The sequence below is a fragment of the Moschus berezovskii genome, chromosome 7 (genome assembly GCF_049115385.1).
Source record: "Moschus berezovskii isolate FMDL1 chromosome 7, NW_MosBer_1.0, whole genome shotgun sequence".
Lineage (NCBI taxonomy): Eukaryota > Metazoa > Chordata > Mammalia > Artiodactyla > Moschidae > Moschus > Moschus berezovskii.
The window spans coordinates 61,461,250-61,533,338 of NC_142466.1; the positions used below are offsets into that span (position 1 = coordinate 61,461,250).

Here is a 72,089-nt window from a genome sequence, read left to right on the forward strand (position 1 = left end):
TCGGCAATGTAGTTAACTTCTACCTGGTGGGAGTTCTAATATCCAAAACAATATGACTCAGGATATTATCTATAGTCCTTGAGGAGGAACTAAAAGTCCTTGACTGTGTTTTATGGACAAACTATTAAGATTTTGCCTTGCTTTCTTTTGTTTTTGCATTTTCTCACTTCTTTGGTTAAAATGGCTCTTTGGAACTCAGGGAAGGCCTAGGAGACTAAAGCTTTTCTACAGAAAAGAGGCAGTGGACTTGGAGGTCTGTTTCAGGGAAGGTCCCTTAGGGTCCTGTTCCATTTCACTTAGAACAATCAAATTTAGAGACAGAAAGTTGAATGGTGGTTTACAGGAGCTAGGTGAGGGGGAACAGGGACACTGTTTAGTGGGTACAGACAGAGTTTCAGTTTGGGAAGGTGAAAAAGTTCTGGAGATGGACAGTGGTGATGATTGCACAGCCATGTGAAAGTATTAATGCCACTGAATTGTACAGTTAAAAATGTTAAAATGGTACATTTTATGTTATGTGTATTTTATCACAATAAAAAAATGAACCAAAATAGGGTGAGGACATAAACTGAGGTAATAAAGTGAGTAGGATGGATATGTTTTCCTACCAGTTGGGGTCAGAATGGAGAGTGTAATAGGATTGTGACTTTTTTTTGCTACATAAACTCTGATGACTCCCTCTCCCCGTCCTCCATTTTTTCTTGAAATAATGAGTGATAAGGAAAAAGGATCTTCATCTCCAGTTACAAAAAGAGCAATAGAAGTAACCTCACTCATTCCAAACAGGTTTCTTTCTTCCTCAGAGTTGCCCTTTTTTCTCTTTCTGCTCCCCTCTAAACAGGACACTGATCTGATTGGAAATGGCAGCAAAGCTCACCATTCATTCATAGTAAGGGCTCAATAAAAATATCTATGAAAATTGATATTTACAAAGTATGCATTTCATGAGAAGCTACCAAGAGGGGAGCAAAGTGAAAATGAAAAGTGTTAGTCACTCAGTCGTGTCTGACTCTTTGAGACCCCATTAACTGTAGCCCCGCCATGTTCCTCTGTCCATGGGATTCTCCAGACAAGAATACTGGAGTGGGTTACCATTCACTTCTCAGGGGATCTTACAGACACAGGGACTGAACCTGGGTCTCTTGCAATGCAGAAGATTTTGCCATCTGAGCCACCAGGGAAGCCCTAGAGGGGAAAGGCCCTTATGAAATGCAGGGGTTCCCTGAGCTATCTTTGTACATCTGCACTGCAGAATAGGCAAGAATGACAGAATAATATTTTAAGATTATATTTCCCCACTGTCTTCCCTTCTCCAAACAGGAAGCAAAGATGCTCTTTGTTGAATAAGGGGAAATACATGACAGAATACTATAATCCCTAGAAGGAGAGCTGGTGATCAGCAGGCTGCAACAGGCTTCTGAGAAGCTAGGTCTGACACCTCACAATATTGATCTGTATATTACTGTCTGAAATTTGTAAACATTTAAGAGTTGGGAAACATCACACAAAAATCTGGATTTTGGTTTCTCTTTACGTATGGGAAGATAGCTTGAACAATCTTGTTTGTTCACTTGGTGACAACAAGCTGGATCTCTGAGCTGAAGTTGTTGCATTTAGATGGTGTATAAGTTAGGATAACATAGCCCTTCAGATTTCAGTGGCATAACCTAAAAGAAGTTGATTTCTCATGTGTAACAAGCCCAGAGCAGGTAATACAGAAGCTGGGGCTCCTTCCTTTCTGTGTCTCCATCATCCCCTAGGACTTTGGAGTCTTCAATTTCACCCTGCAGAACAGGAAAAAGGAAGTGGAGAAGCACGCCATTTCTCAACCACCTTGGTCTGAAAGTGGTATTCTCTGTTCCCTTCCATTGGTGGGTTCCAGCCACATGACCAGCCTTGATGCAAAGGGAGCTGGGAAGTATGGAGCCTGACAAAGGCTCTATTCTATGGAAGGGGAAGCATACATGTGGGGTGGACAGGTGCAACTCTGCCATAAATGGGTGTGCGCATTTCAATTCACCACAATCTCACCGCTGTCTTTCTATCCCTGAGTGGCCCTGGCTGAAGGTGTTTGTAGACAGAATGTTTGAGGACGAAGCATAGAAAGAGATGGATTCTTTCTGGAATGAAAAAGAGACTTCCTTGGGTTGGGAGAGAGACGGAGGTCAGCAGGTCCCTGAGTAAAGGGTCTGTGTGCCTTATCTGTAATGTCATCGAGGACACTACAAGTCTCTCAGAGGACTGACTGCACGGCATGTCTTGGTGGACATGATGACAGCCACTCTTGTGTGTATGCTCAGTCTCTCAATCTTGTCCGACTCTTTGTGACCCCATGGACTATAGCCCAAAAGGTTCCTCTGTCCATGGAATTTTCCAGGCAAGAACACTGGAGCATGCTGCCATTTCCTACTCCAGGGGATCTTCCAGACCCAGGGATCAAACCCGTGTCTCGTGTGTCTCCTGCATTGGCAGGCAGAGTTCCTACCACTGCACTACCTGGGGTGCCCGGATAACCACCCTTTCTTCACCCAAATGAGTCATAAAAGTGGTAGAGAGCTAATCTATTGAAGTAGCTTATAGACTTCAACAGTGGCAACAACTCAGCTAAATTTTCTGGGGAAATGGATGAGTGCTTCCCTCTCTACTCCATGCCACTGTGTAACTCCCTGGGATGAACTCCCCCACTCTCTCAGTAGATTAGCTGCTTGGAGTCTACAACTAAGTCATTACATGCAATAATGGATACGTGACAATTCTTGCACACCTGAGTTTATGGATAGACATTCATACCCTCTATTCAATTTTGCAATTTTCTAAATGAAGGGGCAGAGGAAGGCAGTGAACCTTGTTCATTTCAGCTTTTTCTGGAAACTTTGCCCTCCACCACCCAAAGCTAAAGCAGGACCTCCTATCCTAGCTCAGTCCCTCCCACATACCACAATAAAGCAAACAAAAGTCCTAGCCCTGTCAGTTTACAAATCTTTTCAAACTTGGGTGGTTGACCCTGGCTGGTGTGATGGTGGAAAGCCCCAGGACAGGCATTCTGTATATTCCTGGTGCATCACTTTTGCTCAAAGATTTGGGGAAATATTTTAATAAGAAACTGGGTTAAATTAAGGAGTTCAGTTCAGTCGCTCAGTCGTGTCCGACTCTTTGCGACCCCATGAATCACAGCACGCCAGGCCTCCCTGTCCATCACCAACTCCCGGAGTTCACTCAAACTCATGTCCATCGAGTCGGTGGTGCCATGGAGAAGGGGATGCCATCTGTCGTCCCCTTCTCCTCCCGCCTCCAATCCTTCCCAGCATCAGAGTCTTTTCCAGTGAGTCAGCTCGTCGCATGAGATGGCCAAAGTATTGGGAGTTTCAGCTTTAGCATCAGTCCTTCCAATGAACACCCTGGATTGACCTCCTTTAGAATGGACTGGTTGGATCTCCTTGCAGTCCAAGGGACTCTCAAGAGTCTTCTCCAGCACCACAGGCAAAATTCACGTTTTAAACAAATGATGAAATCTAAGACTTCAAAGGAACTTGTTTCTTGCAGGAAGGGGGCCTCCTTATTTCAGAGTCCCATGTGGGTCTCCACTGGAGTTCTTCTGAGAAGAACATTTCTGTAGAAAAGTTTGAGCTGTGCTTGCCCTGTGCCTGGCCCTGGCTTGGGCTGACGCTCCCCAGAGGTATCGCTTTCTTGTTGCTATCTCCTCACGTTTCTAAACTCACAGCTTGTCAGCGCCTGCGAAACCCGAGAGGTAATGCCAGGTTCCAGCTCACTCTTTTCACAAGGGGGAAAGGAGAAGGCGCAACTTAAAAGGACTTGCCTGGGAAGCATTCATACTTCCCAGGTCAAAGCTCCTCTCAGCGTCCTTGGCAACCCACGACTCTTAATCCTGCTTTAACCCTTGGCCCCTTGATGTTTTGCAGAGAACCTCATCTCCCACCTACCCACCCCCAGCACATAGTTCACCCTGCAGTTCCATCCTTAGGGGCTCTGCCTCTCCCCTGTATTATCTGGCGCCATGGCGGGGTGCTTAGGAAATTTAGTGAGTTAGTGACTGCTGACCCAAACAAATGCATCACAGTCCAGTCTACGGTCTGGTGAAGATGTAGTTGGATGGGGATGAAGAATTATTTACTCCGCATCTCCCCGTGCAGCCCACGGAGAGGGTCTGAAGTCAGGTTTGGAGGACTGGAACCGGCCTCAAGGGTGCAGAAGTGCCAACTCATGTTGGCAAGGGCAACCGCTTCTAGCCGCCCACGGTTCTCGGGCGGGCAAGCAGCCGCGCCGCCAGGCTGGTGCAATCTCCCGCGCGCCTTGCATTGATCAAAAAGGGTTGAAACAGTAAACGCGAGGTGGAGCAACTGCTCAGGAGCCGTGACTGCGAAGCACGACCAATGGGGATGCGAGTCCCATTGCGCGAACCAATCAGCGCAGGGCCAGCGATAGCGAAGGCAGCTACTGCGCCTCTCGGAACTGGAAGAGCGGAGAGTCCTTGCCAGCCGCGAACTTGCGCTGCCCGATCGATAGGTCCTCTCCAGCTGACTCGCCGTCCCTGCAGCAGCACCATGGACTCCCTGATGCCGGTGGTCAACTTCGGACCGGGGCCTGCCAAGCTGCCGCGCTCCGTAAGTCCCAGGGAGCGCGCGCTAGGACTGCGCTCCAGGCGGGAGCACGCGCGTTGGTGGCTGTGCATCCCTGCGAGGAGAGCTCGGATCCCCTCCACCCTCCCCGAGACCCCTGAATACTCTGCATGAGTGTGCACGCCCAGGTCAGGATATGCCGCGGGTGCGCCTTTGAAAGAATACTTTGGAGAAGGAAAACTTGCTGAGGTTTGCTTGCTCAGCTGCCCCTGGCGCCGGCTACTGGGGCGCCGCGTGCTGAGTTCGGCCCGCCGGGGACCTGCTGGCTCGCTGCGCAACACACCTGCAAACTCAGGCGCTGTGCCTTCAATAGGGTCGGACTAGGGGTGCGGCGGGAAAGAAAAAGCTCTCAACTGTGCATTCGCCTTGCCCAGCAGTGCTGCGATCTAGGCAGTGTTGAGTGGATGCGTGAATGGACATGGTGAATGAGTGGTGAATGGGGATCGTGTTAATTGGAGCGAAGTGTAAACCAGAGGCCCGTGCAAAACCCCTCGGGAGCAGTGTGGGCTTCAGCTAGCACTTGGAAACGTTGCTTTTCAAACCTGTAAATTTAAAAGACTTCAGTACAGCCCAGCCTTTCCCTCTTTGCCTCTCAGAGACTCCACCCGTCTCTAAAGCTATTTTTCTCTGCTCTGTTTCACGCATAGGTTTTCCCTCCCTGTACTGGCGTGTACCCTAAAGGCATTCTAATATTCAAGCTCTGGTAGGCACTGGGCAGCTAGCCCAGTTCGCTTCATTTTGTTCTGGAGCAAATGAATGGCTGAATTCTCCCCCGGGCCATTACCAGACTTTTCAAGTGCAAGTGTAACTCATTCCTTGCCTTCCCAGCCCCCAACCGGGTTCCAGCTCCTTCCCTAACCTTCAATACCCACTCCCCCAACCCCTATTCTCCTCCCCACCCGCCAGCTGTGAAGGAGGCCTAGTCTCTAATGTGCCTTGGACGCGTTGACCAGCTGCCCCTGCTGTTTGTTACATTTTGCTTTTTCTAACCGGGATAACTCTTATAGTACCTTGTAGCAACATGGGACATAGCCAAGTGCTTTTCAATTATCTATTGTTAAACAGAGTGGAAATATCCCTGGGACAGAGCCTTCTCTGTGTTGTCCTAAGAAGAGAGAATTTTTATACTTTTAGATGGGAAAGAACATGTTGCTTTTCTCAGTGCTCAGGGTAGTTGAGAGTACAGGGCTTACTTTTTCTTAGTTTTTGCAGTCTGCTTTAGGTGAGATTCCCTGTTATAAATATGCAAACATTTCTACTACCCTTACCGGTTTTCCCCTGCATGTTTTGGAGTCTTTTGCTTATTTGTTTCCTGTGTAGTTTGTTCTGCATTTATTATAAAGATAATTGTTATCAGTAGTACAATTACTTATTATTTATTTTCCTGAAGGATTTATGCCTTCATATGTGCTCTCTAACCTGGGAGGGGAGAGCTGTTTCTATTTATGTGTTTTCTTGATAGTTGAATTATAAAGATTAGAGAAGTTTTGCAAACTTTTTTTGACTGTAACCATAATGAAAAATATATTTCATGAAGTGAGCAAGTACCTGAACATAATTAAAACAAAAAGTTTATGAAGTATTTAGCCTGATGACTACAACATACACAATTTTATGTTCTATTCTGCTTTGGTCTATTCTAGTTCATTAAGAAAATATTGGTTGTGATCCACAAAATGATTGCATTCTTCAGTTTGAAAAAAATAAACTTCACTTGATTAGAGGGGTATGCTTTTGGGGTAAAAGTCTTTAAAACTTTTTATAATGATTTTGGTTATAAACCTTTATAGATCTTTTTTTCCAGAGAATACTACAAGAGAATTCTATAAGAGGAAGGGAGTCTGAAAAGAAGTTCAAGGATGACTATCACTGATGTTTGTTTATACTAAAGAAAAGGATTCACTATAAGTTTGTTTGATCAGCCAGTGCTAATGTGTCCAACAAAAACGATGACAAATTCTTAACCCCCCCCCCCTTTTTTTTTTTTTGGTCTAATTCTTTATCGCTGAAATGTTTTTTCATACAAGTTGCAATCTAGTTTAGGTTATGTTTTATGAGATCTTTAGCTGGTATATTTTAAGGCAGTCTCCTTTGATGGCAGGATGCTTCTACAAAGGGTTTGTCTCACCTTTTTTGTATACATTTTTAGAGCTTTTCTTTCTGATATTTTTACTTTATGGCAGTTCACTCATACTCAAAGATAGAGAGGGAATAATATAATGAAAGTCATAGACCTAGCCAAGATTTAACAACTAAGGACATTTTGCCAGTCTTGTTTCAGCACTCCCTCCCCGATACCCTCTTTCTCCCCTTCTGCTTCTGGATAAATTTTAAGCTAGTTCCAAATATTATGTCATTTCACTCCTGTAAACACTGCAGCATGCAACTCTGATAGGGGTTTGGTTTTCTATTCTTCTTACTGAAATGTATATGAAATATATAGATGAAATAAGTACATATATGTGTGCATGTGTTCATACTAAGTTGCTTCAGTCGTGTCCAACTCTTTGAGACTCCATGGACTGTCAGGTTCCTCTGTCTATGGAATTCTCCAGGCCAGAATACTGGAGTGGGTTGCCATTTCATTCTCCAGGGAATGTTCCCCAACCCAGGGATTGAACCCCAGTCTCTTGCATTGCAGGCAGATTCTTTACCATCTGAGTCATCAGGGAGGCCCATATTAAAGTGTGTGTGTGTGTACATATATATATAAATGAAATAGGTGTTTTTCTTTTGAGTGTGTAGTAATTTGCCTTTTACTTGCCTTTGGGAACAATGACAACGAGGCACCTCTCTAGCAAGTGAGCTGTGTATTTGGGGGCAGTGGGTGGAGAATGAGCTTTCCCATTCTCCCCCTTTACTGGCACTGGAGGATTGGTCATAAGATGGGTCCCACCTGTCCAGTTGCTCTTGTGAGGCAGAACGTGCTTATCTTGTAAGATGGGTCAAAGGGCTGGATAGGGACATACAGTTAAGTTCTTTTGGCGGCTCAGCTGAGATTCCTCACCTGCACACTGGGGATGAGACTATCACCTTCAGTGCTGTTGTTGAGGGGGCGGTCAGTACCCCCATGGGTGTATGTGTGCGTGCTAAGTCACTTCAGTCATGCCTGACTCTGTGCAACCCTATGGACTGTAACCTGCCAGGTTCCTCTGTCCATGGGATTCTCCAGGCAAGAATACTGGAGTGGGTCTCCTCCTCCAGGGGATCTTCCTGACCCAGGGATTGAACCCATGCTTCTTACGTCTCCTGCCTTGGCAGGCTGGTTCTTTACTACCAGCACCACCTGGGAAGCATCCCAACCTAATCTTAATTCACAGCATGTGCTTCCTACTTCCTGCCAAACCCACCCATTCCAGTAGACCAAAAAGATGGAAAATTGAGTTATCAGTTTAATTTGGGCGTAAATTATATTTTGTTGTCCTCTATACCCGGAACTTTTTGTGCTTTTGCTTTTGCTTTCAGAGAGTGGCAAATGCAGTTGTGAGAGTCGCAAATGCAATTGTGAAGGGGACATTTTCTAGGGAGTCAGATTTTTCCCAAAGTTATTCTTTAACTGATATTGACAGGTAAAGAATTGTTACTAGAAAACTTCCTACTTGATTTTTATCTTACCTTCAAGTGAGTTTTTCTCTCTAAATTTGTGCCTTTGGAAAAACTGTATCTTAGAATCGGTCACATTGCATAATTTCATACTCAACTTGAGTGTAAGTTGCATCTTCAGGGTTCTGTGGGAACAGGCAGAGGAAGGGGATTGGCTGTGGCAGGGACAGAGGCTTCCTCACAGACCCAGCGTGTGGAACTTCTCCTTGCCCCTCCTCTTTTGCAGTTTGTGTATCCAGAGAGAGTTGTGCATAGCATACTGAAATCATCTTCTTTTCTTTTTTTCCTAGGTGTTGCTAGAGATGCAAAAAGAATTATTAGACTACAAGGGAATTGGGATTAGTGTTCTTGGTAAGATTTACTTTTGGATGTTGTGAATGTCCAGGATTTAAAGGGAACTAACTAACTGATGCTAAAGCTGAAACTCCAATACTTTTGCCACCTCATGCGACAAGTTGACTCACTGGAAAAGACTCTGATGCTGGGAAAGGTTGGGGGCGGGAGGAGAAGGGGACGACCGAGAATGAGATGGCTGGATGGTATCACCGACTCTGTGGACATGAGTTTGAGTGAACTCCGGGAGTTGGTGATGGACAGGGAGGCCTGGCGTGCTGTGATTCATGGGGTCGCGGAGAGTCGGACTGAACTGAACTAAAATGTATCATCAAGCCTAAAATTTCTACTGGGTCTTCCCATAGGTGTTTGTAGATGTCTTTTTAAATTTTAATAACTTCCATGGCATGTTTGATCAAAGCAGTTTTGAAATCAACATAAATGCTGGTGAGGGGTTTATACATCTCAGCTTACCATTTCATAATTGGTTTTTGCTATACATAGGATCTGAGATCAAAAGATCTTGTGCATTTGTGTAATAGTGCCCAAACATTTATAATATTGTTTCACATTCTTTTTACAGTTTTTTTCTCTTCTTAAACATGAACTCATTGAATATATAGAAGCCTTTTTTGGGAGATCTTGCATGTTAGTAATTCCGTTGTTTCTCCCCTCTGTTATTAGGAAAGATGACCTTTGAGTTCTAAAATGTACCTTTTTAAAAATTTTAACTTTCTTTTTCTTTTTTGGTAGTTCCAGAGGCTACAGAGTATTAAGAGATCGTAGGGTTAACTTTTTGTGCTATTGCTATTGAATTCTGTTCCTTAATTTGAATTAAGTGACATGTGCTTAAATTTCTGTGAAGGGGCAGCACAGTATGGCGTTTTGTGCTGTTGTCCTAAAGGGCAGCCTTTGCAAACAATTCTTGTTTGTGAGAAAATGATGAGAAATCAGAGCCTGAAGAATAAAGTAGCAAATGGCCCAGTCAGTGACTATCGCCACTTGAAAAAAATCATTCTGCTGTGACAATAAAGTTAAAATGTTTGCAGTTTGAAAATCAATTTGGATATTCTCTTAAAATGTGTGGTCCATCACTTGTATGCAATATAACTGACATTTCCCTTTATTATTTTATTTGCAAATTTTGTAGTTACATCTTCAATAACTTTTGTTCCTTTGGTTTTGAACTGGAATATTTTTCTTGTTGTTTATTTTTCCTTCCACAGAAATGAGCCACAGGTCATCAGATTTCTCTAAGATTATCAACAACACAGAGAACCTTGTACGGGAATTGTTGTAAGTATAAAATTTTAAAGACAAAGTTGTGTTATTCTTGTTTGGTAATCCATATACGTAGGTGTATGTTGCATTACTACATTCTGCTATGTGTTCGGAATATTTCATTCTTAAAAGTCATCTTTTTAAGATTCGTTTAAAAGATCTTTCTAAAGAGTCTCCCAGATTCACTAGATCAGTACATAATGTTTTTAATTTGATCCTCATCCTGCATTTGTGTGTTTATTTTTATTTTATGTGGTTTTTCCAAAGATTTGAAATCATTATATCTGGGAAAGATTGTTCAGCACTGTGGACGTTAAATTGGATTAGAAGGGATTTAAATGACAAGTGGTCAACTTTGTCAGCATAATTAATTGTAATTTAGTTCACTGGCTTTTAAATTATGGGCCTCATACAATCTGTCAGAATCACCTCTTGGGAGAAATATAAAAAAATTCAAGTGCTGGGCCCCACCAAGACTTGTCGAATCATGGCCTCTTGAGAAACTTCATTCTTAACAGACTCTTTGGGCAATTTTAAGGGTTATGAACTCTGGGAACTGCTCCTCAAATGAACTCTCTTAGTTATCTGCACTGCTTTTGTTTCCTAGAGGAAACTATATTCTTAAATAGATTGCTGCTTTAAGCTACGGTTTTATGCATTACATACTCACATAGACATACAAATATGGTCACCTTAAAAACAAAATACTTGTTTGTTTGTTTTCTGCTCATAACACTGTTGCATGTTTATGGTGGGAAGCTTAGGGAAAAACTCACAAATTTAACTGGAATTGTCCATAACCCCACCAGTCAGGAATAATCATTGTTAAAGTTTTAGGGTCCATCCTTGCATTATTTCATTAACAAAATTGGATTTGTACTAATTGTGTAATAACGTGCTCTTTAAATTGCTTAGTAAAATGCCTTAGATGAGGCAGCCTTAGTGACACTTTCTGAGGAGTGTTAGAAGCCCACCGCAATGTGTGCGTCAGAGGCAGTCATCATCTGTTTGACAGCACGCGGGGCTGCCTGCTGGGTCCCCATTATGTTCATGGAGCGATCCTGTCCTTCACGAATGCTTGGAATGTTGGTCCGAGAGACGTGCCATTTGACCCACAGAGCTGTGGGCCTCTCCAGCCGGGACTTCTGGCTCAATGTATGGGCCAATCCCTTTGGACCCTGGTACCCAGACCTCTGGTGTCCTTCCATCCAGTTCTTGGCCTTGTTAACTGCATCTGAATAACATAAACCTGGAACCCTGCTTTGGGCTGCTGTCCTCCCAGCTGCCAAGAACCTGATAGTTACTGCCTCCCAAGGCCTGTCTGCATGCTCTGCTATTCTCTGGAGCCCTGGAGATAAGCAGGCATGGCTCAGAACCAGATACATGCACACCACCCCACCTGCTGGCGAGCCCAAGACCCTCTCACATTGCTGGCTCTTTGCTGCTTTCCTTAAGCCTCTTTTCTGGAGCTCTGTCACCTGGCCATTTGCCTTCTGCATAACCTGTTCCTAAGCTCTGACATTGCTCAAAAGCTCGGGTCCAGTTTCCATGGCCTGTGGCTCTCCCAATCATCATCTTAATTTTCCATGCTGGAATCAAATCATTTCACTCTTAATCTCAATATATATGGGGTAGGTGAAATATGCTTAGGTCTAAAGGGTTATGGAAGATCCTTCTCCACTGTTCACCTGATTCATAGCATGGACCAGCACATATATACTTTTAGGACTTTTGGTTGCAAGTGAGAAACCCAACTCTTGGCTTAAGCAAAATAAATAAATAAATGTATTACTTCATAGGACAGAAAAGTGCAGGAGCTCACATGATGTAAGGAAGGTTTATTCCTCTGTCTCCTGGATCTGCTTTTTTATGTGTTGGCTTTATCAGATGGCCACCAGTGATTGCAGATGTAGCTCCTGCAAGTTTTTTCCCTCAATAGAAACAGTCTCTCTTTTCTAGAAGTTTGGATCCAAGATTTCAGAACCAAACCCCACTGGCCAGCGTAGGTCACGTGCTCCTCCCCTGGAGCTGGGATTGGGCACCCTTGAACCAGCTGGGCTGAGAGTGATAGCCAATGCTTCCCGAAAGGAACAGCAGGGTGTTACTAAGATTCTGTCGAAACAGTAACCATAGGCTTTGAACATGAAAAGTGAGTGAAAGTGTTAGTCACTCAGTCATGTCCAACTCTTTGGGAACCCATGCACTGTACCCTGCCAGGCACCCCTTCCAGGAATTTCTCCAGGCAAGAATACTCGAGTGGGTAGCCATTCCCTTGTCCAGAGGATCTTCCCAACCCAGGGATCAAACCCAGGTCTCCTGCATTGTGGGCAGATTCTTTACTGTCTGAGCCACCAGGGAAGCCCAGACTTCCACTGTGGGGCCTGTTAAATATCTGTGCAAGAAATTGAGTAGATAAATGGCTGATTTGGGGAAGGCAGAGGTGGGGCTTTACCATTGCTCCTACAGTGTGTCCACCCCAGGGTGAAGTGCCGGAAGAGCATCATTCATTGTCAATCTTTGACCCCTTTTACTGTCACCTCTGCTTCTGCCCAGAGCTATTCCAGACAACTACAAAGTGATTTTTGTACAAGGAGGTGGATGTGGCCAGTTTAGTGCTGTCCCCTTAAACCTGATTGGCCTGAAAGCAGGAAGATGTGCTGACTATGTGGTGACAGGATCCTGGTCAGCTAAGGCTGCAGAAGAAGCCAAGAAGTTCGGAACTGTGAATATTGTCCACCCCAAACTTGGGAGTTACACGAGTAAGTGCTGGTAGCTGAGCTGGTCTGTGAAATGCTGGCCAGTGGGTGATCCCTCCTTAGCTAGCAGGTTACCCCTGCCCTGGGCAATTCTTTCTTCCCCTGTTTGATACCATTTAGATTTTCTGTCTGTTCCTGTTAAGATTACTAACTGCCTGCTGCAGAAAGAGTATTCCTAGGCTGTTGTGTGCGTGCCTGCTCAGTGGCTTCAGTTCTGTCCAACTCTTTGCAACCCCATGGACTATAGCCCACCAGGCTCTTCTGTCTATGAAATTCTCCTGGCAAGAATACTGGAGTGGGTTGCTATTTCCCTCTCCACCTGGGCTGCTAACTTAGTTGCAAAGCCCAGGTGCTTGGTTGGCTTTAGGTATGGCTTAATCAAGGGCCCCCCTACAGTGAGGGGACCTCTCCTGGTGTCTCCCTCTGTCTCCTCCACAGTCAGGAAAGCTGCCCCCTCATTTTTAGAAGATGGCTGCAGCTGCTTCTTGCTTTATATTCTCCCAAGTTTCAATGCCTCTGCTCAAACATTCCCAGTAACAGTCTCGTGTCTCCTGTGTCCCATTCCAAATCAGTCCAGTGGCCTTGCCTGAATTGCAATCTACCTTCAGGGCTGTGGGTAGAATTGGTTCTACTGGAATCACATGAGCTGAGAGTGAGGGAGACTGGTCCCCAAAGGACACTGTCAGTGGACCTAGGATGTTGGATGCGGGGTGACAAGGAAAAACATAAATACCTACCACACCATTCTTGAAGATTATTTGCCCCCAATAAAAGTCAAAAGAGTGAGATGGAGCATCCTTTTAGGATGTTGGTGGTGATTGTCATACTAGATGAATAGGATGCCATTTACTTATGAATGCTCTGGGATCAGTCTTCCCCTGCTAGACGAGGGGTGTCATACCTGGTGGACTCCCGTCTCCCTAAGGGAAGAGGGGAGGAAACGTGGAGTCCCTAATTTGCCTCCTGTGATAGAAATTCCAGATCTGAGCACCTGGACCCTCAACCCGGATGCCTCCTATGTTTATTACTGCGCCAACGAGACTGTTCACGGAGTGGAGTTTGACTTTATCCCTGATGTCAAGGGAGCAGTGCTGGTCTGCGACATGTCCTCAAACTTCCTGTCCAGGCCAGTGGATGTTTCCAAGGTAAAGCGTGAAAGAGGCCTGGGTCAGGGGGAACCTAGCACCTTGGGTTTTCTAAGGACATTTTAACATACAGTAGAACAGGGAAGGGCCGACCTCAGAATATTTACATCCGGACATTCACAGCCTTTTGTTGACGGTTGCCTCACAGGGGCATACTTGAGTCCTTGGGGAATTCACCTGCCTCTGAGAGTGGCTTTTAGAAATTCTTTTCATTGACACCTTGGGCATTGCTTGCTGTTGTCAAGGGAAGATATGCGTTATCCAAACCTGGGGGGCTGTGAAGGAGCCCTGCCTTACCTCGTTAGCCACCCCAGCACAAGAGCGTCCGTAGGACATGGAGATTCACAGGTGGCTCTCCAGGGTGGGCAGTGGGAGAGGCACCCACAGTTGCACAATATGGGGGTCAGGGGTTAGAAGGGTGATATCTGTAAGGAAGTTAAAACTAAGTGGTAGTGTGCCTTTAAAAAAAATTTCTGGTAAAATATACTTATTATAAAATTGACCATTTTAATGATTTTTAAGCATACAGTTCAGTGGCATTAAGTACATGTACATGATTATACAGTTCTCATCACCATCCATCTCCAGGACTTTTTCTTCCCACTGAAATTGTCCCCATTAAACAATAACCCCAGTCCTTCCTCCCCCTAATCACTGGCACCACCATTCTACATATATTTCTTTTAGTCTCTGTGAACTTGACTGGTCTAGATGACCTCACATCAGTGGAGTCATGCAATGTTTGTCCTTTCATGTCTGGCTTGTTTGCACTGAGCAGCACAATGTTCTCAGGGTTCACCCTTGTGGTAGCATGTCAGAACTTCATTTCTTTTTAGGCTAAGTAATATTCTGTTTTGTGAATATATATATTTTGTTTATTGCGTACTTTTTATTTTCACTTACCATACACTGGCAATTCTAAACAATGTAAATTGTAAAAATACCTCTTCCTGTTGGGCCAGGCTATCCCCCTTCTCCCCTGTGGGATGCTACTGAATTTTCCTAAAGGTTTCCTGGGGAGACATGGAAGAGGGTTCTATATCTTACGTGGAAATTGTCCCAAAGTACCTTAAAACATCTCTTTTTTCTGAATTTTTTTCTCTCTTGGGCAGCTTATCTCATTTCTCAGTGTTTTCTGATTGTCCCTTTATACAAATATAAATAGATTAAAAAATTGGTTTCTTTAGATTACCAAGGACAGCAGCCTTATTTTAAAGATGGGCTTGGATGTAGAAAAGAGATTTAATAGAATGAATAGGAATAGATGCAAGGTTTCCACAGTGGTGGGCTTGGGCTGACCTCTTCCTGGGGAGAAAGACCAGGCAGATTCATAATCTGCAGGCTCTAAACTTACAAATATTGATTTGCTTTCCAGATAGAGATTCCTTTAGAAAAGGAAACTTGCCCTGAACAGGATTAAAATAGAGTTATTTCCTCATAAAAACTATGTTTTAGAAAGAGATGGGGGAATTTGACATACATTTATGAGAGATGACCAAGTACGTTTAAAATAGCAGGTTTTCTCTTTGGCAGTTTGGTGTGATTTTTGCTGGTGCCCAGAAGAATGTTGGCTCTGCGGGGGTCACGGTGGTGATCGTCCGAGATGACCTGCTGGGGTTTGCCCTCAAAGAGTGCCCTTCAGTCCTGGATTACAAAGTGCAGGCTGGAAATAACTCCCTGTACAACACACCTCCTTGTTTCAGGTAACTCCAGGGTGTGGCTTGGGGACCAGGGAAGGAGGGGGTCTCTGTATTTCCCATCAATACTAGGTGACTTTCTGAAGCTGGACGTGATTCTGTGAATTGGTAACCCCGTCGCCCAGATGTCCTTCAGGATTCTCTGCCCGGCTCACCTTCGCTCATCCTTCTCTGTGCGCTGTCTCAACAGCTTTCCTTGCCTTTCTGTTTTGGGGTGTTTCTGTTTGGTCTTGGTAGCCTTGGTGGGTCACCATTAGCCCAAAGGCTTTCTGCACATGAAGTGTCATGCCTGCATCTCAAACAAGCAGTGCGACTTTAGAGAAGAACTTTCAAAGGTTGGGCTCCCTGCCTTTTTCATCCCCTTGCTGGGCCTGCTTGAAGCCCACTGCTTGACACTGAACACACGGGCTGAACAAAACACTTCTCTGGTTTTCACCCAGTCTGCAGGGGTCCTGTTAGCCTGGCTTCCTGTCAATCCTAGTCAGAGTCTGCATTATGGCACTTTTGGGGAGAGCAAGGCTGTTCCACCTTATGGTCTTTTAACTAAATGTCAGACTCAGGTAGTTGGTGAAAATCTTTGTAACACCTATGATTTAGCCTGATAAGTTTTATTACTAACAATCTATGTGAGCTTAGGCAAGTTACTTAATCTATCTGTGCATCTGGTGTCTCCAAGAGTAATTAGTTGCTGATGAGGATTGGATGATTAAAATATGTGTCTAAAATGTGCTTGAAAAAAATAAATAAAATAAAATGTGCTTGGGGGTTTCCCTTGTAGCTGTCAGTAAAGTATCTGCCTGCAATGCAGGAGACCTGGTTTTGATCCCTGGGTTGGGAAGATCCCCTGGAGAAGGACATGGCAACCCATTCCAGCATTTTTGCTGGAGAATCCCATGGATGGAGGAGCCTGAAGTGTCTAAACCTCTACCACCAAAATGTGCTTAGGGAATGCCTGGCTCTCAGTGGCTTATATTATTATTTACCAGCAGGGATAAGAGCCAGAGTTTGTAGATTATCTTTCCAGGGCATCTATGATGTAAAATGGTGATGTATATGACCCTCTTAATCTCCCAAGCACCCTAGGAGGTAGGTACTTTAATTGTTATTTCCATTTTGCAAGTGAAGAAGCCAAAGCCATACTTCTAGGAAGTGGCATGGGTTTGAACCCAGGCAGTCTGACTTGAAAGCCTGGATAAGTACACCTGGTGCCTTCATGCTCTTCACCAGCAAAATGACCAGTGTGGGTTTGTGTTGGAAGGGTCCCATCTCTGGAGAACAGATGGCTGTTGGAGTTTTTCAGTGACGGTGGATGCTCTCATAACAGAGCATATGAAGAGGGGCTCGGGCCAGTGCAGGCCTCGGCTCCATGGGGGCCGGGGCTTTGTTAGTGGTCTCCCTCCGAGGCGCTGCCTGTGGGAAAGACACTTCTTCCATATAATTTACCACAGGAAGGAAAGAGCTTTTTCCACAGCTGGAATGCTGGTGGAAGTTGTTGCTGGTTTTCTGCGTGGCTCACGCAGGCTGCAGCAGCTCTTCACTCTGTGTGCCCTGCTTCCCTCAGGGAACGGAGGGGTCTGGTATTTTCTCCCGGTCACCTGTCAATCCCACTCTGTCTCACAGTTGAAAGTGCTTCTGAAGTGCCTGGTGGGGATTGCGGAGCAGGGCTGAACCCGTCTTGCTCACCTGTCTTATCTCTGGGGTTTCTGGTAGTGGAAAAACCAGTAATCACTGGCCAGCTGGGAAAGGAGCCCTGCTGTGCTGAGCAGTGCTGGACAGTTGGGTCCTCTGGGGAAGGGGCTCTGGAGCCAGGCCACACCGTGGCAGGAGGTGCTGGAAGGCATTCAGTCCTTACCTATTAGAATAAGCAGCCAGGGTCTGGTCTCCAGCACTTGAGTCTTTCAGGCAGAAGCAGAGACCATCGAGGCTCTGGGAGCAAGAAGGTGTGAGGGGCCAGGAAAGCCCTGGCCCTGGATGTGCCCTGAAGGCCAGCAGTTCTGATCAGAGCATAGACTGGGGGGGCAAGCTGAACTGTCTTACCCTCTGGCACCTTCTCTATGTGAGTGAGTGACCTTGAAGTCAATTTTTTAAAAAAATGTCATGAATATGTTAAAATGCAGCCTATTAATATTAAAAGTCAGCAGAAATGGTGAGTTAGCAGGTGAGTCTGTCTAATGGGAAATAAAAATGTCCAGAGTCAGACCTGGGGGAGGCATTGAAAGAAAGTCCTCCTTGAGTGACTCACAGAGGGTCATTCCCCTGCCAGGCCTTGACCAGTCAGGTATGCAGGGTCAGCCTGGTCACCTGGGGGTGGGAGCACAGGGTGGGGGAGGGCAGACATTTCCTGCCTAGAGCCTTTCTGCCTAAGGAGGGAGCTGAGCCAGACACACAGAAACAAGGGGAGAAAAAGAGCAAGGTTTCTTCTCCAGACAGATCAGGATAGTGAAAACAGACCATCTCAGGGCAGGACTGACAATAATATTTGATCAGAATTGCATATAGCTGATTCATTTTCTCGTACAGCAGAAACTAACACAACACCAATTAAAAAAAGAGAGAATCATATAAACGTGGAGGTCCGAAGAGACTGGGTTAAATACATTCTGAGCCAGGACACCCCTCGGTGTCTTGGATTCTTTTACTCTAAAAGAAGAGAAAAGAGAAAACAGTAAACATCTGTGTGATTGAGCAGTTACCTTCAATCTCTGACTTGAAAAACTAAGATTTCATTTGGTGTATTTTTGAGATTAGAAAGTTGTAGCCCTCCCAGTGAGAACAAGCATCGAGTAGTGAAAGGAGGATTTGTGCATGACACCCTCCCCAGGCCTGGCTGTGAGCTGATAAGGCACCCAGCACAGTTCAGAACTTTGTCATCACGTGGAAGTCCTTGAAAATGTCCCAACTTAAAAAAGAAGCTCTTTTTTTCCTAATCAAATTAGAGCCAAGTGACCAGAGGCCCTGGGCAGTTTGTTTGAACTGAGCTGGACAACTGGCCTTTACATAATTGCCTGTAACCCTGAGCAGTGAATTGGGGTGGAATAAAGGACCATGTGGACATTTTGTTTAACACTAAGCCCAGTTTGTGGACAAGCAGATTCCTAAACTTCCCTTCTAACCCTATAAGGCAGATTTACTTCCCACGACTAACGGGACCCGTAAGTATAAATTCGTTTTATCTATAGTATGAAGTAAAGTAGCTAATGAGAAACAAAATATTCCCCACTAACCCAGGCCATCCTTCTTATCAGAATGGGAGTGTGGACCTGCCCAGGAGGCTTACTCCTTTAGAACAGCCAGGGAGAGTTTCCAGGGCTTTCTGGGGTGCTTTTCTAATCCCTAGTGCCCAAAAAGCATTTTGTATTGCTTAGAAAAGTTAACACAAGATCTTGGCAAAGATTTCTGAGGCGAAACTACTGTTAACTGCTTGCTATGCAGGGCAGATGCAAATAGAGCCATATATTTAATTATGCAAATGAAATGTTACCATACAGGCTGCTTTGTGAATTCTTTTTCCACCCAGCAGTGTACTGTGAACACGGCTGTGTCAGGACAAATGCCTGCCTTTTCCCCTCTTTGAACTGCTGTGTGATATTCCAGAGAATGGATCTGCTGTGATTTATACAGTTATTTAATGCACAGGCTTAGACAGTACACTTTACACTGTATGAAAAGAAAGTGAAAGTGTTAGTCCCTCAGTGGTGTCCGACTCTGCAACCCCATGGACTGACTGTAGCTCTCCAGGCTCCTCTGTCCATGGATTTCTCCAGGCAAGAATGTTGGAGTGGGTTGCCATTCCCTTCTCCAGGGGATCTTCCCAACCCAGAGATCAAACCTGGGTTTCCTGCATTGCAGTTGGATTCTTTACCGTCTGAGCCACCAGGGAAGCCCCAAGCTGATGGCATTTTAGAAATGACACCCTGGTTAGTGGGGAGAATGGAGACCAAGTTGCAAGGCTGCATAAGCATCTTAGGACCCCTGTGTTTTGAAGATTTCAGATGGTATGGAAGTGGAAACGTGTGTTAACTATGCATTAGAGGTTCCGGTTGAGTCATGAGGCCAGACATCCTTCCACTTCTGGGGCATTTGGTCTCCAGGAGAACCCACTTCCTTCCAAGCCATCTGCCTTACACTGAGGCTTTGTAGACAGAAGCTAAGGGTGCTAGTTCTGGGCGGCTTATAAAATGGGTGAGTTCTCTGTTGACTGTGCTGCTCAGATCTCATTAGGATTAGCCAGGAGCATGGGTAGTGAGTCTGGGTATGGGGCTGAGTCACACACCAAGAGGGAAGGGTGCGGGTGCTGAGGTCTGGCTGGGACCATGGACCTGGTCTGAGCCTTTGCTGCAGCCGTGATTTGATGACTGAAATAGCAGCTTGGGAACCCTGGGAAAACAGCTGCAGTGAGAAGTGAAGCTCAGTCACCAAAATGTACCGTTGAACGGGCAGGACTCTCAGGTGGTTCTGCTGGGATCGTGTGGCAGGGTGGGTTTCTGTGGTTCCTGGGGGAATGAGAAGTTTGGGGTTAGATGGAAATTCTAGAGCATCTTACAGGAAAGTGGGAGAACACCTAATCTGGAACACACGTGTGAGCTGTTATGCCCCTGCAGCAGCTGCTCTTGGCACCTGTGTCTGAGCTGTGGTGTCAGCCTGACCGCCCCACTAGCAGGTGAGATAGTGGTTGAGGGTCTGGAACCCCTTTGTTATTGTGAAAAGAGCTGGGGCTTTGGAATCAGACCAGCTGGGATTGGAATCCTGCTTTATCAGCTACTTGTTGGATGTAAAAATCATGCAGAGTCAAGCTCTCTGAGTCTAATTCCTCATCTGTAAAATAAGATAATGGCAGCTCTGGCCTCAGATATTTTTTGATCAGTAAGAGGGAGAGCAGCCAACAGGGCGCCTAGCCTGCTGAACGTTGCTTCCCTCCCCTTGCTTTCTTCTTTCTTCTTTGCCCCTCTGATTTCTCAGTCTTTATCCAGAGAGCTTCAGCTGAGGCTGTAAACACCCAGCGGCTGATTTCTGCTTTGAGCTCCCTCCCCTCCGGCCCTGGACACCATTTCTCATTCCTTCCAGGGCCATCTGGGGAGCTGGGGAAGCTTCCAGAGGAGCCATTGCATGTTCTGGGTACAGGCCATTCTCTGCCCAGTGCCCCTGGGCAGCCCCACATTGGCTTCTGCTACCTTCTGGGGGTAGAAATACCAGAGTTCTCAAGCCACCTGGAGGCAATGAAGGAGCCAGTCAGTATCTTGGGCTTCCCTGGGACAAGCCTCTTGTGTTAAGAGTGTCTTCCTCTCCCGACCCTGTCACAGTGTTAATAAATGAGGCAGCAGCTGTGTTGGGGGGGTCCCCACCCCAGACCTTCACTGGACCTGGACACCCAGCAACTAAGTCTACACAGATTCCTCTGGGGAACCTTTGTCCCCCCTCGTAGAGAGGGCATAGCTGGCCTTCTCCATATGCCCAGCTCGAGCTGTGTCTTTTCCACAGAAGACCTCTGTTCCTACCCTGTGGGCTTTCAGTGAGGTGCACACGGAGCCCTCAGCACCATTGGATTTTTCATTTTTTGGTTTTGCCTAGTGCCATGTGGGATCTTAGTTCCCCAGCCAGGGAGCCAACCTGCACTCCCTGGACTGGAAGCTCGGAGGCTTAACCTCTGGACCACCAGGGAAGTCCCCTCAGCAGTTTTTTTTTTCTTTTTAAAGAAACTTTTTCTCTTTTAAAATAATTTATCTAATGGTGTCTTTAAGTCTGTTTTAGTACAGCTTCAGTTTGCTCAGATGTCTTGTAATTTGTGCAAAGCTGATATAAATGGATAATATGTATTTTTTTACTCTTTATTTTAGCATCTATGTCATGGGCTTGGTCCTGGAGTGGATTAAGAACAACGGCGGGGCAGCAGCCATGGAGAAGCTTAGCTCCATCAAATCACAAATGATTTATGATATTATTGATAATTCTCAAGGATTCTATGTGTAAGTGGATGGTTTTTACCTCACATTTTGCCTCTTGTGAATTGAAAAATGTGTTTATGCTGTGTTGGTTTTGGAATATGGATGCAGCCATCTTTCTTTGAGACACTGAAGTCCCCAGGAGTGTGAAGCACGTGTTTTTCTTCCTGCATCTCCACCCCAGAAATACCAGGCTTTGGGACTGTCTCCCACTGGTGGTGAAATTGCTCACACTGCACACCCCTCTCTCCCCACCACCTCCTCTGTATGTCCCTGGGGACAAAACGTGAACATGCTAGAAGCTCTCAGCTTTGTCTCAGGACTCCACTGGAGACCCTTGGTATAAGCACCCACTCCTGACCTCTCTGGGATATTTACCCTTTTAGAAAAGTGTACTCTTTCCTCTTATCACAAGACAGACTCTCCAGTCCTAGGCCTGTAGTCAGTGAATAGAATCGGCTCTGGTATAGTTGACTCCTAGTTAAATGTCCTTGTGACTAATTGATTCACGAACAGGTGTTGACCCCTGGACCAGTGCCAGAAAAGCTACGGACCTTGTATTGATCTCTTAGGGATGCTAGAGCAAAAGTACCATTAACTTGGTGGCTTAAAACAAGAGGAATTTATTTTCAGTTATCGGGAGTCCAGGAATTCAAAGTCAAGCTGTCAGCAAGTCTTTGCTCCCTGCAAGCGACTCCTGAGAAAAGTCCATTCCTGGCCCCTTCCAGCTTCTGGGGCTTTGAGCATTCCTGCCTCACCCCAGTCTCTGCTTCTGCTTCACGTGGCCTTCTCCTTCCTTGTGTGTCTTTTCTTCTGTCTCTCACAAGGTGGTTGTTGGATATAGGACCTACTCAAATAATCCAGGGTGATTTATCTCATCTAGAGATCCTTAGCTTAATTGCACCAGCAAAGATCCTTTTTCTTTTCTTTTGCAGTAATTACTTTGATTGTTTGGCTGCCCCAGGTCTTAGTTGCAGCATGTGGGATCTAGTTCCCCAACCAGGAATTGAACCCTGGCCCCCTGCATGGGGAGCACAGAATCCCAGCCACTGGACCACCAGGAAAGTCCTGACCCTTTTTCTTACTAGGTCACATTCACAGGTGAATGTGGAGGTGAGCACATGGATAAACCTTTGCAGAGGCCACCATCAACCCCCTACAACAGGCCTCTCACCAAAATGCCACATATAAAGTACCTACTATAGTGCCTGGTACACAAAGAACTTAACGGGTGGTGTTTTCATTTGCTTTCCCTTCCTTCAAGGTGGGGACTCCTGTGGGAGGGTCTGACTTTATGCTGTGTATGCATGCCCATTTCTACACACATATGCATAGATACTCTCATTGACCAAGCCAGGACCCCGTTCTTAGTGGTATTTACTCTTCGGAGTTCAGTCTGTTGTAACAAAAACATCTAGCTGACAATCACAAAGGAATTTTCGGTCTCTTTTGAGAACTCAGTGGGCCACATAAAACAAACAAAAAAAAGATGCCTCAAACCTGGCTTAGAGTTGTATGTTTTACCCAAGACTTGCTAACACATCTCCATAACCAGCCATGGGTGAGGGCTGGGGGTGTACTTTTGGGGCAGCCATAACTCTGCTGTTGTCTCTGCCCTTAACTGACTGCCTGCTCCTATGAGTTCTTGGCTTGCTCCACAAGCCCTTAGGGCATCCGGCTTGGCTGAATGACTTAACCTTTGGGATCGTCTTCCATATGCCATCTGGGGGAAGAGATTCCCCACTATGCATCTCTGCCTTCTCTGTGGTTCTGTGGCTTGGACCTTGCAAGTCTTCCATTTTAGATCCTGATATGTGAGAGGAGAAGCCAGAGTACTCCACTTGCACTTATTAGAGCCATTTTAACATGTGTGATTGGCAATAGATGGTCCAAGGAGTTCATAGCCAAGGGCTAAATGATGAGTCATGAGCTGAGGACAGGAGGATACTGCTTTGGCTGGAGGAGAAGGGAGGGCTTTTAGATGAGCTTCAGCCTTGGGCAAGAGTAGAATTAGGCAGAGATGAAGGCAGAAGTTCTATAAATTTTTAGGAAGGCAAAGAATGGCCCCTGTAAAGCACTGAGGGAAGAAAGTAGTATGTTTGGAAAGCAGAGAGTGGGCTGCCTAGAGGGCATGGCTTGTGCTGGGATTGAAAGGATAGTGTGGAAAGGTCTGAAGACATGTTTAATGCATTAGTTCATTTACCCATTTGTCTGTTCACCCATCCACCCACCCTCGGTCTACCCATCCATCTACTATCCATTTACCCATCCGTCCATCCAGTCATCTGCCCATCCATCCATCCATCCATCCACCCACCCCTCCAGTAAACGGTGCCTGAGCACTCCTCTGGGCTAGCCTGGTTTTAGGCTCTGGTGTTACAAAGAAGAATAAGTCTTCTTTGCTGGCTTCCTAAGAGTGCACAGAATATGAATGTGAGTGAGAGCATGTGGCAGCTATTGTGAAGGGGAGACCAATATTTCTGTTAGCATCTGACGTCATGTATTTCTTGGGAAATGTATAGGCACAAAATGGAAGGACAGAAAGAATGGTGATGCCCCTGGAAGAAATCCAGGGCATTAGAAAGAAAATAAAGTATAGAAGGAACACCAAAAGTCCCAGAAATTCTTCCCCCCACTTGAGATCCTTTAACTACAAGCACCCCCCAGCATCTTCCAGAAGGCAGCCCGCCAAAGCCAACATGGCAGGTGGGTAGTCTCCTGGGCAATCTGATCACTTTCCCATGCAAAACTCCTCATTCACTTATGAACAGCCTTTTGAGCCCGAACTTGCATCCTTTTCTGAATAAAACACTTTCTGGGAACTCCCATTCACCCCTGGGCCGCCTGCCCAGAAAATGTTATCCTGACTCATGGAATTACTGTGGAAACTTGTTACCATAGTCAGGAGCACACTTTGCTCCCCCCACCCCTGTTCAGCAGTTGGACACTCACCAGCTGTCTCTGTGTGCATCTGGATTTTCAGGAAATTCTTCGCTATGGAAATACGGCCCTGAAGGGGAGGTGAGCAGTTTCTAAGAGGAATACCATGGAACCTAGAGTTGGAATTTACCGTTTACCATCACTTTCACTAATTTTTGTCCCCCCTTTGGTGCCCCCCTGCCTGGTAAAGCAGCCCCTTTATGGAACACAGTTTTGGGCAGTTTGCTGGGGGTTGGACCAGCTCTGCCAGTGTTCCTGGCCGGGGACTCAGAGACTTGAGAGGGCCACTACTGAAGTCCCTGTTCATTCTATAGCCTGACCACCCGCAGTTGCTGGCTGGCTGTGAGTTGAGCCCATGTGGGCAGTGTAGCATCTTGGCCGTAGAAGCCCTGCATTACCACTTACTAACATGTGGCCTTGGGCAGGTGTCCTGACTGCTCTTGACTCAATTTCCTCATCTATACAATGGACATAAGTCCATAGAATATTATGACCATCATGAGGGTTAAACGAAAATGCATAGGAATCAAGAGTATGTAGTGGAGGGATTTAAGAGCTTTTGCTCTGGGTCATTTGTGTAAAGCATGAGAAACCCTACTTGGTAGATAGGGAGTATTCCTGAAAGTTAGCTCTTAATATTATTTGTTTTATTTTTAATTGGAGGCTAATTACTTTATAATATTGTATTGGTTTTGTCATACATTGATATGAATCCGCCCTGGGTGTACATGTGTTCCCCATCTTGAACCCCCTTCCCACTTCCCTCCCCATCCCATCCCTCTGGGTCATCCCAGTGCACCAACCCTGAGCATCCTGTATCATGCGTCGAACCTGGACTGGCGATTCATTACACATATGATAATATACATGTTTCTATGCCATTCTCCCAAATCATCCTACCCTCACCCTCTCCCACAGAGTCCCAAAGACTGTTTTATACATATGTGTCTCTTTCGCTGTCTCGCATACAGGGTTATTGTTACCATCTTTCTAAATTCCATATATATGCATTAGTATACTGTACTGGTGTTTTTCTTTCTGGCTTACTTCACTGTGTATAATAGGCTCGTTTAATCCACCTCATTAGAACTGATTCAAATGTATTCTTTTTAATTGCTGAGTAATACTCCATTGTGTAAATGTACCAAAGCTTTCTTATCCATTCGTCTGCTGATGGACATCTAGGTTGCTTCCATGTCCTGGCTATTATAAACAGTGCTGCAATGAACATTGGGGTACACGTGTCTCTTTCAATTCTGGTTTCCTCGGTGTGTATGCCCAGGAGTGCGATTGCTGGATCATATGGCAGTTCTATTTCCAGTTTTTTGAGGAATCTTCACACTGTACTAGTTGCATTCCCACCAACAGTGTAAGAGGGCTCCCTTTTCTCCACACCCTCTCCAGCATTTATTGCTTGTAGACGTTTGGATCCAGCCATTTTGACTGGTGTGAAATGGTTCCTCATTGTGGTTTTGATTTGCATTTCTCTGATAATGAGTGATGTTGAGCATCTTTTCATGTGCTTGTTAGTCATCTGTACGTCTTCTTTGGAGAAATGTCTGTTTAGTTCTTTGGCCCATTTTTTTGATTGGGTTGTTTATTTTTCTGGAATTGAGCTTCAGCAGTTGCTTGTTTATTTTTGAGATTAATTCTTTGTCAGTTGCTTCATTTGCTATTATTTTCTCCCATTCTGAAGGCTGTCTTTTCATCTTGCTTATAATTTCCTTTGTTATGCAGAAGCTTTTAACTTTAATTAGGTCCCATTTGTTTATTTTTGCTTTTATTTCCAATATTCTGGAAGGTGGATCATGGTGGATCCTTCTGTGATTTATGTCAGAGAGTATTTTGCCTACGTTCTCCTCTAGGAGTTTTATAGTTTCTGGTCTTAAGTTTAGATCTTTAATCCATTTTGAGTTTATTTTTGTGTATGGTGTTAGAAAGTGTTCTAGTTTCATTCTTTTACAAGTGTTTGACCAGTTTTCCCAACACCACTTGTTAAAGAGATTGTCTTTTCTCCATTGAATATTCTTGCCTCCTTTGTCAAAGATAAGGTGGCCATAGGTGTGTGGATTTATCTCTGGGCTTTCTATTTTGTTCCATTGATCTACATTTCTGTCTTTGTGCCAGTACCATATTGTCTTGATGACTGTGGCTTTGTAGTAGAGCCTGAAGTCCGGCAGGTTAATTCCCCCAGTTCCATTCTTCTTTCTCAAGATTGCTTTGGCTATTCGAGGTTTTTTTGTATTTTTATAAAAATTGTGAAATTATTTGTTCTAGCTCTGTGAAAAATACTGTTCGTCGATTGATAGGGATTGCATTGAATCATTTTCACTATACTCATTTTCACTATATTGATTCTTCCAATCCATGAACACGGTATATTTCTCCATCTATTAGTGTCCTCTTTGATTTCTTTCACCAGTGTTTTATAGTTTTCTATATATAGGTATTTTGTTTCTTTAGATAGATATATTCCTGAGTATTTTATTCTTTTCATTGCAATGGTGAATGGAATTGTTTCCTTAATTTCTCTATTTTCTCATTATTAGTGTATAGGAATGCAAGGGGTTTCTGTGTGATGATTTTACATCCTGCAACTTTACTATATTCATTGATTTGCTCTAGTAATTTTCTGGTGGAGTCTTTAGAGTTTTCTATGTAGAGGATCGTGTCGTCTGCAAACAGTGAGAGTTTTACTTCTTCTTTTCCAATTTGGATTCCTTTTATTTCTTTTTCTTCTCTGATTGCTGTGGCTAAAGCTGCCAAAACTATGTTGAATAGTAGTGGTAAGAGTGGGCACCCTTGTCTTGTTCCTGACTTTAGGGGAAATGCTTTCAATTTTTCACCATTGAGGATAATGTTTGCTGTGGGTTTGTCATATATAGCTTTTATTATGTTGAGGTATGTTCCTTCTATTCCTGCATTCTGGAGAGTTTTGATCATAAATGGATGTTGAATTTTGTCAAAGGCTTTCTCTGCATCTATTAAGATAATCATATGGCTTTTATTTTTCAATTTGTTAATGTGGTGTATTACATGGATTTGCAGATATTGAAGAATCCTTGCATTCCTGGGATAAAGCCCACTTGGTCATGATGTATGATCTTTTTAATGTGTTGTTGGATTCTGATTGCTAGAATTTTGTTAAGGATTTTTGCATCTATGTTCATCAGTGATATTGGCCTGTAGTTTTCTTTTTTTTTTGTGGCTTTTTTGTCAGGTTTTGGGATTAGAGTGATGGTGGCCTTATAGAATGAGTTTGGAAGTTTACCTTCCTCTGCAATTTTCTGGAAGAGTTTGAATAGGATAGGTGTTAGCTCTTCGCTAAATTTTTAGTAGAATTCAGCTGTGAAGCAGTCTGGACCTGGGCTTTTGTTTGCTGGAAGATTTCTGATTACAGTTTCAATTTCTGTGCTTGTGATGGGTCTGTTAAGATTTTCTGTTTCTTCCTGGTTCAGTTTTGGAAAGTTGTACTTTTCTAAGAATTTGTCCATTTCTTCCAAGTTGTCCATTTTATTGGCATATAATTGCTGATAGTAGTCTCTTATGATCTTTTGTATTTCTGTGTTGTCTGTTGTGATCTCTCCATTTTCATTTCTAAGTTTATTGATTTGGTTCTTCTCCCTTTGTTTCTTGATGAGTCTGGCTAGTGGTGTGTCAATTTTATTTACCTTCTCAAAGAACCAGCTTTTGGCTTTGTTGATGTTTGCTATGGTCTCTTTTGTATTTATTTCTGCCCTAATTTTTAAGATTTCTTTCCTCCTACTAACCCTGGGGTTCTTCATTTCTTCCTTTTCTAGTTGCTTTAGGTGTAGAATTAGGTTATTTAGTTGACTTTTTTCTTGTTTCTTGAGGTATGCCTGTAATGATATGAACTTTCCCCTTAGCATGGCTTTTACAGTGTCCCAGAGGTTTTGTGTTGTTGTGTTTTCATTTTCATTCTTCTATGCATATTTTGATTTCTTTCTCAATTTCTTTTATGATTTGTTGGTTATTCAGGAGCTTGTTGTTCAGCCTCCATATGTTGGAATTTTTAATAGTTTTTCTCCTGTAATTGAGATCTAGTCTTACTGCATTGTGGTCAGAATAGATACTTGGAATTATTTCATTTTAGTTTGAATTTACCAAGGCTAGATTTATGGCCCAGGATGTGATCTATCCTGGAGAGGGTTCCATGTGCACTTGAGAAAAAGGTGAAATTCATTGTTTTGGGGTGAAATGTCCTATAGATATCAATTAGGTCTAACTGGTCTACTGTATCATTTAAAGTTTGTGTTTCCTTGTTAATTTTCTGTTTAGTTGATCTATCCATAGGTGTGAGTGGAGTATTAAAGTCTCCCACTATTATTGTGTTGTTGTTCATTTCCCCTTTCATACTTGTTAGCAATTGTCTCACATATTGCGATGCTCCTATGTTGGGTGCATATATATTTATAACTGTTATATCTTCTTCTTGGATTTATCCTTTGATCATTATGTGGTGTCCTTCTTTGTCTCTTTTCAAAGCCTTTTTTTTAAAGTCTATTTTATCTGATATGAGTATTGCTACCCCTGCTTTCTTTTGGTCTCTATTTGCATGGAATATCTTTTTCCAGCCCTTCACTTCCAGTCGGTATGTGTCCCTCATTTTGAGGTGGGTCTCTTGTAGACAGCATATATAGGGGTCTTGTTTTTGTATCCATTCAGCCAGCCTTTGTCTTTTGGATGGGGCATTCAACCCATTTACGTTTAAGGTGATTATTGGTAAGTATGATCCTGTTGCCATTTACTTTATTGTTTGGGGTTCAAGTTTATACACCCTTTCTGTATTTCCTGTCTAGCATTTGTTGGAGAGTTAGTTTGGTGATGCTGAATTCTCTCAGCTTTTGCTTGTCTGTGAAGCTTTTGATTTCTCCTTCATATTTGAATGAGATCCTTGCTGGGTACAGTAATATGGGCTGTAGGTTATTTTCTTTCATCACTTTAAGTATGCCTTGCCATTCCCTCCTGGCCTGGAGTTTCTATTGAAAGATCAGCTGTTATCCTTATGGGAATCCCCTTGTGTGTTATTTGTTGCTTTTCCCTTGCTGCTTTTAATATTTGTTCTTTGTGTTTGATCTTTGTTAATTTGATTAATATGTGTCTTGGAGTATTTCGCCTTGGATTTATCCTGTTTTGGACTCTCTGGGTTTCTTGGACTTGGGTGATTATTTCCTTCCCCATTTTAGGGAAGTTTTCAACTATTATCTCCTCAAGTATTTTTCTCATGGTCTTTCTTTTTCTTCTTCTTCTGAGACGCCTATGATTTGAATGTTGGGGCGTTTAACATTGTCCCAGAGGTTTCTGAGATTGTCCTCATTTCTTTTAATTCATTTTTCTTTTTTCTCTCGGTTTCGTTTATTTCTACCATTCTATCTTCTATCTCACTTATCCTATTTTCTGTCTCTGTTATTCTACTGTTGGTTCCCTCCAGAGTGTTTTTAACCTCATTTATTGCATAATTCATTATATATTGACTCTTTTTTATTTCTTCTAGGTCCTTGTTAAACCTTTCTTGCATCTTCTCGATCCTTGTCTCCAGGTTATTTATCTGTGACTCCATTTTGTTTTCAAGATTTTGGATCATTTTCACTATCATTATTCGGAATTCTTTGTCAGGTAGATTCCCTATCTCTTCCTCTTTTGTTTGGGTTGGTGGGCATTTATCCTGTTCCTTTACTTGCTGGGTATTCCTCTGCCTCTTCGTCTTGCTTGTATTGTTGTGTTTGGGGTGGCCTTTCCGTATTCTGGCAGTTTGTGGAGTTCTCTTTATTGTGGAGTTTCCTCGCTGTGGGTGGGGTTGGATGGATGGCTTCTCAAGGTTTCCTGGTTAGGGAAGCTTGTGTCGGTGTTCTGGTGGGTAGAGCTGTATTTCTTCTTTCTGGAGCGCAATGAAGTGTCCAGTAATGAGTTATGAGATGTCAGTGGGTTTGGAGTGACTTTGGGCTGCCTGTATATTGAAGGTCAGGGCTATGTACTGTGTTGCTGGGGAATTTGTGTGGTCTGTCTTGCTCTGGAACTTGTTGGCCCTTGGGTGGTGCTTGGTTTCAGTGTAGGTATGGAGGCATTTGATGAGCTCCTATCGATTAATGTTCCCTGGAGTCAGGAGTTCTCTGGTGTTCTCAGGATTCAACTTAAGCCTCTTGCCTCTGGTTTTCAGTCTTATTCTTGCAGTAGCCTCCATCTGTCACTTCCAAGGAGGTTCCCTCTGTTTTAGCTTCTTCTGTTTGATGGTCTCTTCAGTGTTTAATTTCTGCCCTGACAGAAGGGGGCAGTGGTGGACACTTTTTTAGGCTCACTTGTTCAGTCGTGTTGTGGGGAGGGAGGAACGCAGCAAATAAATATCACTGGCGTCTGTGGGGAGTGCTCGCAGTGATTCGGCCACACTGGGTTTGCCCCTGTTTACGGTGTGTGTGCTTTCCCTGTCTATACTGTTCAGGCTCTAGGTTGCTCTGCCAGGAACTGTCTGAGGCTGGCCCTGAGTTGCATGCACTTCCCAGGTCTAAGCCGCTCAGGTTCAGGTACTTGGGTACTCCACAAAGATGCAGACTTGGTTGGGCCTGCGTTTTGTGCCCTTCCCTGGTCCGAGCAGCTCAGGTGACCAGGTGTTTGGCGAGTGCGGTTGCTGCGACTTACCACCTCCCCGGTCCCTGCCGCTGGGTTTTCTGGGTGTACAACTGGCACACCTTCTCAGGTGGATGTCGTCCGTCCAGAATCCCAAGAAGTCTTGGTTAGCAATGAAGCCTACTTGCAGTTAGGTAGATGATGCCTGTCTGGGGCCACGATTAGCCCTTCTGGCTCTGGCTGCCCTCCCCTGCCTGTCTTGGCGGGGGATGGGCCGTCTGCAACCGGCTAGTTCTAGTCAGCCCTTTGTTCTGTGAGTGGGTCTGGCGGTGTCTTAGGTTAGGGCTTTTCACCTTTTCACGGGGTAGCTATCCCACAATCTACTTAGTTATTTCAAGTTAGCTCCCTCAGATTGCCCTTGGGGCATTCAGGCCTGGTTCTCACTTTAAATAATACAGCCCGCGCCTCCCTGCCCAGCCCCCACTTGCTAGTGGGGGATGTGGGCGCCTGCACTGCTTCTCCACTGGGAGTTAGTTGGGCAGTAATCTGCGGGTTTTAATTATTTATTTACTTTTCCTCCCAATTATGTTGCCCTCTGAGGTTACAAGGCTCACCACAGACTCGCCAGTGAGAGTGTTTCCTGGTGTTTGGAAACTTCTCTCTGTTTTAAGACTTCCTTCCCGGGACAGATCTCCATCCCTACCTCTTTTGTCTTTCTTTTTATCTTTTATATTTTTTCCTACCTCCTTTAGAAGACAGTGGGCTGCTTTTCTGGGTGCCTGATGTCCTCTGCCGGCATTCAGAAGTTGTTTTGTGGAATTTACTCAGCATTCAAATGTTCTTTTGATGAATTTGTGGGGGAGAAAGTGGTCTCCCCGTCCTATTCCTCTGCCATCTTAGGACCACCCCTCTTAATATTATTTGTGGTTATTACGGAAAGCACCTGGGATGTTCCTGACACATAATGTTTAATATGTATTAGATACTAAATTTTTAGAATTTATTTTAATTGAAGGATAATTACAGTATTGTGATGGTTTTTGCCATACATCAATATGAATTGGCCATCGGCATACATGTGTCCTCTCCATCATGAAACCACTCCCCCACCCACCTCCCTCCCCACCCCATCCCTCCAGGTTGAGAGAGCACTGGCTTTGGGTGCCCTGTGTCATATATCAAATTAAAATGTTTCAGATATTAACTTTAACATGCTAAAGATGTCCAAATGGTAGAATCCATTTCAGATCAGAGGTCACCTTTTCTCATCAACTTCCTATGGGAACCAGGCCTTAGGAAAGAGGGAAATACCTGACGGGTCCAGTGACAACCTGAAAATAAAGCCGGCAGAGCTCTTGGTGTTTTACAGATATTAATACATTGTATTGTTGTCACTTCCTTGTGAGCAGACAGTGGTTTACAGCAGCACAGACGGGTTAGGGTCAGGTGCAAAGGGCGGTGGGATCAGGCAGGGTATGAACGTGGGGAGAGTCGGTGGGGGTGGTTTCAGGGCCATTAACTACTACACTAAGGAAACAACAGAAATCACAGATGATGTGACTTTCTCTTCAAAATGCAGGAGTCAGCGGAAAAGATTAGAAATGATTATGTTCAGAATTGTGATCGGTTACATCGAAATGTACAAAAGTCAATTACTTTCCCAAATTCCAGAGATAACAATAAAAAATGAGGAAAGATCCCATTCACAATAATCACAAACATTAGTAAATATTAGTTAGTTCAGTGTTTAACTAGGAAAGTTAGTGCAAGAGGATAGCTGAAAAATGTTTAACATATGTGGACATTAGTAAAATGTAATGTTAGCATATGATCTGTTAAAATACAAAGCTACTGGCAGAGGGAAAGACAGATAACTGGAAAAGTTCAGAAACTTATGTTTACTTGAGAATTGCATTTTTTTTTTGTTGTTGTTGTGTAATTTTTGGCCACATGTGGGATCTTAGTTCCCTGAACAGGGATTGACTCCACACCTCCTGCACTGGAAGTGGGAAGTCCTAATTACTGGACCATCTGAGAAGTCCCTGAATTTTGAATTAGACAAAAAAACATGTTTTCTATTGATTGAAGCATTGATAATTCATTTAAACAAAAATTAGAGTTATATATTTTCATCATGCCATACATACATTCTAATCAATCAAAAAGATGTAAATGCATTGAAATGCAAGACATACATATAAAATTCAGGAGAGAATTTCTGTTTAAGTATAGAGTGTACAGAGGCCTTCCAAAATAAGCCATAAAACTCAAAAGCTATAAAGTAAAAGACATATAATTACATGAAAAATTTGAAACTTTGCTACAGTTCGAGACATGATAAACAAAACAAAATGATAGATATGAAAAAAACTTGGTAGCATATAACTTATAAGGGTTACTTTTGCTATAGGGAAGAATCCACAAATTAAAAAGGATAAACCAAAAAAAAAAAAACACAACAACAACAGGAGGAGGTGGTCTCTAACTGTATGAGGAAACAACTGGGAAGAAACAGCTGGCTAATAGATGAAAGGGGTTAATTTCTTTAGGAAATGCAGATTAAAACCATGAGGTGTTTTCCTTCTGATCAGCAGAAATTCTAAAGATTGATAACAGCTGGTGTTGGCAAGGGCCCACACTTTGGTTATATCAAGTGTAAATGTGTTCAATTTTGGAGTGAGGTTGCAACACCCATGAAAGTTCACAACTCTTGCACTTTGACCAAAGACTTACCTTCGGCACCTGCCCTCTGCCAGTACTTTGCCTGGCATGGAAGTGTGCACAAAATCAGGTGCCTGCAAGTCCAATGTGGGATGCTTACATAATGGGGAAAATCTGGAGTCAACCCAGGTGTCCTTCCAGAGGGGTCTGATGAAGGAAATTAGGGTCCATCAATAGTTTGGGGTGGGGCTTGCCAGGCACCCGGTACCCTTTTTGCTACGAGAACTTGCTGGGGTCTTCAGGGCTTGACGGACACGGCTCTCTGCCACACGCTGTTCCTTCCCCTCACCCTGTCCTAACCCCTCCCTCATACCTTCCTCTGAAACCTTTCAACCTTCTCTGGGCAGAATTACTTGCTCAGCTCTGTGCTTCCACAGGGCTTGTCCTGTGGAATTTTAATTCCCTACATAGCTGTCTTGCTAGGTTGGAAGCAACTAATTCCCCTTAATCTATTTCTTCTTTCTCTCAGCCCCACATCAGAGACTCTGTTGGGCACTGTGCAGGTATCTGCTGCATGCTAATTTAATCTTCAGTTTCTAGGTTTTATGACATTGTTGCTGTTATGGTGCCATCTACTTTCACAGTAGGATGGGTGAGTTTGTGGGGGAGGACTGTAAATACAGATTTGTATTTATAGATTTGTAAACCCAGGTTCTTAATTCTTCCCCCTTTTAATATTTTTTACCCTTACACCATATGTCCTTTTTGCTGCTCCAGATCTATAATTGGACCCTCGAATGGGGAGCCTGAGGCAGCAGAATATCAAAGGAGGTAGACACTAAAATTTTAATTTAAATGTCAACCAGGAAACCTACTACCTGTGAAAAGGTGGGGGCCAGAATTTAGGCTCAAAGCCTATTACCAGAGACCTGATTTCCCTTCTTGGGTCTCTTTTGTCTGTTAATGTGGACTTGACTCCTGTTAACTTTAACAAGAACTGTGTGTGTGCCCTCAGGGGTGAGCATAGCTGTTAATGGGGGGCTTCCTCACACTGCTTTTATTTGCTGTTGAATTTTAATGAATCCCACCCTGTAGAAATGGAAGGATAGAACAGGATGTGCTTGAGAAGATGGGGAAAGAGAGTTATGACATATTTTCCCTTGTATTTCAGAGTAGCATGTCACTCTCCTTTCTGTTTGTCTCATTTGGTTGTCAATGAAAAATAATTTTGGCTTGCTTGCTTTCCAAATCAGAAACTGAAGTCAAATACTAACCTATCCTAGATGAAATTTGACTCATTCATTTTTGAGAATCTGTGTGAGTCCCGTGCAAGGTGCTGGGAATAAAAAGACAAATTTATTTGATTTTAACAGATGCTTCTATAGCATTGAATGTGATCCAGGCACTCTTCTAAATTGTATCAGTTGTCTGCTTTTGCATCACACACAGAAAACTTCAAGACTGACTTAAAACCACAGCCATTTTTCATTGCTCAGGATTCTTTTCCGTCAGCACGTTGAGCTCAGCTGGGGGGTTTCTTCTGCTGGTCTCATCTGAGATCGCTTATTCAAACAGAGTCATCTGGTGGTTCACCTGGAGTCTAAAATGGCCACGCTCACCTGTCTGGCAGCTGGTGCTGGCTGTTGGGTAGGGCTCTTGTTTCCTGCAGCTAGCTTGGACTTGCTTACATAGCAGCAGTATGTGAGGAAGACAGGTATAGAAGCTGCATGTGCCTTGGCTTGGAAGTTGTGTGGCATCATTTCTGTTGTAGTCTCTCTCTTTTTAAAAAAATTATTTAATTGGAGGATAGTTAATTTACAATATTGTGATAGTTTTTTGCCATACATCAATATGAATCAGCCATAGGTATGCATGTGTCCCCTCCATCCTGAACCTCCCTACCCACCCTAACCCTCCAGATGGGTCTCTTGGTCAAAGCAAATCCACAAGGCCAGCCCAGATTCAAAAGCTGTGAACACTAGGCACCACCTCTTGCTGGGAAGGCTATAGAGAATTTGTGGCTATTTTCAAATGTACCTCAGAAATTCTCTGCAAATACTTTGTTTAGTTCTCACATCAGAGAACAACAGGGAGAGTTAATAAGTTGTTCAAGGTCACATAGTTTGGGACACTCAGTTCAGTTCAGTTCAGTCTCTCAGTCGTGTCCGACTCTTTGCGACCCCATGAATCACAGCACGCCAGGCCTCCCTGTCCATCACCAACTCCCGGAGTTCACTCAAACTCATGTCCATCGAGTCGGTGATGCCATCCAGCCATCTCATTCTCTGTCGTCCCCGTCTCCTCCCACCCCCAATCCCTCCTAGCATCAGACTCTTTTCCAGTGAGTCAACTCGTCGCATGAGGTGGCCAAAGTATTGGAGTTTCAGCTTTAGCATCAGTCCTTCCAATGAACACCCAGGATTGATCTCCTTTAGAATGGATTGGTTGGATCTCCTTGCAGTCCAAGGGACTCTCAAGAGCCTTCTCCAGCACCACAGTTCAAAAGCATCAATTCTTCAGCGATCAGCTTTCTTCACAGTCCAACTCTCACATCCATACATGACCATGGGAAAAACCATAGCCTTGACTAGACGGACCTTGGTTGGCAAAGTAATGTCTCTGCTTTTTGAGTGTTGTAAATGTTTTGAAAGTTGCTGCTCATTATTTTTAAATCTTACAGCCACTATCGGACCAACTTTTTCTTCTCTGCAGGCTTGTAGAGAAAGGGTCATTCCCATTGCTCTGTGGCTGCCATGTGTTGGAAGTTTCATATATGTTGTGTCATTGAACTGTCAAAAATTGTCTGAAATGGTGATTTTATTAATATTCCCAATATTTCGATGAGAAAACTGAGGCTTTTGGAAATTAAGTACAAGTTGTATAAGAGAACACTAACTCCCTTTTCCAAATGCAAAAGTAGTCTCCTTTAGTAAATTATAAATGTCCTGGGGCAGATTTTTAACCTCTTGTTGCATCTAGAAAATGATTTTTTAAAAATTTTCTTTTGACTTGTTAAAGTTGTACATTGCAGAAAATTATCTGCAACAATAAATGTGTTTTTCAGATGTCCAGTGGAGCCCCAGAATAGAAGCAAGATGAATATTCCATTCCGCATTGGCAACACCAAAGGAGATGATGCTTTAGAAAAAAGATTTCTTGACAAAGCTCTTGAACTCAATATGATCTCCTTGAAAGGGCATAGGTGAGTACATGTCGCATCCAGAAGCTTGTCAGAGAATTGGTTTAGTTTTCAGATGCAGTGAAAGTGTTAGTTGCTGAGTCATGTTGGACTCTTTGTGACCCCATGGACTGTAGCCCATCAGGTTCCTCTGTCCATGGAATTCTCCAGGCAAGAATACTGGAGTGGGTAGTCATTCCCTTCTCCAGGGGGTCTTCCTGACCCAGGGAGCAAACCCATGTCTCCTGCATTGGCAGGCGAGTTGTTTACTGTCTGAGGTGCCAGGGAAGCCCCTTCAGATGCCGAGTAAAACACATCCAGGAGCCTGCGCAGCTTGAAGTAGAAGTTACTATGACTAGTTGAAAAAGACCAGTTATTACGGGATAATCTTCTTGTTGCTTTTGGAGCCCTTAGCATGATTTCTCAGCTGAGAGCATGATGGAGCCCCATCTTCTAGGAGCTTTGGTCAAAATTACCTTTGAGACTCTCTGCTGTGACAGCTCAGAGGTTGCCATCCCATCCACAGTGCAACTGGCACAGCCCTGTCCAATGTAAGAAAGAGGCACTATTGCTAACAGGAAGAATAGTTAATCCCTCAGGCTCCATGAAAAATGTATGTCCTCACGCACAAGAGTACCTGCCAGATCCCTGCCCACTGTACAGCAGGCTCATCAAAGAGTTGAGTTAACCTCGGTCACATGTGAGCATGACGCTCACTGTGTTGGGAAGAATTCCTAAGGACTGAGATGTCTGAAGCTCTTGGCCTCCTATGGGTATTTTCAGGTGAGAAGTTGGACAGGATGATCTCAGGTGCCATGACTCTTAAAGGAGTGGGTGACTGGAAGGAGGGTGGTCTTGATGTTAAACCAGATGCTCCTGTTCTTAATGGCTGCATCTGTGGTCCTTCCAGGTCTGTGGGAGGCATCCGGGTCTCTCTGTACAATGCTGTCACTGTCGAAGACGTCCAGAAGCTGGCAGCCTTCATGAAGAATTTTTTGGAGATGCACCAGCTATGAGTGCATCCTGACCAGTATATACTCTGCCCTTGAACAATGAATGAAGCTGAAAGTCACTTGGGAATGGTTACAAAAATATTAACAAAATGGCATTTTCTCGAATGATATGATAGATTCTTCTTTTTTAGAGAAAAACAGCAACACATCCGCAGCTCTGCCAAACTGTTGGGACTTAATCTTAATTCTGACTTTAACTGGAAGTCTTTAAAAAAATCTTCCCTCTCATTTTTCTAAAAACTCTTAACTAATACTGTCTTCGCTGCTACTCTTTCTCCTTAGATCTCATATTCAAAGCTGCCTGTGGCTTTAACTATGCAAATTGGCAGGTTATTATTTTTAGAAACACACAAACAGAATGGAGGGTGGGGTGGGGTCCTCTGGGTGCTGAGTTCTGATCCTTGGCAAGATGACAGCAGTGGGGGCCTCCTGGGGTTCTGCAGCTATTAATTCAGGTCACCACCATCTGTGCGGTGAGTGTTTAGGAGTTCAGACTCAAAGGCAAACTGGAAATCTTTCCTTATACTGTTATTCTCATAAAGAGATGAAGGTGACATACTGTATGTTTATATAACAAGGTCTGTTTTTAATACTAAATAAATAGTTTATATCTCTGTGCACTTACGTTTTCTAATAATACAGTTCCTGTGGGTATATGTTCAGACTTTGAGAATTTGATAGGATCCTTAACGTTGTGCATCGAAGTGTTATGTTTTCAAAGGTTGTGTTCCTCCCCTACCCCTTCCTTTTTAAAGCTACTTCACAAGGTTTGGAAGCTCTCTGATTCACTTTCCGTTCCTCTCAGTGGGTAGAAGAAAGGTTGGTTGGTTGTTTCTTTGCTTTTCAGTTATGCCGTTAAACTAAAAATCTCTGTTAAACTCCTCTTTCATTTGTTCACATGACTGCTTCTTTATGGTGTTTGGCCAGTGATGCTGTGAGTTTGGGAAGATCTTTCCTGAAGACTCTTTTCCCCTGTTATTCATCCATTGTCAATGTTTTATGTTGAATATATGAAGGACATTAAAGTCCTAAAACATCTAAGTCTTTGTCAGTAAATTTCTTTACCTGCTTTTTAGACAGATTGTTCTTTTAAAAACTTTCTGTTGGGAAAACTTGAGTCTAAAAATAGCATCTGTGAACTGTATTTTGTTCAACTAATGGCGCAAGACTTACATTCTCTGCATCCATGTTTGTAATGATTCAGCACACTGGTAACTTTCCATTGGCTCTTGGAATGGACAGAGTCAACAAATGACTTTATAACACAGCTCACGGTATAAAGTTCTACGAAGTTTGCCCCAGTTCAGCTGAAAACATGCCAGTAGGACAGTATTGAGCTATCTTCATGGTTTGTTGGATTATGTAATGAGTACCGTACTGATCTTTCGTCTGAGCCCTACACCAATTAGTTGGGTTAGTTGAGATTCTCTGCTTAGGGTTAAGCCTTTACAGGCTCGGTTCTCTCATCTTCAAAGTGAAGTGAAAGTCGCTCAGTCATCCAGCTCTCTGTGACCCCATGGACTATATAGTCCATGGAATTCTCCAGGCTCTGGAATGGGTAGTCTTTCCTTTCTCCAGGGGATCTTCCCAACCTAGGGATTGAACCCAGGTCTCCTGCATTGCAGGTGGATTCTTTACCAGCTAAGCCACCAGGGAAGCCCTTTCTTTGAAAGGAGAATAGCAATAACTCCTTAACTTTTCTCAGGGATGTTTGAAGCCATAAAACAAGGACTAAATGCAGGATGTGACTAATAACCACAGTAAATGTTTAAACAGCAAAAACTGCCCAGTCCATGGACTCCAACCAAGTGTTTACATGTCATAGCATTCAGTCCATTTCGCCTCCTTCCTCATCCATTCACATGAAGGTTGCAAAGTCCCTGTGGTTTGTACCAACCCCAAATCTCTTGAATCTCTACTTATTTCCATTCCCCTTGCTGCAACCAGCTCTGCCAGCCTTCACAGGGTCATCGCAGCAGCCTCATCTGCCCACACCATCCCCTACAGCACAGCTGGTTGGATGATCATTTCATGTTCCTCTTTGGTTTTTAAAAAGGCCCAGGCTTCTTAGCCTAGCAGTCACAGCTTTGTAGCATCTAGTCTGGCCTTTTCTTTTATTCTTAAATTTTTCATTGGAGGATAATTGCTTTACAATGTTGTGTTGGTTTCTGCTGTACAACAACATGAATCAGCCATAAGTATACATATGTCCCCTCTCTCTTCAACCTCCCTCCCACCCGCACCTCAACCCACCCTCTAGGTTGTCACAAAGCATGGAAGAGTTGAGCTTCCTGTGTCATACAGAGACTTCACATTAGCTATTTTACATGTGGTAATGCCTGGAGAATCCCAGGGGCGGGGGAGCCTGGTGGATTACTGTCTATATGGGGTTGCACAGAGTCGGACACGACTGAAGCAACTTAGCAGCAGCAGCAATGTATATGTTTTTTCATGTTCTTTCTTGTGTTTCTTGTTCTTGGAATGTCATGCATAAGCCAATGCTTCCACAGGTAAGCCTGAAGTTCCTGCCCCATTTGGCAAGAGCAGCCTTCCTTCAAGATGCCTGCCAACCTGCTGACCTTGTTTGTGTCTCCTCCATTGCAACCATGCTGTTTTCCTTTGTTCTTACAAGGGTCACCCTTTTATCCCATCACAGCTCCTCCATTCTGTTCTTTACTGTGCTGAGTGTGTCGCATATTTACCTGCCTTCCCCACTAGAGCAAGGAGCAAGTCCTGTTTCTTCACCTATATCACCTGACATCCTGCTTTGCCTTTAGGGGATGCTCAGCAATTGTCTAATGAATGAAATCTTCCTGAATTTCGCAAACAGCCTGCAGTAAGGGCAGAGGTACAGTCTCACATAGGAGGATTTTTAATTTTCAAAAGTTTAGTACACAATTTAATTTTTCACAAAAACTTAAAATCTTAGATGGCTCCCAGTCTCTTCTTTATGTATCCGTGAAAGTTTGAAAAATGGTCAGCACTTGCTGCATGCATACCAGTCCAAAGGGTGGACGCTGTTGTCTGGACAAAGGAAGGTTCTGGAGCACAGATTGCTGGAATACACTCATTGAATGAAAACCTTGACCTTTGTGTGTCTCAAGTGAATGAACTGACATCAGGCTGCTGACCACGTTAAAAGAGGGGGAAGAGGAGATAAGGTTTCAGGCTCTGGGTCAGCAGGCTGTGGGAGCCATGACTGGCCAGTCTTGATTAAAAGCCACGTGGACAAAAAAGTGTCTTTCAGGCCTTGGGAAATCTGTGTAAGGCTTGGGGGCCTTATGCTCCTTTAGATTCTCTAAACTGTACCTCTTCCCCCAAACTGATGTTAAAGTTTTATTTTTCTCTTTCAAAATTTGACAGCACATAATCACGTTAATACCACCCAGGTGAGAAAAAGCAGGTTTATTTTCACATTGCATGTTTACCTCCTGACACTGCTTTGTGTCCAGCACGGCAGTTCTTTGTGTGCATGAGAAATAATACTGTGCTCTGTTCCCTGCTAGTCTATGTTTATCTAAATATCTACTGCTGTCTCATCACGGCTTAGCAGGTCTGGGAGGCTTGGCAAACTCTTAGGTAAACTATGTGATCTAGCAAATAATTATTCCCTTCTCCCTTTTGAGCTTAAGGAGCCAATAAGACCCGTAAAATGGACAAGCCCCATTGACAGAGGTCTAATTTGGCTGAAGGCACTTGCAGGTCTAACCGTGAATCACTCTATGATTAATGGTTGTTGTGTCATGTTCTTTGGAAGGAAAATAAAATGAGGAAGAATTTCTTCACATTTGATCAGAATGCACATAATTAAAAAGTAGAATGCTACTGCATCTGCAAAGAAATCAGTCACTTTAATTGGAAGGAAGATTCCTTCCCTCTGTTAGTAATTGGGCTTAGTAATTTAGAATCAGAATCCATGACAGCTTGAGATAAATTGGCTCCTTTTGGGCTAAAGAAGGTAAGAAGTTCTAATTACCCTTGGATCATTCCAGAGTAGATGGAAAAATCTTGATCAAAGAGATGTTGGGAGAGAGAGAGAAGAGCTAGCAGTGAGCAAAGATTTATTGAATTTCTTTTTAAGAAGATAAAGAATAAAATAGTTCATTTGATGTGACAAAAACTATAGCTTGTGGTATTTGAAATCCAAGAGATATAAATTTGATTTTCTAAGAACTGCATATATTAGAAAAAGTTTATGAATAAAGAGGTTCTATAGTAAGGTTATAGAAATTTACCTTGTTTACTTGTTAGCACATGAGAATATTGATGACATTGGACTTCACTTAGGGAAAGTATGGAATTTGTACTTTGAGTATTTAAACATATAAGTAATTGGCACTAAGTTTAAGGAAGTCCAAATTGTTTTATTCAAATGAAAGCATACTTTAAGTTGGTAGAAATATCCTCAGAATACAAATGTATGCACTATTGACTCAGTGCCTGTTGATATTCTAGCCTTTGTTTCTCTTCAGATTGCCTAACAATACCTGAAGTATAGTCTGGATCTTAGGTTGATGCATTTATTTTCAATTCTGTGTATTTATTTTATATCAGTTCAGTTCAGTCGCTCAGTTGTGTCTGACTCCTTGGAACCCCATGAACCGCAGCATGCCAGGCCTCCCTGTCCATCATCAACACCCGGAGTCCACCCAAACCCATGTCCATCGAGTCAGTGATGCCATCCAATCATCTCATCCTCTGTCAACCACTTTTCCTTCCACCTTCAATCTTTCTCAGCATCAGGGTCTTTTCAAATGAGTCAGCTCTTCGCATCAGGTGGCCAAAGTATTGGAGTTTCAGCTTTAACATCAGTCCTTCCAATGAACACCCAGGACTGATCTCCTTTAGAATGGACTGATTGGATCTCCTTGCAGTCCAAGAGACTCTCAAGAGTCTTCTCCAACACCACAGTTCAAAAGCATCAATTCTTCTGTGCTCAGGTTTCTTTATAGTCCAACACTCACATCCATACACGACCGCTGGAAAAACCATAGCCTTGACTAGATGGACCTTTGTTGGCAAAATAATGTCTCTGCTTTTTAATATTCTGTCTACGTTGGTCATATCTTTCCTTCCAAAGAGTAAGCATCTTTTAATTTCATGGCTGCAATCACCATCTGCAGTGATTTTGGAGCCCAGAAAAATAAAGTCAGCCACTGTTTCTACTGATTCCCCATCTATTTGCCATGAAGTGATGGGATCAGATGCCATGCTCCAAGGCCAAATTTACCTGTTACTCCAGGTGTTTCTTGACTTCCTACTTTTGCATTCCAGTCCCCTATAGTGAAAAGGACATCTTTTTTGAGTGTTAGTTCTAGAAGGTCTTGTAGGTCTTCATAGAACTGTTCAACTTCCGCTTCTTCAGCATTACTGGTCGGGGCATAGACTTGGATTACCATGATATTGAATGGTTTGCTTTGGAAACAAACAGAGATCATTCTGTCATTTTTGAGATTGCATCCAAGTACTGCATTTCGGACTCTTTTGTTAAATATGATGGTTACTCCATTTTTTCTAAGGGATTCCTGCCCACCATAGTAGGTATAATGGTCATCTGAGTTAAATTCACCCATTCCAGTCCATCTTAGTTCACTGATTCCTAGAAAGTCGATGTTCAGTCTTGTCATCTCCTGTTTGACCACTTCCAATTTGCCTTGATTCATGGACCTAACATTCCAGTTTCCTATGCAATATTGCTCTTCACAGCATCGAAACTTGCTTCTATCACCTGCCCCATTTTATATAGATATAGGCATATTATTACAGATAAAATTTCAAATTTAAAGAGAAGTTACAAGATTAGTATGAAGAACTCTTGTATATGCTTTACCTAGATTCACCAATTATTGATTTTTAGCTTTATTTGCTTTGGCATTCCCTATCTCTCCATATATGTTTTTTGGCTGAACCACTTAAGGGTAAAGAGACACTGTGCCCTTTTACCTGTAAATAGTGATTATTTCCTAAGAGCAACAATAATTTTTTACCGAACCACAGCACAGTGGTCTAAGTCATAAATTTAACATTGATGCTGTTTACTAGTCTAAGTCCATATTCATATTTTGCTACTTAGTCCCATAACATCCTTAAGGGCTACTTTTTTCAGGAACCAGTCCATCCATAATCATGCATTGCACTTAGTTCTTATGTCACTTTGGTCTAAACAGGAAATAGTTCTTCAACCTCTTTGTTCTTCATACTATTGAGTAGAGTAGGGACTGGTCGTTGGACAGAATGATCCTCAGTCTGGGTGTGTCCTCTGTTTCCTTGCAGCTTTTTCATGTTATGTGCTTTTGGTGAGGGTTCCACAAAAGTAACAGTGTGTCACTCTGCGTCCTTACAGAAGCCACCTGATGGTCATCTGTCTTGTCAGCATCTCGGTAGAGGTGGTGCCCATGACGTTTCTCCACTGTCAAGTCATCATTTGTCCCTTCATAGTGTCCCTTATACTGCAAGGAGATCCAACCAGTCCATTCTAAAGGAGATCAACCCTGGATGTTCATTGGAGGGACTGATGCTAAAGCTGAAACTGCAATACTTTGGCCACCTCATGCGACGAGTTGACTCACTGGAAAAGACTCTGATGCTGGGAAAGGTTGGGGGCGGGAGGAGAAGGGGACGACGGAGAATGAGATGGCTGGATGGCATCACCGACTCTGTGGACATGAATTTGAGTGTACTCCGGGGGTTGGTGATGGACAGGGAGGCCTGGCATGCTGTGATTCATGGGGTCGCGGAGAGTCGGACATGACTGAGCGACTGAACTGAACTGAACTGAGTTAATCATTTCTGGAGAGATAGTTTGAGACTCTGAATGTATTCTGCTCTTCATCAAGCTTTTGAATTCCATATCTGTTTCATGGAACTGATAGTGCAGATGGACTTATTTGATGGAGAATAAAGAGAGAATGGAGAATGATGTTATTCTTAATGCTTATTTTCTACTAATATTTTAACAACCTGCTCTTCTTTCTCTCAAAGGGGGGGAAAATCCTAAAATATAAGCAAAAGTGTGCAGAATAGTTAATTGGGAATTTAAAAGGCAGCCACTGGAGGTTATATATTCCAGAAACACCGAGAATAACAATCATTTTGAGAATGTGAACAGGATGGGCAAGTATGCTTTTTGGTGAACTGAGGAAGGCAGAAGAGAACCCTAATCAGGATATAAGGACCAGCTTGTAGACTTTTCCTTCTATGTCTTGTCAAGTTTGTCTGTTTCTCAGTATTTTTTAAAATATAGACCTTCAGCCACACAGACCTTCAATCTAATAACCAGATCATGAACAACAGAGTCTGACTATACTTTGAAAGTTGTCATATATATAACAACATAAAGTTAAAATTTCTTCTGATGACTCTAGCCTAGCAGAATAGCCTCCAAGAGAAAAATAAAATCCTGACTTCTACCTAGCCAGGTGAAAAGCCATAGGCATCTTAAATACCCAAGAAATGAAACTTGAAGTTGAAATGTAAGAAGTTACAGGACATTCTTGGGGGAGAAATAATGATCTTATCCAGCAGAGTAAAGGGTGGCTAGAGGCAGAATCATTCCTTCTTGCTGCTTTCCTCCACTTTAAAACCATAGTTTCTTTAGGTTGAAAGTCCAGGGGTTGAAGCAGAAATCATAGAGTTCTTAGGAGATGACAGGTGAGCAGGTTAATAATCTCAGGTAGCAAATATTCTGCTATAAAACACACTGGGGAAAATACTTCTGAGTTTCATGCATTTAAATCAAGGGCAATCTAACATAATTTCTAAAGAATTATGTTCAGATTAAGGCTCCAGCTGATGTTACCAGTCACCTCCTCCATTAAGCCATCCCCAGTTCTCCCGATGAAATATTGTTCAAGATACAGTATCTTTCATGAGCTGCGTTCTTGTTGATACAGGGGTAAGCAGAATGATCAAGGTTTATCAGTTAGGATTTTGCTGGTCACAATAGATAATAGAAAACTTGGTCCAAATTCAGTTCAGTTCAGTTCAGTCGCTCAGTCGTGTCCGACTCTCCGCGACCCCATGAATCACAGCACGCCAGGCCTCCCTGTCCACCACCAACTCCCGGAGTACACTCAAACTCATGTCCACAGAGTCGGTGATGCCATCCAGCCATCTCACTCTCTGTCATCCCCTTCTCCTCCCGCCCCCAACCTTTCCCAGCATCAGAGTCTTTTCTAGTGAGTCAACTCGTCGCATGAGGTGGCCAAAGTATTGCAGTTTCAGCTTTAGCATCAGTCCCTCCAATGAATCCAGGATTGATCTCCTTTAGAATGGACTGGTTGGATCTCCTTGCAGTATAAGGGACTCTCAAGGAAAAAAAAATGTTGATTGATATAAGTGAAAAGTCCAAAGGTAGGGCCAGCCCATGTCTGGTTTGCTCCAGAGGCCTGTGATGTGTAACCCTTGGAGCCACCTTTCTAGGACTCTGCCCCTTTTCCCTCCTTCATGTCATGATTCATTAAACTACCTTGGTGTTTCTGTCTCTGCAGAATAGGTTTGTATCTCTGCCTTCCCCACCCGAGCATCCACTCTGCTTGAGCTGCCTTAGGTCATATTCTCATTCCTGTACTGATGACTGAGACAAGGAAGAAGGGACATGTCCACTGGTTGGAATACAGCAGGGTCCATCCTTGCAGCTGGGTGGGTTGCCAATCCCATCTAAAGTATATGGAAGTCTGTGCAGTTTGCAAATAAGTTCTTCTTCCTGTTGCAGGGAGGCAGACAAACAAATAAGCAAATGGACACAAGATATAAACTCAACAAACAGAGCTGTGAGACTAAATGTCAGGAAGCCACAGTACAGACTGAGAAGTGGGAAGTGACATTTGAGTCGAGATCTGAATGGTTCAGTTCAGTTCAGTCCCTCAGTCGTGTCCAACTCTGCGACCCCATGGACTGCAGCACGCCAGGCCTCCTTGTCCATCTCCAACTCCCCGAGCTTACTCAAACTCATGTCCATTGAGTCGGTGATGGCTTCCAGATCTCATCCTCTGTCATCCCCTTCTCCTCCCGCCTTCAATCTTTCCCAGCATCAGGGTCTTTTCCAATGAGTCAGCTCTTAGCATCAGGTGGCCAAAGTATTGGAGTTTCAGCTTTAGCATCAGTCCTTCCAATGAATATTCAGGACTGATTTCCTTTAGAATGGACTGGTTGGATCTCCTTGCAGTCCAAGGGACTCTCAAGAGTCTTCTCCAACACCACAGTTCAAAAGCATCAATTCTTCGGCGCTCAGCTTTCTTTATAGTCCAACTCTCATATCCATACATGACTACTGGAAAAACTATAGCCTAGAATCTGAATGGTAGAATGGGAATTAATCAAGAAAAGAGGTTATGGGGACTTCCCTGGCTATCCAGTGGTTAAGATTCCAAGCTCCCAGTATAGGGGGCGCAGGTTTAATTCCTGGTTGGGGAACTAAGATCCCACATGCCACTTGACAGGGTATATAAATAAATAATAAAAAAATAAATCATTAAAAAAAGAAAGAAAGGAGAGATTACCTTTCTTAGTTTCCAAGAAACCTTTGTTACCAAGATTACCTATGGTTAACAAGGGGGAAGAGAGGGTGGGATCAATTGGGAGATTGGGATTGACATATAAATACAATTGGTACTATATATAAAAGAGATAACTAATGAGAACCTACTTTAGCACAGGGAACTCTACTCAGTACTCTGTGTGACCTAAATGGGAAGGAAATCTAAAAAAGAGGGGATGTGTATACATATAATGGACTTACTTTGCTGTATAGTGGAAACTAACAGAATAAAGAAAAGGGATTAGGGAGAGATGAGTGATGTGAGCATTTGGGGGACATTTATTATTTTACTTTGTCTTAGGAAAGTTAGTGTGTGATATTCAAGACACTGCACAGAGGCCAAAGTTACAAGTGGCTAAAGGAGTATGACTACAGGAAGGCACCAGCTGACTGGAGGTGGACACAAATGAGTACCCACCACTGGCCCACTTCTGAGGCCTGAGGTCCACAGGGCTAGAGCTGGGGTAGAGAAAGTTAACCAACTAGGATGGAAGTAGTAGATAAATATATAAATAACTGGTATGGCAGCAGAAGTGTGTACTTGCTGGATTTCAACTGAATGTACCCCATTCCTCTGGGCCTCTTTCCACTATCTACTGACCACCTAACCTTCCTAAGTGATACTCCATAAACATTGACTAAACATAGCTGACTCATTGGAAAAGACCCTGATGATGGGAAAGATTGAGGGCAGGAGGAGAAGGGGACGATAGAGGATGAGATGGTTGGATGACATCATCGACTCGATGGACATGAGTTTGGGTGGACTCCGGGAGTTGGTGATGGACAGGGAGGCCTGGAGTGCTGTGGTTCATGGGGTCGCAAAGAGTCAGACACAACTGAGCGACTGAACTGAACTGAACTGAAACATAAAGATGACTATGTTGATAGCAAGGGAAAATCACCTCACTCATGCTTGGTTGATACTGACAGACAATTTTGCCCCAGAGCAAATTGGCAAATGCTTTCCCAGATTCTTCAGGGCATCTGAGACATTGATTCTCAACTAGAGGCTTCTGGAATTTGAATCAGCACCTGCCTGGAGTCTGAAAATTGTGGGAAATCTCAGCCTGGAGATACATACTGATTCCATTGTAGAATATTGGAAGCCTATACAGAGTAATAAATTTACAGTTGTGTTTTGTTTGAACCATTTAATACTTATTAACTCAATGACCAATTAAAAAATCATGAGATGAGGTATTAACATTTTGAGTCTTTTTCTTGAAGGGGTAGAACATCTGGGCCTGCACTTCAGTGTGGACATTTGTCTGGAGCAAGTAGAGGCTGCCTGTTCAGATCATGTGCTCTCATTTGCCTTTCTTCTACCTTGACTTCTTTTTCATATTTGTTACCCCTTGGTCTTTGGGTATTGGGTCTGAAAATAGCAAGATTTGTGCTTTCTATTGGAGAAGGCAATGGCAAGCCACTCCAGTACTCTTGCCTAGAAAATCCCATGGATGGAAGATCCTGGTAGGCTGCAGTCCATGGGGTCAGTAAGGGTCGGACACGACTGAGCGACTTCACTTTCACTTTTCACTTTCACACATTGGAGAAGGAAATGGCGACCCACTCCAGTGTTCTTGCCTGGAGAATCCCAGGGACGGGGGAGCCTGGTGGGCTTCCGTCTATGGGGTCACACAGAGTCGGACACGACTGAAGTGACTTAGCAGCAGCATGCTTTCTATTAGAAAACCTTCCCAAGGTAAACAGAGCAAGAGGATTCTTGCCATCACCGTTCTTGCCCTTTCTACCATTTTAACCCCAGTGGCAGGAGCACAAATTTTCCAGCTGTGTGAAGGACTCAGAACTGAGTCAGAGCAATCCTCAAACGGGCTGAAGTTAGTCTGTTAGCTCTGTGCAGGCTGAAAGCGTTAAATCATCATTTCCAGTTACACCTTCTGTTATTTCCCTTTGGTATATAGCTTCCTCCTCCAAGTTCCTCTCTTATAGTCTGAAAGCCTCCAGAGCTAACCTAGGAGCCTCCACTTGGATGAGTAATTGTCATTAGCCTCCTTTTAGTCTCTTAAGCATCTCTCCTGTTTAGGGCTGAAGTTAAGTCCCATATGATTTCAAATAAAAACTCCCATCCTCAAGTCACTCATCCATTCATCCAAGTTTACCTATTTATTGAGCAAATTGGGGAATCTTACTGAAAAGATCATTCTCCTCAAGTGATTTGGAGCCTATTAGGGAAATTAAAATGTGAACATATAGGGACTTCCCTGGTGGTCCAGTGGTTAAAACTCTGTGCTTCTAATGCAGGGGACACAGGTTTGATCCACGGTGGGGGAACTAAGGTCCATATACCATACGTTACAACCAAGAAATAAATAAGAATTAAAAAGTAATTAATTTAAAAAATGTGAACATGCAATAGCCATACTCTGATAGATAGGTTTGCAGATAAAATACAGGATGGCCAATTTAATTTGCATGGTTTATTGGTTAAATTTGATAACCCGATGCTGCTGTTTAGTCACTCAGTTGGGTCCGACTCTTTGGGCCCCGTGAACTGTAGCCCACCAGGCTTCTCTGTCCATGGGATTTCCCAGGCAAGAATGCTGGAATGGATGGCCATTTCTTTCTCTAGGGGATCTTCCTGACCCAGGTATTGAACCCAAGTCTGCTTGGCAAGTGAATTCTTTATCACTGAACCACCTGGGAAACTCTAGATAACCCTACCACCGGGGAAAGCGTTGGGCACAAGGGAACATATCTAAGGAGATCAGGGACAGCTTCCTGGAAGCACTTCCATCGAGGCCAACATGAGAGGGGTTAAGTCAAAAGAGGTGGAAGACAGGGGAGTGTTCTGTGAAGAGAGAATAGCACGTGTGAATTTCTGTACTTGAGGGCTGCCCCAGGAAATTCTGGGGCCAGTGGTTCAGGATGTGGGAGTGGTTCAAGATGTGGGAGTGTGGAGGGTTTAGGACCACATCAGGGAGGGGAGATCGGAGATACAAAAAAGCCCTGGCGTGGAATCTGGACTGGATCCTAAGCACAATAGGTTCAGCCACTGCAGGACTTGAAGCAGCAGAGTGAAGAAGGATGTGCATTCAAGAAAAATCCTTCTGGCTGGAGCGTAGTGACTAATTAGAGGAGGGAGTCTGGAGACAGGAGAAGGGAGAGCTGTGCCCAGTGCAGTAACAATTGTGAGTGAGGCTAGGGACGGAGGACTGGATAAACTACTTAGAGGAAGGATCGTTAGACATGGGAGGTGAAGGGAAAGAGAGAGGTCAAGTATGAAGATAGTTCCACCAGTGGGACAGGTGAGGCAGGGAGAATGAATATCGTGCAGCCATTTTCCTGTTTGTCTCAGACCTGCTCCCTGCCTTTCCACTGTTCTCCTCCATGTTACAGGGCTAATCCTGCAAACCTCACCTTCCAGACTTTCTCGCCAACTCTTGTCCAGGTAGGTTCAGCCAATGGAAAGCACTTGTTGGAGGGTGGAGAGCCTGGGGATGGGAGAAGCCAATGTATTTCCCCCTCCCCATCCTGCTCTCTATTCGGGCACCTGCAGCGGGGCTGGTGGGTGGCTGCTCAGTTCTGAGGCCCTGCCCCAGCAGGCAGCCACTCCCTCTGTCTCCTAGCTCCTACCTCATAGCTGTGGCAACACCACTTCTTTCTCTGCCCCCCAGCTCAGCAGAGGGGTGGCTGAGGCTTCCTCTGGTGTGACTTTCTGGATGGTCCCACCATCCTCTTTGGCCTTTTAGCTTTCTCATCACCATATGAAATTTGGTATTGAACTGATTGTCCTGGGTTGTTTTTCTGAGTGTACATTTGACAGACTTATGAGCCATTTAAATGGAGATGTTTAACAGGGTGTCGTATGTAGATTTAAAGCTGCAGAGAGAGAATGGTCTTTGATGGAGATAGCTGCTGCTGCTGCTAAGTCGCTTCAGTCATGTCTGATGCTGTGTGACCCCATAGCCTGGCAAGATGAAAACAAACTTAGATGGTAATTGAAACTAGGGGAGAAGATGAGCTTCCCTGGGAAGATAGCACAGAAGATGAAGAGCAGAGAGCCTGATGCAGAGCCCCAGAAATACCCCCCAAAAGATCGGCTCAGAAAGAGACTGAGAAGGTGCAGAGAAGGGGAAACCTATTGGGAGGGTTGGGTGGCACAGAAGCTAAGGAAAGATATTGTGAAGTAAGAGATATTGTAGAAGGGAAGGTGGGTGAATTGGGAGATTGGGGTTGACATATATATATATATATACACTACCATGTGTGAAATAGGTCACTGATGACCAGGGAGCTCAGCTTGGTGCTCTGCGGTAACCTAGAGGGCATAGGATGGGGGGCAGTGAGGAGAAGATCCAAGAAGGATGGGATGTATGTATACATATAGCTGAGTTACTCCGTTGTACAGCAGAAACCAAAACAACATTGTAAAGCAATTATCGCCCTCCACTCTCCCCAAAGAGACATGGTTTAAGATATAACTCGGCTTGGAGGTCACAGAGGTAAGGATTGAAAAGTAGTCCCTGGGCTTGTCAATGGAAGAATCACTGGGGGCTTCAAGGAGAGCAGTTTCATGAGTAGTGGGGCAGAGACCAGATCGCAGTGGGCAGAAGTGAAGATGGGAGGGGAGCAATAGGGGGCAAGTGAAGAAATCCAATGGCTAAGGGAAAGAGGAGTGGGGTGGATAGAAGGATGTGAGAACAGGATGGAGAACAGTGTTCCCTTGTTGCTTTTTAGCACTGGATGGGTGGGGCTAACAGAGCAGGAGAGCATTAAGATGTAGGAAGAGGGGCTGACTCTTGAGCCTAAGGAGGATGTTGTCTTCAGCTCCCACCAGCTGGATGTCCCCTTTCTCTAGCATTCCATGTAGGCTGTGGAGGTCCCCCCTGGACTCTTTGGATCAGCTCTTCTTGATCCATTCATTCTTTTCTTATTTCTCAGCACATCTGGGTCATACATTATGTGAAGACAAATAAATCATTCAGTTCAGTTCAGTTCAGTCGCTCAGTCATGTCCGACTCTCCGCGACCCCATGAATGACAGCACGCCAGGCCTCCCTGTCCATCACCAACTCCCGGAGTTCACTCAAACTCATGTCCACAGAATCGGTGATGGCATCCAGCCATCTCATTCTCGGTCGTCCCCTTCTCCTCCCGCCCCCAACCTTTCCCAGCATCAGAGTCTTTTCCAGCGAGTCAACTCATCGCATGAGGTGGCCAAAGTATTGCAGTTTCAGCTTTAGCATCAGTCCTTCCAATGAACACCCAGGATTGATCTCCTTTAGAATGGACTGGTTTGATCTCCTTGCAGTCCAAGGGACTCTCAAGAGTCTTCTCCAACACCACAGTTCAAAAGCATCAATTCTTTGGCGATCAGCTTTCTTCACAGTCCAATTCTCACATCCATACATGACCATGGGAAAAACCATTACTGATGGTCAATTTTCTTGAAAAATCCCCCAGGAGTGTAGCATTTTGGAGAACTACATATTGTTTCACAAAAAACCAAAGAAGCCCATTTTTGCCTCTACCATTTAGAGATATTGCTATTTCTTGGGGAACCTGATGAAGATGACTCACACTTAGGAATACTCTCGTTTGGGGAAAAGTGCAAAAGGTGAGCTCCTTTGGCTATGAGAGGGCTCCGAGGCCTGAGTCCTCCTGAGAGATGGCAGCTCCACAGCTCCCATTTCCCTCTGACCCTGGGTTATGAGCTCATCGAATGAGAAGTAATTAAAATCGCTGACACGGTTTAAATGGTAATTCTGTTCTCTCTCTTTCATTTAGAGCAAGTTTAATGGAATTTGTATAAAATATATGGGTGAAATATCCATACAATAGAGCTTGGCTATATCCTCATGGTTCTTCCTTTTTGCATTTTCTGCATCTGCCCTCTTCAGACTTAACCACACAGCATCAATCCACCCAGGTGGTCCACTGAGCTTGTCCTCCCCCTTCTCATCTGGTTGTTGTTGTTAGCTTGCTCTCCACCACTGCCTCCTGCAGGAGCTGTTAGTTCTAGGGAGTTTGGTTCACTTTGAGCAAGTAACTGTTAGCTCCATGGACAGTTTGGAAGTGACTTGGGAGCCTGAATGAGCCTGTCCTGGGTTAATTATACCAATGAGGGTTCAAGGAGAAGGGAGGAGCAGCTGGTCTGCAGAGATCCAGCAGTTCTGAGATACATGCTCTTATCTCCACAGGTAGCTCCATATGCAGTCTTACTTTTTTGGTTCTCTCTCAACTCCATCCAGGTTTCTGCCCTTTTTTTCATTTGGGGAGGAAAATGAAAAGTACTATCCCAGGGGTAGTCCCCAAATGCCTCCTACTTATGAGCCCTACATACGCTTCTCTATCCATTTGCTTGGTTGCCCAGACATTCGTGATAACAAGTTGAGTGGTTTCTTCCCCAGGCCATCTTTCCCGACATCCTTCCTTGGTGACATGTTAGAGGAGGTCACTGAGGGGATGTGACCACCAACTGACCAGAGAGCTTGACCTGGGCAATCAAGGACTCCTCGCCCCCTCCCCTGGCCTTGAAATATACATTCTGCCTACCATTGCTACAGTGGGAGTGGGAACCATTTTCAAGGATGCAGCCATTTGTTTTTAGTTAATTAATTAATGTGGCTGTGTTGAGTCTTACTTGTGGCACATGGGCTTTAGTTGCCTGTGGCATGTGGGCATCTTACTTTCCTGACCAGGGATCAAACTATGTCCCCTGCAATGGAAGGTGGAGTCTCAACCACTGGACCACCAGGGAAGTTCCAAGGACACTGCCTTGAGACAGTAATGTGTTATTGAGGCCATCTGACAGTATACATGACTGAACCCTGTTAAAGTCTGTATGTAAACTCAAAATTATGTCAGGTGGGTGTTGAGATCTATTTGTCTTTTGACTGACCAAAACAAGTCTTATTGATTGAACCTGGATCTCCTGCATTGTAGGCAGATTCTTTAAAATTCTCAATCGGTTTCAGTGAAGGAACACTTGGTAAAAAGTGTCGTCTTTCCAGGGATTCCCAGGTGGTGCAGTGGTAAAGAATCTACCTGCCAATGCAGGCTGAAGTGAAGCAGGAGACACAAGAAATGTGGGTTTGATCCTTGGGTTGGAAGATCCCAAGAGATGCGGGTTCAATCCCTGCATTGGGAAGATCCCCTGGAATAGGAAATGGCAAATCCAGTATTCTTGCCTGGAAAAGTCCCTGGACAGAGGAGGCTGGTGGGCTACAGTCCATGGGGTCACCAAGAGTCAGACACAACTGAGCATGCATATATTTTGTCTTTCTAAATGAGTCGCTCCTTTACTGACATTGCTCCTCACGCAAAATTTATAAGGTTTGCCTACATGTATATGCAAAATAATTTTGTGTATATTTTGAGAAATAAATTGAGAAGGCTCTTTTTATCTTTCACACACCCTAGAGATTTTATAGAGGAAGTGTCCAAATTTGTAAGAAATTTGAATAATCAAGAGTTACCTGATGGCAATTCAGACTAGAGTACCTTTCATTTGAGACACTTACGGTCTTTTAACAGAGTAAAAGTACTAAAAGACACTGATCTAGAGAATTTTTATTATCATGTGCTCTGTAAACTTGGATTTTCATTGGTTTGAATGGGCCTGGAAATACATTTTTATTACTAGGGGCATAGAAGCCTCTAGCAGTGTTCTTAATAAAGCAAGGTGAGTTATAAGCAGTCATCTGATGGAGGGTAAATGTACCATACTCCATTTTAAGAAAAATACAATATAAAAGTCTCAACATGGAAGAAAATCTTTATATGATCTTTAAAAAAAAACTTCAAGAAAAATAAAGACACGACACTATATTAAATTTAAAGCCAGTGACTTATAAACAAGCAAAGCAAAGACAGTCTGATTAAAGCTGTTGCATTGTTCTGGTATTTTTTATGTCTCACCTGTTTCTATGGCCTTTTAGAACCGAAGCTTTTAGGGCATAGAGAACAAATTCATCTTGATGTAGGACTGAGCAAATGCACAGAGAGGTTCTCAATAAATAGGCATTAAATTCTAAGTCCAGAAGGGGCTTTGAGAGGCCTGCTCTTTACTCCTTGATAGAACTTTTTAACCAGCCCAGAAAAGCAGATTTTTTTTTTCTTTAAACCTCAGAATTCAGAGATTCCACAGTAAGAACTTCTCACACTTGCCTTGTGGTCTGCTGTGGCCATCTATGGAACTGTGTGACCTCTGCGTGGGGACCCTGACGGCCCCACTGATCCACAGTCTGAATTGCTGTGCTCAGGGACCTACGTCTTTGGGGCTATGTCTCCGGGTTCAAGTGAAGCTTGGTCACTTTCTTTTATGGAATCTTGGGTGCTTGACTCTCTGACTCTGTCTCACTTGCAGGTTCTGGGAGGATTAAATAAACTTGTGTGATAACCGAGCGACTGAGGCAGAAGCAGCACAGAATGAATCTTCACCTCCTTTTAATTGACTGCAGAGAAGATCATAACCCAGGGGATGAGACTCCGGTTTGGTGCCTCTCAGACTTTAATATGGGTGTGCCTCTCCCGTGAATCTTGCTAAGTGAAGGTTCTTACGCAGTAGTTCTGCAGTGGGGACTGTATTCTGTGTTTCTAACAAGCTCCTAGGTGATGGTGACCCTGCTGGCTCCCTCCACCTCTGTGTGATCTTAGGTGTATTATTGAACCTCTGTGCCTGTTTCTCCATCAGCAGCGTGAGGGTACTCAGAATCCCTCTTCTAGGGGCTGTGATGGGGGTTCAGTGACATACAGATGGATGCACGGGCACGTGGTGGACCCCCAGTGTGCTACCCTAGCTCTTACATGTATTGGGAGATAGGCATTGTCAGAAAGATAATCTGTCAACAGGACTGAGTAGTCTTTAAAACAAAAGCTTCTACAAAAATGTTAGCTTCCTTCCCTCCTGCACCTTGGCCACACAGGAGAGAAATGGGTGGAGTAAAATCTCCCCACGAGGGACCTGCTGCCTCCAGGAAACGGGGCCAAGGGACTGCTTCAAGGGTCAATATGTTGGTCGCTGTCACTCCAGTCCTTTCTTTGATTTCTACCCCTTACCCTCTGTGGGTGGATTCACCTCTTATTGCAAGAAGAGAGAGATGGGAACATGCATGAAAACAAATCTATGCATACTTGGAAACTTCACAACTTTTTAAATTGAAAAACTTCCGACCAAGAGGAAAGAGCCTATTCAGGATGGACTTTAATTGGCCATTAGTGTGCTTACCGGGTGGTGGAAATCGCTTGGCCTTTGGCTTTGGACCATGCCGGGCACCCATGGCAGGCATTAATAGCCTATTAATGCACATCCTGTCACTGCTTTATTTCCTAATTAATACTGCCTGCTTGAGGGATAGGGGAATACAGCCATAAAATTGTTTTATCTATTCCTTTAACAAAGAGAGAAAAAAAAGTTATCAACACCTCATGCCTGTCACATCAATGGCTGAACTAGAAAATCAGAAGGATCAGCATAGGTTTTATTTTCTTAGTCCTTACCTCAGGGAGGAGAAAGGTCAGTCTCAAACCCAACCCTGAACTTAGGTCAGGAAGCCCTCAGGTTCCTTATGGTATCTCAGAAATATGGAAAGTAGAAAGGAATGATAAAGTGTATTCACCAGATGGTCAACACCAAAATCAGATTGATTATATTCTTTGCAGCAAAGATGGAGAAGCTCTATACAGTTAGCAAAAACAAGACCAGGAGCTGACTGTGGCTCAGATCATGAACTCCTTATTGCCAAATTCAGACTTAAATTGAAGAAAGTAGGGAAAACCATTAGACCATTCAGATATGACCTAAATCAAATCCCTTATGATTATACAGTGGAAGTAAGAAATAGATTTAAGGGACTAGATCTGATAGATAGAGTGCCTGGTGAACTCTGGACGGAGGTTCGTGACGTTGTACAGGAGACAGGGACCAAGACCATCCCCATGGAAAAGAAATGCAAAAAAGGAAAATGGCTGTCTGAGGAGGCCTTACAAATAGCTGTGAAAACAAGAGAAGCGAAAAGCAAAGGAGGAAAGGAAAGATATAAGCATCTGAATGCAGGGTTCTAAAGAATAGCAAGGAGAGATAAGAAAGCCTTCCTCAGCGATCAATGCAAAGAAATAGAGGAAAACAACAGAATAGGAAAAACAAGAGATCTTTTTAAGAAAATTAGAGATATCAAGGGAACATTTCATGCAAAGATGGGCTTGATAAAGGACAGAAATGTATGGACCTAACAGAAGCAGAAGATATTAAGAAGAGGTGGCAAGAATACACAGAAGAACTGTACAAAAAAGATCTTCACGACGAAGATAATCACGATCGCGTGATCACTCACCTGGAACCAGACATCTTGGAATGTGAAGTCAAATGGGCCTTCGAGAGCATCACGACGAACAAAGCTAGTGGAGGTGATGGAACTCCAATTGAGCTATTTCAAACCCTGAAAGATGATGCTGTGAAAGTGCTGCACTCAATATGCCAGCAAATTTGGAAAACTCAGCAATGGCCACAGGACTGGAAAAGGTCAGTCTTCATTCCAATCCCAAAGAAAGGGAATGCCAAAGAATGCTCAAACTACTGCACAATTGCACTCATCTCACTCGCTAGTAAAGTCATACTCAAAATTCTCCAAGCCAGGCTTCAGCAATATGTGAACCGTGAACTTCCAGATGTTCAAGCAGGTTTTAGAAAAGGCAGAGACACCAGAGATCAAATAGCCAACATCCGCTGGGTCATGGAGAAAGCAAGAGAGTTCCAGAAAAACATCTATTTCTGCTTCATTGACTATGCCAAAGCCTTTGACTGTGTGGATCACAATAAACTGTGGAACATTCTGAAAGAGATGGGAATCCCAGACCACCTGACCTGCCTCTTGAGAAACCTGTATGCAGGTCAGGAAGCAACAGTTAGAACTGGACATGGAACAACAGACTGGTTCCAAATAGGAAAAGGAGTTCGTCAAGGTTGTATATTGTCACCCTGCTTATTTAACTTCTATGCAGAGTACATCATGAGGAACGCTGGGCTGGAAGAAGCACAAGCTGGAATCCAGATTGCCGGGAGAAATATCAATAACCTGAGATATGCAGATGACACCACCCTTATGGCAAAAAGTGAAGAGGAACTCAAAGGCCTCTTGATGAAAGTGAAAGAGGAGAGTGAAAAGGTTGGCTTGAAGCTCAATATTCAGAAAACGAAGATCATGGCGTCTCGTCCCATCACTTCATGGGAAATAGATGGGGAAACAGTGGAAACAGTGTCAGACTTTACTTTTTTGGGCTCCAAAATCACTGCGGATGCTGATTGCAGCCATGAAATTAAAAGACTCTTACTCCTTGGAAGGAAAGTTATGACCATCCTAGATAGCATATTAAAAAGCAGAGACATTACTTTGGCAACCAAGGTCCGTCTAGTCAAGGCTATAGTTTTTCCCGTGGTCATGTGTAGATGTGAGAGTTGGACTGTGAAGAAAGCTGATCGCCGAAGAATTGATGCTTTTGAACTGTGGTGCTGGAGAAGACTCTTGAGAGTCCCTTGGACTGCAAGGAGATCCAACCAGTCCATTCTCAAGGAGATCAATCCTGGGTGTTCATTGGGAGGACTGATGCTGAAGCTGAAACTCCAATACTTTGGCCACCTCATGCAACGAGTTGACTCACTGGAAAAGAGTCTGATGCTGGGAGGGATTGGGGGCAGGAGGAGACGGGGACGACAGAGAATGAGATGGCTGGATGGCATCACCGACTCTCTGGACATGAGTTTGAGTGAACTCCGGGAGTTGGTGATGGATAGGGAGGCCTGGTGTGCTGTGGTTCATGCGGTTGCAAAGAGTCAGACACAACTGAGCGACTGAACTGAACTGAACTGAGGGCACATTAGCCTCATTTTCCTGTGACACTTGAAGAGAGAGAGGGAGAAGGATGACCATGGGCAGTTGGGCAGGTTGTGCACTATACAACACCATAAATGTAGAATGTTCAGTTCAGTTCAGTTCAGTTCAGTCGCTCAGTCGTGTCCGACTCTCCATGACCCCATGAATCACAGCACGCCAGGCCTCCCTGTCCATCACCAACTCCCGGAGTACACTCAAACTCATGTCCACAGAGTCGGTAATGCCATCCAGCCATCTCATTCTCCGTCGTCCCCTTCTCCTCCTGCCCCCAACCTTTCCCAGCATCAGAGTCTTTTCCAGTGAGTCAACTCGTCGCATGAGGTGGCCAAAGTATTGCAGTTTCAGCCTTAGCATCAGTCCCTCCAATGAACATCCAGGATTGATCTCCTTTAGAATGGACTGGTTGGATCTCCTTGCAGTATAAGGGACTCTCAAGAGTCTTCTCCAACACCACAGTTCAAAAGCATCGATTCTTCGGCGATCAGCCTTCTTCACAGTCCAACTCTCACATCCATACATGACCACGGGTAAAACCATTGCCTTGACTAGACGGACCTTGGTTGGCAAAGTAATGTCTCTGCTTTTTAATATACTATCAAGCTTGGTCATGTAGAATGTTCACATATATTATTATGACAACTTCCTGACAGGGGGAAATAGTGTCTTGAGGAAGCATCTTTTTCTGTTTCTCATAGAGAAGTGTTTCTCAGTGGGAGTGAATTTTGTCTCTAAGAGAATATTTGGCAACGTCTTGAGACATTTCTGGTGGTCATAAGTGACTGATGTCTTACTGGCATCAGTGGATAGAGGACAGGGATGCTACTAAGCATCCTTCAGTGCCCATGGCAGAACTGCATGACAAAGAATGACCTAGCTCAAAATATCACTAGAGCCAGGGCTGAGAAACCCTGGTCTAGAGGATGAAGGTGAACCTCCCTGATTCTGGCATTTTTTCTTTGCCTACCATGGAGAAATGACTACTGGAGAGGGAGTGAGCCGGTTCTGACTCTGCATCCAACATGCTCCAGCAGCTTGTATGTAGTACACCCCTTACCCACAGGGCCAGCGTGCCTGGAGGAGCCCAGGGATACCAGATGGCAGAGCTGTGGATCAGGGTGACAGCCGTTGTGGGAAACGTCTTCCTGCCTCCACGCCCTCAGTTCACCAGGCCCAGCTGTCCCTTCCTTCTCTCTGGGATGAACCAGCTTTCCTTGTCTTTCCAAAGCTTCCCAAGTAAGTCTTGAGTCTTTGTCTCTCAAGAGTCGGGCACAGTATTCTCAGATTTACCTTCCATGCTGCCTCCAAAACCAGTTTTGGAAGGATGGTCCTTCCAAAGTGGATGATCAATTGGGGAACATAGGCATAAAACTGAGACAAAACAGAGAACTCCTATACTGGTGACTGGGTTCAAATTCCAGTTTTTCCACATGCCAGATGGATGATCTTAGGCTTTCACTGAACCTCTCTGTGCCTCAGTTTTCTTATCTGTAAAATGGGGATGAAAATGATAGTGCTATGGCCCCTCATAGGGCTATGGTGTGGATCAAGTTAGTGTTTGGCAACTATTTGCATGCGGCAAAATCCATGTAATTGGTAGATATTCTGGCCTCTTTCTATATCCATTTTTTAAGTATCTGTATTAGTTTGCTAGGGCTGCCATAACAAAATACCACAGTCTGGGGAGTTTAAACAGAAATTTATTTTCTCATAGTTCTGGAGGCTGGAAATCCAAGGTCAAGTGTCAGCAGCATTAGTTTCCTCTGAGGCCTGTGAGGGACCAGGCTTCTCTCCTTTGCTGGCTGAGGGCTGCATTCTCCTCCTGTCCTCACATGGCCTTTAGACTCTGGGCAGGCCTGGGGTCTCTGGGTGTCCTTATCTCCATTTCTTATAAGGACACCAGTCAGATTGGATTGGGACCCATATTAATTACCCCTTTGAAGGCCTTATCTTCCAGTATAGTCACATTCTGAGGTACTGTAGTTTAGGGCTTCATCATTTGCATTTGAGGAGACACAAATCAGTCCATAATATCTGACGAGGACCTTGTAAAAACACCAACATGATTGTGAATGTTTAACTGTGATATTGAGTGAAAAGAAAGCCAGGAGGCACCTTGGGGCCATTAAGCTCAGCGAAATTAGTTAGAAAAAGACAAATACCCTATGATCTTATATATATGTAGAATCATTACAGCTGAGCTCATAGTAACAGAGACCAGATCGATGGTTGTCAGAGGTGGGTGTTGGGAGGGGTGAAGGTGGTCAAAATGTACAAACCTGCAGTTATAATGTGAGTATGTGCTGGGCATTTAAAATACACCCAATGACTATAGTTATTAATACTGTTATTTATTTTGAAAGTTGCTAAGAGAGTACATCTTAGAAGTTCTCAACACAAGAAAAAAAATTGTAACTCTGTGAGGTGGTACATGTTAACTAAACACATGTGGTAATTATTTTGCAATTTATAACATGCAAGTTACCATGTTGTATACCTAAAACTGATTCAGTATTATATGACAACCATATCTCAGTAAAATGGGGGTGATCATATATCTCAGATTTTTCTGTAAAATCATGGTTTCAAAAATTATGTCTTCCTGTCCACTTAAGAACATTTGTATTTTTCATAAGTCAACTTCCAAAATTTGGTTCAGAAATCATGGTCATGGTGCCTAACAGGCTAAGATGGCAACTGAGAGGGGTGAGAAAGACATAGGAGGTGACAAGTAGGCAAAGTCAGGAACCTGGAGGAGGAAGGAAAAAGAAAAAGGCCCAGAAGATCCATAAATTTAGAGCAAATTCCCAAATAATAATAGTTTACTGTGGCAGCAAGGCCTAGCCTCTGGTTTACTGCTAAATCTATTCTCCAAGTAGCACAGCAGTTGGAACACTTAATGCAAAAATTCCTAGTTGTAAAATGGAAACATTAATACCTGCTTGTTGTGTTTGAAGGTTATTTCAAAAAGTAATGTTAATATCAATAAAGCCCTTTATAAATGAACTCAAGGAACTTGGAAAGTATTATTTTTTTTTTCCAGTCACTCTTTATAGCTACTAGGCAGTAATGACTCTGTACTGAATCCTGAATGTGTCTGCATCCTGGAAATATTGCAGTGATCATTTCTTCACACCTGCAAAATATTCCTGCACCAGGTAGGTAAATGCTTATGGCTCATCTCTCGGGGCTCCTCTAGGAGCTACTACCTGTGAGGATCACGCTGATACATGTTAGGGCATCTACAACAGTCTGTGCTGCTGTGCTTAGTTGCTCAGTCATGTCCAACTCTTTATGACTTCATGGACTGCAACCCGCCAGGCTCCTCTGTCCATAGGGATTCTCCAGGCAAGAATACTGGAGTGGGTGCCATGCCCTCCTCCAGGGGATCTTCCCAACCCAGGGATTGAACCCAGATCTCCTGCACTGAAGGCAGATTCTTCACTGTCTGAGCCATCAGGGAAGCCCTTTGGCAAAGGCCTATTTAGGTTATTTCACTGAAGGCCTATGTCTAATTGGACAGCAGACCCTGAGTAGAAAGAACAATGCACTCGTCAATTGGCAAAAACTCCTCCAAATATAAACAGATACAGGCAAGGCAATCTCAATGTGAAGGGTGATTAGAACGTGACTTGTATTTTGGACAATAAACTATATTTATGATAGTCTCCAGGTTATTAAGTATCTCTGCTGTCAGAGAAAACTGGGGCTATTAACTTCTTCAGAAAGAACCAGAGGGAAGAACAATCATTTCTTTTATAAGCAGAAGGGAAGGTTCTGCTCAATAAAGATCAATTAAACATCTCTGTTAAAAGACTGCTTGGAGCTGGTGCCAATAGAAATTCCACTGTATTAACCAGTACTCCCTCCAGCCTTCCCACCTCTGGGGAAAATTTTAAGAGGACACTGGCTATTGTAAGCTCTATAAGGTGACAGGCGCTCTCACATCTGTGGCTGAATGATCTCTGATGTCGAGTGACTTTTCATGCATTTAGCAGGGGTACTCCCAGAGGATAGCAGGCAAATCAAGCACTCCTCTGAATTCAGATGAGCACCAGTCATCCTCATGAGGGAGTGAAAAAAGAATATAACAATAAGTACCTTAAAAAAGATGTGGCAGTCCAAACTCATAATTCCCAGGGTACAGGAAGACTTTTGGGGACCCTGAGGGAATATCCATTGAATAAAGAAAACACTCCACAATCTCCACCAACATCTTACACTTACCACCTCATTCTTGTCCTTTAAAATACAGCCTGCTTCTTACACTTTGGCTTAGACTGCATCCTCTCATGTAAATCCCATCATTTCTTGCCTTCTGAGCTCCCATATGGTTTTCTTATACTTCAGTTATAATACCTGCCCGACAGTTAATTTTCCAAACCTCTGTTCCTCATCCAAGATGTAAACTTATCTATCTTTTCATCCCAATATGCGGTTTGATGCTTTGCATATGGCAGGCATGTTGAAATAAGCCTGCACGTTGGTCTTGGGCAAACAATATTGCAGTCAGTATCTTGATAATCACAGTCCTGAAAGGTGGGCTGTATGCACTGGCCTGAGACATATGAGAATTCAGACAGAATGAATGAATATGGATCTAGAGGGACACATCTATCTACATTTAAACCCAGAAGTTATTGGACTTATTGGGTTAATCAAAAACTTTGTCTGGGTTTTCCTGTAATGTGTTATGGAAAAGCCTGAATGAACTTATTGGCCAATCCAATAAAAATCCCCAGCAGTAATTCCGACATCAAAATCTTGGACCTCCCTCTAATAGTTTTCTATTGCTGTGTAAGAAATTAGTACAAACTTAGCAGTTTGCCATATATAACTTTATCAGTTCATAGTTTCCATAGGTCAGAAGTCCAGACATGATATGACTGGATTCACTGCTGATCTGTGAGTCTCACCTGCTGATGTCAAGGCCTTGCTCAGGGCTCCGGTTCTAATCTGGCGTTCAATGTCTGCTTCCAAGCTCACACTTCTTGGAAGAACTCATTTTTTTGTGGCTGTAGGATGGAGAACCCTTTTCTTTGCTGGCTGTCAGTGAGGGTGCTCTCTCAGCTTCTAGAGGTTAACCGTTACCCTTGCCACATGCCCCCTTCCATAACTACCACCATCAATGGAGACTCTTCTTTATGCTGAATCCTCCTCTCACAGTAATTCTCTCTGACTTCTCTACTTCAGAATTCTAGACTCAAGCTTAAAGGGCTCACTTGGTTTGATCAGGGCCATCAGGGTGATTTTGATCAACTAATTTGGGATCTTAATTTCCATCTGCAAAGTCCCTGCAAAGTGACACTTAAATGGAGATGCAGATGTAGAGACTGAACTTGTAGGCACAACGGGGGAAGGAGAGGGTGGGATGAATTGAGAAAGAAGCATTGACCTACATACACTACCATGTGTAAAATACATAACCAGTGGGAAGCTGCTATTTAATACAGGGAGCCTGACCTGGTGTTCTGTGACAATTTAGGAGTGGGATGGGGAATGGTGGGAGGGAGGTTCAAGAGGGTGGGATATATTCAAACATATAGTTATGACTGATTCATGTTGCTGTAAGGCAGAAACCAACACAACATTGTAAAGCAGTTATCCTCCAATTAAAAAATTTAAAAAAATTAGGGTAATTGAATATTTAGAGGAAGGTGTGTATTCAGCAAGGGATGACCAACCCAGAGGCCACCTTAGAGTTCTGCCTTCTGGACACACCAACATGCTGAAGTGAAAGCTTTGCTTTATCTGCATGTATCTGACTTAAGTCTTCCACTGTGTCATAAGTTATGCAGACAGAGGAAGTCACAAACCTGCATCTGACATTAAAAGTGCTGCTACCTGAAGAGGGCGGGAAGACACAACCTTGACTTTATCCCTTGATGAGAGTGATGTTTCATGGAGTTGGGGAGATTTTCATTGGGTCAATTGCTTGATTGAGACAGTCTTCATGAGTTGACAAAAAGCATACATTAATGTCTCATTTTTAATGCTATGATGAATGGTCTACTAGAGGGGTCAGCAAACTGTAGCCAGTCACTCATCTTTGTAACTAAATTATTGGACCACAGTCAGTCCTGTTCATGAATTCTCTCCGGCTGCTTTTGCCTCGAGTAGTTGTGACGGAGAGCTAATGGCCCACAAAGCCAAAAATGCTCCCCAGCCATGGCCGACTCCCGGTCTAAAACCATTGGCACAATCTTCTGATGATAAGAAACACCTGGATCATTTGTTAAAGCTGTGATTTCCATGGCCATCTTGGAACCGCTGAAGAAGAAGGTAGAGTGAACAAGTTTCCCAGGTGATTCTGATCACCAGGGAATTACTGGTCTCAGGTGTGCCTGCCTACCAGGCAAGGAAAGAGGCTTTATGCAAGCGGGGCTGGGCGGAGGCGCGCTGCCTTGGAGAACACAAATCTGGCGATTCTACCAGGTAAGTTCCTTTTCGGTCTCTTTCCTCCGCTGAGAAATGAGGGTAATGGTGCCTGGTTGGCAGCATGTGTGTATATGTACATTGAGAGCCTAATTCAATGCTCAGGAGTGGTCACCCTCACTTACAGGAGGGGCCCCGTGTAAACCCAGGAGGCCTGGCAGTGGAAACAGCTCCTAAACCAGACAGGCCCAGCAGGGCTTTTCAGTAGTCCATGGGTGTGTCGTCTTCTTCCTCAGAAAGAAAAACTCAAAGGGACCTCCCATTACCTTCAAGACAGTGTAAGGTCCTTTAGAACTCGGTTCTCCTCAGAATGCTGAGTATAACGAGGTGATCACTGGCTGTTTTAGGATATAGCAGAGTTTGCAAAGGAATGTTATAATTGAAAACTCTGGTACTTAGCAGAAGACACACACACACACACATACATACATATATAATTTTTTTTCTGTTTCTGAGGTTAATGTTTTTTAAAAAATCTTTGCCTGATGAGATCATGCAAATTCAGCTACCTGTGTAGCTGTTGAAAGATGGTTTTTCGATAAACTGCCCAGAAATCCTTGCAAGAGACAGGACTCCAATAATAGTTCAGGTTACCAGGGAGTTTCATACTTTGCTAAAAAGGGGAAAAATCAATCTTGACTCTTTTAGTCCAGTGACTAAAGAATTGCTCCATTGATTTTGTTCAGCTACTCCGGTGGGTGTGCAATTGATCCTGATTTGATATTTAAAATTTACTTTTTCTGGAAAGTATTAATTCGAACCTGGTAAGAGGGTAATACTGTAATACTAGATGCTGTTTAAAGCCACTTTGCACAGCTTGTGTAAGCATCCAAGATAGTTTCCTCTTAACCTTTTCTTAAATATAGAACTTGAGTTTGTGTGTTTTTCCTCTTTTTAACAGAAGAGGGAGGCAAAAGCTTGGTTAAACAGTGTACCTAAAACCCAGGCTAGAGGGAAATGAATCCATATTCTTAGCGGAACAGGTAAACAAGAACACGATGAATTCTATCAGATATGATTTAGGATTTCTTTGTGAACGAAAGGGGAGAAAAAGCATAATTGGCAAAAGAGTGTGCTTTGCTGATTCATTTTGAAACTTTTTAAAAAAGAAAGTACCAGTGGGAACTGAGAAAAACAAACCTTCAGAGGGCAGGGGAGAGTTATTCTTCATTTTTACTAAATGCAGTGTTGGAATCATGCTGTGCCCTAAAATACAACTGGATGAACAAGGTAGTTCAGAGTCTACCCAAATTAACTTCCTAAGCAAATTTCTAGGTCTCCAGGCCACCTGGCTGAACTCCAGGCTAGCGGCTAGTGATGCCATGTGATTTCCTTCTGCTGCTCTCAAGCAGAAAAGCTGGAAATGCTGACCACCAATAGTTGCATGTACTCTTGCTGGGATGTCCAATTCTGAAAGATTCTCTTAGGCTAATGTCTCTTGTGCAGATGCCCTCCCCCCACCCCAAACTCCAGTATAGTTCCTATGGCTCACACGTGGTACCAACCAGCAGCCAGGGACACTCCCGCCCTCAACCTCCCCCACCCTCCTCCCACCCCACAGTCCCTCCTGAAAACCTGCTGCTAATAGAGAATTCAGAGGTGCTTTTCCTACTGGGGTGGCCAGCTTGGTTAGAGGCTGCCTCTATCTTCTGTGGGTTCTGTCTCCTATGGTTTCTAAGGGGGCAGAAGGGAGATGCCGGGCCTTATTTGATGGGAGACATGAATATTTGGACTAGGTTCACTTCAGAGATTCATTTTTCCCCCTGATACATATGAGTGATTTTTTTTTTTTTTTGCTTGTTTTGCCTTGCTTTCTGTGTAGGTTGTGTTATGGAAATACTTGGGGATGGTAATCATTGGAGTCAGTTGAACTGAGTTTAGTTTGCTGTCACTTAGCAAGACCTTGGACAAGATTCTTAAACTTTCTTGTCTCCGTTGGTAGAATGGAATTATCATTCGCTTCTCATTTTCCTCTGAGATTGTCATGAAGAGCGAGTGAAATATGTATATGAAAGCGCTTTTGGAATGGCAAGGTACTCTGCCTACAGTCTGTGTGGCAGGTAACATCCCAGTTTGAATTTAAATGAGATTCAGAACTATGATTAACAAAGTAAGCAGAGTCAGGAAGGGCTGAGGCAAGCAGTGTGGCTAGAGTGCTCAGTTTAAGGAGGCATTCCCTCACGGGGACTTTAATATGTAGGCTCTGAACCAGCAGCTGAGAGTCAGTGTCTCCTTAAGTTTTGCACCCTAGTCACCTCGCTTCCCTCACCCAAATCCCCCATCCTGAGTGAAGGTAAAATATCTACCTATTACAATTATAAATGCAATACAGTCTCATTATAACTGGTGGACTTCCGTTGTAACAAAGCCCACCAGTACCTAATTAAACTTGGCAGAGGTCAACCCTGGGACAACTTCTGGGATGTCCTTGCATTTTTTCAGACCTCTGCAACCTTAAACTAGGCTTTTGTTGTCACCTCATGGGCAGCACAGAAATATGGGAAAGAAACACCAATCTGATCTCAAAACCTCATGCATGTTTTAGATCTTTGCCATGGCGGTATTTGCAGACTCTGTGGAGGTCACACAGAATATGACACATTAAAACATTCTTGAGGCCTACTTCACCTACCTTTCTCTCCCATAAACCAAATCTTTAGTAACTGCTTCAGGATCTCCATCTCCCCACTCCTTCTAAAAACCCTGGGTACTTCTTTACTTCCATCTTCCGGGTTGCTGCCTGCGTTCCTTCATTCACTACTCCTTCTTTCTTCTCTTCTTATGAAGATGAATATGGCCATTTGAAGACTCTAAACACTTGGATCTCTCTTACTGTTTCCCAGATCAGTTTCATAAAGGATCTGAGTGTTCAGAGAATGGGGGTAAGGGAGAAAGGTTTTCAATCGTTCCCCGGGTTTTGTTCCTGACATATAATATCCGTATGTACACCTCCCCTCCCCTCCCCACACATTTTGGAAATTTGATCACACTGTCCCTAATGTTTTCTGACTGGCTTGTTTCACTTAAAGATGCATCACAGAGGGACTTCTTGGTGGTCCAGTAGATAAGACTCTCTGCTCCCAATGTAGGGGACCTGGGTTTGATCCCTGGTCCGGGAACTAGAACTTGCCTGCCACAACTAAGACCTAGCGCTGCCAAATAAATAAATATTTTTTAAAAAAAGATGCATTGCAGAGATCTCCAGCAGTACTTACAAGTCGACATCATTTTTGTTTCAACAGCTGCCTATCTAGTGGTCATGTATGGATGTGAGAGTTGGACTGTGAAGAAAGCTGATCACCGAAGAATTGATGCTTTTGAACTGTGGTGCTGGAGAAGACTCTTGAGAGTCCCTTGGACTGCAAGGAGATCCAACCAGTCCATTCTAAAGATCAATCCTGGGTGTTCATTGGAAGGACTGATGCTAAAGCTGAAACTCCAATACTTTGGCCACCTCATGCAATGAGTTGACTCACTGGAAAAGACTCTGATGCTGGGAAGGATTGGGGGTGGGGGGAGAAGGGGACTACAGAGAATGAGATGGCTGGACGGCATCACCGACTCGATGGACATGAGTTTGAGTGAACTCCGGGAGTTGGTGATGGACAGGGAGGCCTGGCGTGCTGTGATTCATGGGGTCGCAGAGAGTCGGTCACAAGTGAGCGACTGAACTGAACTGATATTCTACCTTGTCGGTTAACCCTTTCTGTACTGTACTAGGAGATGTGTGTTTCCTCCTTGTTCACTTTTCCAAATAATCTGCAGTGAAAATCCTCTTACACCTTTTACTTCCTTGTGCACTTAGAGGTTTAACTTGCTGGGTCAAACAGAATGTACATTTTGACAGCACATTATGGCAAGGGTGATTGTGAGCACATCTTGGACTCTGTCCCTGGTATTTTTCTTTCTGACCAATCTCAACTGGATTCACATTCACAGACAGTTTTCATTTATAGCTTAGGGGCTATAGGTAAAAACTGAAAGAGTTGTTTTCGTAAAAACTCTCAGTAAAATATTGTGTGTGGTGCTAATATGACTGCTCAGGGAACTGGAAGGAAGAATGAGATATTCTCCATGTACCTGGTGACTCAGATGGTAAAGAATCTGTCTACAGTGTAGGAGACCCAGGCTTGATTTCCGGATAGGGAAAACCCCTGGAGACAGAAATGGCAACCTACTCCAGTATTCTTGCCTAGAGAATCCTATGGACAAAGGAGCCTGGCGGGCTACAGTCCATGGGTTCGCAAAGAGTCAGCCACGGCTGAGCAACTAACATATACTCTGTATAAACCATCCTGCAGTTTTGGCCTGGCTGGAGTTAGAGGCCTTGGGGTGCTTGAAGGCTCAAGAGAGGAAGTCGTGCAAACGCAGCGCCCCTTAGTGGCCGGCTGGAGGAGGATGGCTTTGTTTGCAGGTGCAGACCCCAAATCCCTGAGATTGCCTAGAAATGCTTAGGGTGTATTTTACCGGAGGCTGATGTCCTGCATGAACAGCAGCGAGATTGGAGCCAGTGACATTTGGGTTATTGTTAAAGTGACTCCATGTGAAGCCGTAGACTGGCGCCTGGGGCAGTGTAGGTTACTCTTGCTTTTGCGTGAATTTGCATTTTATGTCTCATGCAGTATCCACTCATATTAGAAAGAGATCATGGCAATATACCAGGAGCAAGTCATTTCTAGACAGTGTTTATTTGACTGCAAGGACCTCTGCCATAACTCTGTGGTCCAAAAGTTGGGAACTACTGAGATGAGATATTGAAAAGCTGAGTGCAAGTGAAATCATTAACTCAATGTCAAGGGGGTGGGTGTTCTTTAAGGGAATCCTGGGGTGAATTCTCACCATACAGAAGGAACACCCTGTTACTCCAACTAAAGATGCTAAAATGACTCCCTGATATAACAAATCAACTTCTCCAGGCAGCTTGTTACCCCTACATAACGAGTACCACCCTGTAATGATTCCTGTTTCCTGTGGCTCTGATCAGGGCAGGTGCTGTCACCTCTATCAGCAAACAGAAGGCTTATTTTTGTTCTTAAGTCATTTATTCTGCTTTTGTACCTCCCTGAGATGCCTGTTTAGCCATCTAAAACCTACCATCTTTCCTGTCCTCCTTAACACCCACTCTCTAAGTCTCCTCAGCCAAACTGGGCCTGAAGTGACTTTGGAAGGTTTTACACTTTGTGTCAGATATTTGATGTGGTCTGTTTCAAGTCTGTCATGTGTCTTCTCAGACAGACTATGAATTCTGACTTTTATGGTGCTTCATGTCTTCATAGCTCCTGGAAGGGAGATGCTAGACACAAAATAGTGTGATATTTCAGTGACTTGCTGCATGATGAAAAAAAGGACAGACTTTTTGTAAAATAGATCTTCATATATTAGATCTGCTTCATGTAGATATAAAAAACTTCATTTATCCATTCATTTAGTCACACATATGTATGCATACACCCACATGCATGCACATATGTACATACACACACACACGCTCATACAGGCTGGTCACAGGTGTAAGTGCATAGCCTTTTTTTTTTAAAAAAATGGAGATGTGTTTTTGTGCAAAGTATGGAGATCCAACCAGTCCATTCTAAAGGAGATCAATCCTGGGTGTTCATTGGAGGGACTGATGCTAAAGCTGAAACTGCAATACTTTGGCCACGTCATGTGACGAGTTGACTCACTGGAAAAGACTCTGATGCTGGGAAAGGTTGGGGGCGGGAGGGGAAGGGGACGACGGAGAATGAGATGGCTGGATGGCATCACCGACTCTGTGGACATGAGTTTGAGTGTAGTCCGGGAGTTGTTGATGGACAGGGAGGCCTGGCGTGCTGTGATTCATGGGGTCGTGGAGAGTCGGACACGACTGAGCGACTGATCTGATCTGATGCTCACCCCAACATGGAAACTAAGCTTGTGGCTCATAAAAATGGAGACTGAGAATCCTGACCACGTGGATCGTGTGTCCTGCCTTCCTGGGCCTGGCTCGCGGCTCAGGAAACACTGTTGGTGAGTCGTGGTCACATATCTATTGGGTTCAGCTCTGCTGCTTCTTGGTCTGCTTTGTGTTGACTTCTGTGTGAACAATGTGTTGCTGGTCTCTGGGTGAAGAGAAGTTAAGGCACACAGGCCAATGACCAACCACTAACTGGTGAGTTCAGGGGATCTAATATCTTGGGAGGATTTATACCAATTAATTAACTGCCTGAATACCAAGTTCCTTCCTATTAGCTTTGTAATAAGCGGAGCCTGGGTCTCACATTTATCCCAAGAAGACAGCTTTATCCAAATCATCTATATTTTAACAGGCAGTACCAAACTTCAGGCCCCAGAAACACATTTTAAATAATTCTTGCCATGCCATATATTTTAAGTATCATTAAAAAGCCATTTTATTACTTTAAAAAAAAGTGTGCTGTAGATTTTGTGAAACCTATAACAAGTCTATAAAAAATTGATAATTTTTCCACAGGGATCTATTCAGATGATTTTTATTCTGCTTG

The 72,089-nt window shown here is 43.7% G+C and overlaps 1 protein-coding gene across 1 annotated transcript; it reads left to right on the forward strand.

Moving 5' to 3' along the window:
- The first annotated feature begins 4,448 nt into the window (after positions 1-4,448).
- PSAT1 (phosphoserine aminotransferase 1) lies at positions 4,449-38,810 on the forward strand. The gene is made up of 9 exons (XM_055426928.2): positions 4,449-4,622; positions 8,531-8,591; positions 9,800-9,869; positions 12,408-12,613; positions 13,583-13,755; positions 15,289-15,458; positions 21,287-21,415; positions 36,639-36,776; positions 37,663-38,810. Exons 1-9 carry the CDS (start codon positions 4,563-4,565, stop codon positions 37,766-37,768), a joined length of 1,113 nt encoding a protein of 370 aa, XP_055282903.1. The 5' UTR covers positions 4,449-4,562; the 3' UTR covers positions 37,769-38,810.
- Positions 38,811-72,089: the final 33,279 nt, after the last annotated feature.

Excerpts from the sequence above, each read along its gene's own strand:
- PSAT1 (XM_055426928.2), top strand. The coding sequence starts at position 4,563 with ATGGACTCCCTGATGCCGGTGGTCAACTTCGGACCGGGGCCTGCCAAG. Across the intron at positions 21,416-36,638 it reads AATTCTCAAGGATTCTATGT|ATGTCCAGTGGAGCCCCAGA; the intron begins GTAAGTGGATGG and ends TGTGTTTTTCAG. Across the intron at positions 36,777-37,662 it reads ATCTCCTTGAAAGGGCATAG|GTCTGTGGGAGGCATCCGGG; the intron begins GTGAGTACATGT and ends TGGTCCTTCCAG.